Raw genomic sequence first — 60948 nt, forward strand, 5'->3', positions numbered from 1 at the left:
AACAGTGGTCCACTTTATGCATTGAATATAACCCTTGCTGCTCTGCCACTGCAACTAATTTTTTAAATGAACATGTTTCTCTCTCTTCCTCTCTCCCTGTTCCTTCCTAATCTCTCCCCCTCCCTAATCTCAGAGAAAACGAGATTACCTTACTTCCCCATCCTAGACAGAGTTATCTGTCCTTGAGTATATACCCACCATAAGAAGGAAGCAATCCACACTTTGGGGATGGTACCAGAAGATCTCAGATATGACTATCTCCCAAATTAACAAGAGAATTACAACTCCAAGAGAGAATACATGGAATGTAACTTTTGAATCACCTCTGTAAAAGCCCCCTGTTCCTGCTGATGGGCAGAATCACAGCCTTTGGGACAGAAATCCCATTTCTCCTTTGCTAGCAAAGCAATAGGCCTCTTTTTTCCTTTTCTTAAAACTGTGTCCTCATTATTGGATTGACATCGGGGACAAGGACCGAGCTTTCTACAACAAATACGGTGACCCAGATGGGACCCAAAATCAGCCCCCCACTCCAGCTTTCTTGGGCAGGCCTGGCTCTCCAAGGAACACCACTTCCGTTGTGAGGATGCAAGGTGCCTGGCAAATTTGTAGAGAGCCAACTGCTGGAGTTAGGAGACTGGTGGTTTGCCTTGGGTCGAACCAGAGGAGCTATACCTGTGAGTAAAGGGACTGAGGGACCATCCCAGCAGCTGCCAAAGCTCCCTTGCTTCCAGGAACTTCCTCCTTCTCTCCCTGAAACAGTATTGGTTGTTCTATCATAGTCCCCTTTGAGAAAAAGGAAGCTGAACTCAGGAAAGTCGTGACACCCTTGGCCACTTGGTAAGTCCCCCAGGGGGCAGGCCAAGACCCTTGATTCCACACATCTGGTTCCTCTTTGTGGGAACATCTGATCCCTATTTCTGGGGACATCTATGGCACCACTGGTGTAGGAGTCACAGTTATGTGAGACCAGAGAACTTAGGGATATGTTCTCCCTTCCAGTCTGTTCTAGGTTCTCATCTGTTTGTTAGCCTTGGGCTTGGGAATTCCCTCTGGTTGTCTGTTTTGTTTGTATCTACTACTGCCCCTTTTAAGACGTGGCCAGTACTGCATTGATTCTATAGGTATCTCTTGGGAAAGAACTTGGCTGGTCGATTTAAAGGTTCCCATTTGTTGGCCATGGTTTTGGGGTTCCTCTTTGATTGTCTCTCTCTGCATTTCTTTTTTGTACAATCTTGCAATTGGAGTTGGTGTGTCAGAGGCAAAGTGGGTTGAAAAATGGTCCACCTATAAGTCTAAGATAATGTTTTATTGTAATGATCTGGCTTTTAAATAATTTCCTAGATTATTGTACAATCTTGCAGTTGATGTTGGTCTGTCAAAGGTTAAGTAAGTGGAAGAAATTTCTACATGCAAGTCTTTGTGTTTTAAAGACTTTCTGTCAGCCCTGGTTTCAGTGATCCACTCTCTTCTGTCTTTTCTTGTATCTGTTTCTGGCCCTTTAAGACCTGAGCCATGCTGCATTGATCTTACCAGTAGTCTGTTGAGCAGAGAGATCTTGGCCAAATGGGCCACCTATAAGTCAGTCTAAGAGAAAAAGAGAATTTCTAAGAGAAAGATGGTTTACTGTAACACAATCTGCTCTTTGAATGGTTTTTCTGGATTATTATACAAATTTAATGCTGAAGTTGGTCTGTCAGGGATAAAATATATGAAAGAGACTCTGTATGTACAGGCATTCATACAGGTGGATGGACCATCAGGAACTAAGTTGAAGGTGCCAAAAGGCACTGCCTCTGGTATGCAAGAATAGCAAGACATCAGAAGAAAGGGTTTAAAAAGATTTCAATCTTTTGAACCCAATCCCAGGCAACCACAGATCAACTCACTGTGAATCAAGGACTAGCCCTAAATTGGGAGGGGGGAGTGACCCAGAAAAGCTGCCTGGGACCAAAGAGAACCTGGCCCCTGCCCTACCTTTCAGCCTCTTCTGCCCCTGGGGGTGGGGTGGAGGCTACTGGCCACAAAGAATGTGGCAATAGGTTCTAGCACTGTCAGTTAATGACTTAGGGGACAGGAATAGGCTCCCCTTTTAGGACCCAATGAAACACCCACTTGATCAGGGGATATTCATCACTGGGTCAAAGCAATTCTTGCTATAATAACTATCCTATCAAACTCAATGCCTGGAGAGACTGGCAGAATAAAAGGACCCAGAAAAGAAAGACAGAAACTGAGGCCAACCTGTGTTTTGTAGGCAGTCTCTGCAAAGGGATCTTCAAGGAAGCCTAAAGAAAAGGATGAAAGGTCCTCCTCTATTGCATATCAATATGTCTAGTTTAAGAAAAAGGACCAAAAAGATCCTCTGGATTCAACTGACAGTAGGAAACTCACTTAAAGTTGATGGCATTGTGATACTGATAATGGATATAGGTCAGGCTCAAAAACATCCTGTGCTCCAACCCCTTGAATGCAACCTGGGAGAAAAAAGATTAAGACACCGTTTTTGTATATGCTGGATTGTCCAACCCTTCCCTAGGATAATATTAGTTGTGTGAATTAAACACACAGATAACATTCATAAGAACTGTTTCAGAATATGAATTTAAGAAAAGTTCGAAAGAGCAAAAGAGATGTTTCTGGATGAGAAAGTATCTTGTCTGGTAAAGCAATAGTCTTGGGCTAAAGTCCAAGATAAAAGAGGAAAAAACTAAGGATATAAAGTTGTGAATGTCTAAGTAAGGCACAGAAGGTTTGCAGAAGGTAAATCTCAAAAAGTTTGTGTTTGTGATTAAACTGGCTATAATTAGCATAGTTCATCAAAATTATTTGCACTTTAATGTACTGATAGGAAACAAAGTTGAATTGTCCTGTATTTGTTAGGTTTTATTTCTTGGGGAAACTAAGTCTTAAAGGAATTAGAGTTTGTATCTGTTTTAAAGTCATGAATGATTGCTTTGTAACTGATTAAACAAACCACTGTTACTTAGTTTATAATAATATAGTTTACACCCTTAATATATGCAACTTGGTGTACATGTCTCTGTCTAAGCCTTGCCTAAGTTTTATGTAAAAGTTTATAAAATGATAAAATATTTATCACTGTCAAAAAAAGTTAAGGAAAAATATAAATAAATAAAAGTATTTTTTTAAGTTTATAAAATAAAAGTTTATGTAAGTTTACTGGCAAATAACCAATAAGTGCTCTCTTCTATACATTGCATCTGACATAGAAGGGCCACACTGTCATTTGAAGACCTGCCTTATATCTGTTTGCTTCGACTAAGTCAGTTTCTGATCATAACACTATTTTCTACATGTTTAAGAGATTTAAGGATATCCTTTGATTTTTGTAATCTATATAGAAGACCTTTAATTATTGTTACCATATACTCTGGATTCTAAATTGTACTTTAAATACAATTACTTAATTGAATGTAAAGCTTAGAGTAGAGCACTTTGCCAAGTTGCTATTATCCAAACTAAAATTATTTGTAGAAAAAGTCTCGGATTTGTATAGAAATAACAAATTTGGTTGGTTTATTCATGTCCCTTGATGGTTCATTGCTGGAGAAAGTAACCTGTTGTCAATAAGTTGTATATACAATTTTATGTTAGTCCTTACACTTGAATTGGAATTTAAATGCAGTTTTGGAAGATAATGAGATCCTGATTTTTTTAAAGGTGACATTGCAAAACATGTAAGCATTCTGCCTTTCCACAAAAAGCAAGTTAAAAGCTCTCCTAGTCTTTCTTTGATTCTTGTTTCAGATGTAATGTTGTATTGGATTATTTGTGGAGAGCTCAACCTTACCTGAGATGAGGCTCTGCCTCCCTTCCACTCAATGTTAAAATGACTCCAAAATAAGATGGGCAAGGTGTCACATACCTGTAATCCCAGTTGTTCATGAGACTGAGACAGGAGGATCATGAGTTCAAAGCCAGACTCAGCAAAAGTGAGGCACTAAGCAACTCAGTGAGACCCTATCTCTAAATAAAATACAAAATAGGGCTGGGGATGTGGCTCAGTGGTCAAGTGCCCCTGAGTTCAATCCCTGGTATCCAAGGAAAAAAAATGGCTCCCAAATAGGCTGAACTTCAACTCATTTTTTTAAAAACATTTTATTTGTTCTAATTAGTTATACATGACAGAAGAATGCATTTTGATTCATTGTACATGAATGGAACACTACTATTCATTTCTCTGGTTGTACAAGATGTACAGTCCATATCATTCATGCAATCATACAAGTACTTAGGTTAATGATGTCAATCTCATTCCACCATCTTTTCCAAGCCCCTGACCCTTGCCTCCCCTCACTCCCCTCTGCCCAAAGTTTCTCCATTCATCAACTATGCCCCCATTATGGATCAGCATCCAAATATCAGAGAAATCATTTGGCCTTTGGTTTTTGGGGATTGGCTTATTTTGCTTACCATGCATCCATTCATTTACCTGCAAAGTCATAATTTTATTCTTCTTTCAGGTTCAGTGATATTCCATTGTGCGTATATGCCACAGTTTCTTGATCCATTGTTCTATTGAAGGGCATCTAGTTTGGTTCCATAGTTTAGCTATTGTGAGTTGAGTTGCTGTAAACACTGATATGGCTGCATCAGTGTAGTATGCAGATTTCAAGTCTGAGGAGTGGGATAGCTGGGTCAAATGGTGGTTTCATTCAAAGTTTTCTAAGGAATCTCCATACTGCTTTCCAGAGTGGTTGTACTAATTTGCAGTCCCAACAGTAATGTATGAGTGTAGCTTTTTTCCCACATCCTTGCCAACACTTATTTTTGCTTGTATTCTTGATCATTACCATTCTGACTGGGGTGAGATAATATTTTAGAGTAGTTTTTATTTGCATCTCTGTAATTACTAGAGATGTTGAACATTTTTTCCGATATTTGTTGATCATTGTGTATCTTCTTCTGTGCTCAGTTCCTTAGCCCATCTAGTGACTAGGCTATTTGGTTTTTTGGTGTTAAGATTTTTTAGTTTATATCTTGGAGATTAGTGCTCTATCTGAGGTGCATGTGGTAAAAGATTTTCTCCCGCTCTGTAGGCTTTCTCTTAATGTTATTGAGTGTTTCCTTTGCTGAGAAGAAACTTTATAGTTTTAATCCATCCCATTTGTTGATTCTTGATTTTATTCCTGGCACTTTAGGAGTCTTGTTGAGGAAATCAGGTCCTAAGGTGACATGATGAAGATTTGGACCTGCTTTTTCTTCTATTAGGTGCAGAGTCTCTGGTCTAATTCATAGGTCCTTGACCCACTTTGAGTTGTGTTTTGTGCAGGTTGAGAGATAGGGATTTAATTTTATTTTGCTGCATATGGATTTCCAGTTTTTCCAACACTATTTGTTGAATAGGCTATCTTTTCTCCAATGTATGTTTTGGGCACCTTTGTCTAGTATGAGATAACTATATTTATGTGGGTTTTTCTCTGTGTCCTCTATTCTGTACATTGGTCCACATGTCTATTTTGGTGCCCATACCATGCCATTTTTGTTACTATTGCTCTGTAATATAGTATAAGGTCTGGTATAGTGATGTCTCCTGCTTCCCTCTTCTTGCTAAGGATTGCTTTGGCTATTCTGGGTCTCTTATTTCTCCAAATGAATTTTGTTATTGCTTTCTTTATTTGCATGAGGAAAGATGTTGTGATTGGAATTGGAATTGCATTGAATCTGTATAACACTTTTGATAGTATGGTCATTTTGACAATATTAAATCTGCCTATCCAAGAGCATGGGAGATCTTCCCATTTTCTAAGGTCTTCTTTAATTTCTTTCTTTTAGTGCTCTGTATTTTTCATTGTAGAGGTCTTTTACCTCTTTCATTAGATTGATTTCCAAGTATTTTTTTAGACTATTGTGAATGGGGTAGTTTTCCTAATTTCTCTTTCAGAGAATTCATCCCTAATATATAGAGATGCATTAGATTTATGGGTGTTGGTTTTATAGTCTTCTACTTTGCTGAATTCATTTATTAGTTTTAGAAGTTTTCTGGTGGAATTTTTTGGATCCTCTAAATATTGAAATATGTCATTGGCAAATAGTGATAATTTGAGTTCTTTCCCTATTCATATTGCTTTAATTTCTTTGATCTGTCTAGTTGCTCTGACTAGAGTTTCAAGAACTGTGTTGAACAGAAGAGGTGAAAGAGGGCATCCCTGTCTTGCTCCAATTTTTATAGGGAATGCTTTCAATTTTTATCTATTTAGAATGATGTTGGCCTTGGGTTTAGCATATATAGTGTTTACAATGTTGAGGTATCTTCCTCTTATTCCCAGTTTTTCTAGTATTTTGAACATGAAGGGGCACAGTGTTTTGTTGAATGCCTTTTCTGAATCTATTGAGATGATCATATGATTCTTATATTTAAGTCTATTGATGTAATGTATTATGTTTATTGATTTCTGTTTGTTGAATTAACTTTGCATTCCTGGGATGAACCCCACTTGATCATGGTGCACTATCTTTTTAGTATGTTTTTGTATGTAATTTACCAGAATTGTATTAAGAATTTTTGCATCAATGTTCACCAGGGATATTGGTCTGAAGTTTTTCCTTGATGTGTCTTTTCCTGGTTTTGGTATCAGGGATGATACTAGCTTCATAGAACGAGTTTGAAAGGGTTCCTTCCTTTTCTATTTCATGGAATACTTTGAGGAGTATTGTTATTAGTTCTTTTTTGAAGGTCTTGTAGAATTCAGCTGAGAATCTGTCTGGTCCTGGGCTTCTCTTTGTTGGTAGGTTTTTGATGGCATCTTCTATTTCATTGCTTGATATTGACCCGTTTAAATTTTGTATGTCTTCCTGATTCAGTTTGGGTAGTTCATAAGTCTTGAGCAATTTGTCAATGTCTTTGAGATTTTCTTTTTCTTGAGTACAAATTTTCAAAATAGTTTCTAATTATCTTCTGTATTTCAATAGTATCTGTTGTGATATTTCCTTTTTCATCATGAATTTTAGTAATTTGAGTTTTCTCTGTCCTTCTCTTCGTTAGTGTGACTAGGGGGGTTATCAATTTTGTTTATTTTTTCAAAGAACCGAGTTTTTGTTTTGTCAATTTTTTCAATTGTTTCTTTCCCTTCAATTGCATTAATTTCAGCTCTGATTTTAATTATTTCCTGTCTTCTACTACTTTGGGTGTTCATTTGTTCTTCTTTTTCTAAGGCTTTTAGATGTAATGTTAGGTCATTTATTTGTTGACTTTTCATTCTTTTAATGAATGAATTCAAGGCAATGAACTTTCTTCTTAGCACTGCCTTCATAGTGTCCCAGAGATTTTTATATGTTGTATCATTATTCTCATTTACCTCTAATAACTTCTTTTTCACCTCCCGGATGTCTTCTGTTATCCACACATCATTCAATAGCATATTATTTAGTCTCCAGTTGTTGGAGTAGCTTCTGTTTTGTATTTTATCATTGACTTCTAGTTTTATTCCATTGTGATCTGATAGAATGCAGGGTAGTATCTCTATTTTTTTGTATTTGCTGAGAGTTGCTTTGTGACATAACATATGGTCTATTTTAGAAAAGGATCCATGTGTTGCTGAGAAAAACATGCATTCACTCATTGATGGATGGAATATTCTATATATGTCTGTTAAGTCTAAGGCATTGATTGTGTTATTGAGTTCTATAGGTTTTTTTTTTTTTGTTTAGTTTTTGTTTGGAAGATCTATCCATTGGTGAAACAGGTGTGTCAAAGTCGCCCAGTATTATTGTGTTGTGGTCTATTTGATTTTGATTCCTGAAATCAAGATGGGTTTGTTTGATGTGCATTGATGCTCCTTGGTTGGGGCATAAATATTTATGATTTTTGTGTCTTGGTTGATGTATGATTCCCTTAAGCGGTATGAAATGTCCTTTTTTATCTCTTCTAACTTTGGTTTGAAGTTCACTTTATCTGATATGAGGATGTAAGCACTTTTTTTTTTACAAAGATCATGAGAATGATATGTTTTTCCCATCCTTTCACTTTCAGTGTGTAGATGTCTTTTCCTATGAGATGGGTCTCTTGAAGGCAGCATATTGTTGAGTCTTGTTTTAAAATCCAATCTTCCAGTCTATGTCTTTTGATTAATGAGTTTAGACTGTTAACATTCAGAGATATTATTGTTATATCATTTATAGTCCCAGTCATTTTGGTTTATTTTTGTTTTTTAACTTGACTTGGTTTCTCCTTTGATTGGCTTCTCCTTTAGTGATGTTCCTCCTTTTGCTGTCTTTCATTACTGTCTTTTATTTCCTCCTCATGGAATTTTTTTTGAGAATGTTCTGTGGTGCAGGCTTTCTAGTTGTAAATTCTTTTAATTTTTGTTTATCATGGAAGGTTTATCTCATCAAATCTGAAGCTTAATTTTGCTGGATATAAGATTCTTGGTTGGCATCCATTATCTTTCAGAGCTTGATATATGTTGTTCCAGGACCTCCTAACTTTGAGGGCCTGGACTGAGAAATCTGCTGAGATTCACATTGGTTTCCCTCTATATGTAATCTGATACTTTTCTCTTTCAGCCTTTAAGAGTCTATCTTTATTTTTGTATGCTAGGCATTTTCATTATAATGTGCCTTGGTGTGGGTATGTTGTAATTTTGTACATTTGGTTTCCTGCAAGTCTCTTGTATTTGATTTTCCATTTCATTCTTCAGGTTTGAGAAATTTTCTGATATTATTTCATTGAAAAGATTGTGCATTCCTTTGGTTTGTGTTTCTGAGCCTTCCTCTCTTCCAATAATTCTTAAATTTGGTCTTTTCATGTTATTCCATATTTCTTGGAGGTTCTGTTCATGGTTCTCTACCATCTTCTCTATGTGGTCAACTTTATTTTCTAGATTATGTATTTTCGTCTTCATTGTCTGAAGTTCTGTCTTCTAAGTTGTCTAATCTGTTGGTGATGTTTCTACTGAGTTTTTAATTTGGTTTATTGTACCTTTATTTCAAAGATTTGATTTTTTTTAAATTTCAGAATCTCTATCTCTTTATTGAAGTAATCTTCTGCTTCCTACATTTGCTCTCATAGTTCTTTATTGAAGTGATCTTTTGCTGCCTGCATTTGCTCTCTTATATCATACTTTACAGATCATTTTAATTATGTACATTCTGAATTCTCTGACATTTTTCCTACTGTGCTGTCAATGAATTCTTTTATTGTGGCATCTTGATTTGTTTGGGGCACTTTCTTCCCTTGTTTTTTCATGTTATTTGTTTTTCTTCCCCTCAAGCAGTGTGGATCTGAGGTATTAAGTCTTCTACCCTATAGATTTATAATGTTCCTGTAGGTTTCAAATACCTCTCATTTAAGGGAGAGAGCAATATTAACAGCACCCAATGCAAACAATACTCAGGTTTAAATTGGTTAACCCCTATTAAGATGTTTACAGTTTTGCCACAATAAACAGAATTGATGTGTTTAATTATTCTCTACAGTATAAACAGTAGGTTTGCAATATTGTCTATACTTTCTAATGATGGACAAAAAAGTGGGGGTATAGTGTGTGAGTGTTTATGGGGTAGGAGGTGAGAATATAGAGGTATTAAATCATAGGAAGAGTGAAAAGAGGAATCAGTAGAAGTTGACTGTTAGCAGGAGAGAAGAGAGAAAAGTAATCTCCAGTGTAATCAAGTCTGTAGGGACTTTGGAAGTGGTCTTCTAGGTCCTGGCTATTGTCCCTAGATGGAAGCAGCCACATAGCTGATGGTGGTGGTGGCAGCTAACCTGTAAGTATCTTGATATTGGACTTCTAGTCTCCAGTCAGTGTCCCACAATAGAAGCTGCCCCAACTGAAGATGGTGGTGGCAGCAGCAGAGATAACCCAAGATGACCATGAAAGTGACTTAAGATGGAGTCACCCACTTTCAGAGATGTGGCTGCAAGGATGGATCGAGTTGGCCTATTCAGGTATGCAATACTGTGCTGTGCTTTGTTGCAGTGGGTTGTTGCCTCCGGGTCCTGTCTGTTGTCCTAGGGAGCCATGGGGACCACAGCACAGGGGCTCTCCTCTTCTCCTCTGGGTGGGTGGCCAGTCAGGGGGCAGGTGCTTTCTTCTCCTCCTGGCAGCCAGCTGGGGATGGCGCTCTCTTCTCCTCCTTGCTAGGTAGATGGTCGCCCAGATGGCAGGCACTCTCCTCTCCCACTTCAGCTCATTTAAAGTTATGTTCAAAAGATTGATTTTTGTTGTAAAGTTTACTGTGATATCAAACAGGGAATATAATATTTAACTAAGTAAAGGTTCAAGATTATGTCACTTTTCTTAGTTCATAGCTATTACACAAACTGAATCTGTTTTGCTCTGTTAACTTTATTTTGTATTTTTCTTGTAAACTTTGTAACTGTTACTCATTAGTGGTTTGCAGAGGTAATTCTGGGGGAAAAAAAACCCAACTTGTGTTAATTTGAGGTAATAAGCCATCACCTACAGGAAAGGTAGTATATAATGCTGACTTCCAGTACTAATACTGATCCCAACTAAATAAAAGGGGTATCTGTAAAATTGTAGATATTGAAGTTATAACCTGTTACTCCCTCTTTAAGACTAGTGAAACTGACTTGTTGAGTATTTAAAACCCAAAACTTAGAGATCAAAGTCAAGAAAGTAAAAGGATCAAGGAAAAAGCTGCCAACATTTTGGCCCTTGCCCTCTATGGTCAGCCAGGACCCAGGGAATGGTGGGACCTCTCTCTGGGCCCTACAACCCTGGTGAGTTACCCAAACTGCTGATCTGGGAGATCGAGAGGACCCTAGAGAATGAAACCCAAGCAGTGCACATTCTGCAAAGAGGAGGATCATTGGAGATGGAAATGTCCCTGATGCTTCCAAGAGAAGCCACATATGGTCAGTCAGACCCCAACCCACCCTGGCCAGTGGCACCACTGCTAAAGGAAAGCTAAAGGAGCCAGGAGGCTTCACACAGATCCCCAAGAGTGATCTCTGAGGAATCTCAGCTGACTCTTAAGAATAGATAGGAACAATGTCAGTTTTGACCAACTTGATCTTAAACACCTTGCAGGAGTATAACCTGAGCACAGTCCTACATGGACATTTAAAGGGAAAAACAATGTTTTTTTCCTAACATAACTTAAGATGTACACTTGTGTCAGTCCTACCAAAAGTAAGTAAATCTGTAGGGTATAAAGTGAGTGTTCTTGTATGGGAATGCCTAATAATGATGATCACGAAGGACTCTGAGTTGCAAGTTTGTCCTGAGTCATTTTGAGCCTGATCTCATAGACCTATAAATTTCCTAACCTCCTATATTGATAAACTCAATCTTTTTTTTTTACTGATGTGATTATGAGTTACTGTCTTCATGGTTTTCAGAGAATGGCTTACATACTAATTGCTCTTGTGCTAATTGTTTAAGAAAAAATAATACTTTGCTCTCTTGTTTATTGTTATTTTAGCATGATCCCTGCCCTATATATGCCTTGTCCAGTCACCTGCCATCAGGCCACTGTGGAACTCTGAACTGCTCTGATGCCAAATACCCTAACTGTCCACACACCACCTGATGGAAAAAAAGGAATCTGGATTACTTCCCCCAAGAACTTTGGGTTACTTCTCCCAATTTCACCCCATTTCATCGGGAAGAAGGTAGGACATGTTGTCATCCATTTTTCCATAGAAATGGAATATAGAAATTGATAGTGGGGAAATGTAACAGTGGTCCACTTTATGCTTTGAATGTAGCTCTTGCTGCTCTGCCACTTATTTTTTAAATGAACATGTTTCTCTCTCTCTCTCTCTCTTTCTCTGTTCCTTTAATCTCTCCCCTCCCTAATCTCAAGGGAAACAGGATAACCCTTCTTCCCCATCCTAGACAGAGGTTTCTGTCCTTAAGCACTCACCCACTGTAGGAATGGAGTAATCCAGACATTGGGGATGGGACAAGAAGACCTCAGAAATTACTAACTCCCAAATTATCAAATAAATTACAACTCCAACAGATAACACATGAAATGTAGCCTTTGAGTCACCTCTTTAAAAGCCCCCTATTCTGGTATCGCAATACCAGATCTTCAACTCTACTACAAAGCAATAGTAACAAAAACAGCATGGTATTGATACCAAAATAGAAAGGTGGATCAATGGTACAGAATAGAGGACACGGACACAAACCCAACTAAATACAATTTTCTCATACTAGACAAAGGGGCCAAAAATATGCAATGGAGAAAAGATAGCCTCGTCAACAAATGGTGCTGGGAGAATTGGAAATCCATATGCAACAGAATGAAACTAAACCCATATCTCTCACCATGCATGAAACTAAACTCAAAATGGATTAAGGACCTTGGAATCAGACCAGAGACCTTGCATCTTATAGAAGAAAAAGTAGGTCCAGAGCTTCAACATGTCGGCTTAGGACCAGACTTCCTCAACAGGACTCCCATAGCACAAGAAATAAAAGCAAGAATCAATAACTGGGATAGATTCAAACTTAAAAGCTTTCTCTCAGCAAAGGAAACTATCAACAGGGTGAAGAGAGAACCTACAGAGTGGGAGAAAATCTTTGCCAATCACACTTCAGATAGAGCACTAATCTCCAGAATCTATAAAGAACTCAAAAAACTCTACACCAAGAATGCAAATAATCCAATCAACAAATGGGCTAAGGAAATGAATAGACACTTCACAGAAGAAGATCTACAAGCAATCAACAAACATATGGAAAAATGTTCAACATCTCTAGTAATAAGAGAAATGCAAATCAAAACCACCCTAAGATTCCATCTCACCCCAATTAGAATGGCGATTATCAAGAATACAAGCAACAACAGGTGTTGGCGAGGATGTGGGGAGAAAGGTACACTCATACATTGCTGGTGGGGCTGCAAATTAGTGCAGCCACTCTGGAAGGCAGTGTGGAGACTCCTTAGAAAACTTGGAATGGAACCACCATTTGACCCAGCTATCCCACTCCTTGGCCTATACCCAAAGGACTTAAAATCAGCATATTACAGAAATACAGCCACATCAATGTTCATAGCTGCTCAGTTCACAATAGCCAGATTGTGGAACCAACCTAGATGTCCTTCAATTGATGAATGGATAAAGAAACTGTGGTATATATATACAATGGAATATTACTCAGCCATAAAGAATGATAAGATTATGGCATTTGCAGGCAAATGGATGAGATTGGAGAATATCATGCTAAGTGAGATAAGCCAATCTCAAAAAACCAAAGGACGAATGATCTCGCTGATAAGTGGATGATGACACATAATGGGGGGTGGGAGGGGTTAGTGTTAGGGTTAGAGTTAGGGTTAGGGAGGGGGGTAAGAATGGAGGAAGGAAGGACTGTATAGAGGGAAAAGAGGGGTGGGAGGGGTGGGGGGAAGGGAAAAAATAACAGAATGAATATAACAACATTACCCTATGTAAATTTATGATTACACAAGTGGTATGCCTTTACTCCATGTACAAACAGAGAAACAACATGTATCCCATTTGTTTACAATAAAAAAAAAAGAGGGCAGTGGTCAGTGCCACCACAAATGCTGACCATCTGCTGAATTTTCAAGTTGAAATATGAGCAGCTTGGCTTGGAATCTGGGCACATTTTTGTGTGCTCTGAGTAGACCTCAGGCTGGACTTTGGCCACCTCAGAAACCTGTGCTGTACCATAAATCAGGGAGGCAGGTGCTGGGCTACCCCAACACGCACAGCCCTGTAGAAGCTTCAAAACAAGACAGAAATGTCAGCATAATTCCAAGTGCCACAAGACTCTGAGGGTGACAACAATCATGAACACCATTCCCTGCAGGTCTGTGGCCAAGTCATAATGACTGCAGATGTCCAGTCCAGCAAAGCTATAAAGAGCCACCAAAATGTTACCCGCTTTGTTACAGAAATATATCCTTTCTGATAGCCTGGGGCCTTCACTCCCTCAGACCCAAGTCAGACAGGGGCTCACCTCTTGGCCTCCCTTGGCCTAGAACGGACTCACTTTTCCATTCTCATTAAGTTTTCAGCCTTACAGCCTGGTGGTTCTAAAAGGTTCATTAAGCAAACAGAAGCCCATCTCCAAGAGGATTTAAACCTCCCTTCCCTGACCACGGGGCCCAAGCCACAGATTTTTTTGGATAAGGAAAATTCATGCTACTTCGATTGATGGGCAGCAGGTGGAGGAGGGAGGGGAGTGAGCAGGGATTATCATGGACTGGAGCAAAGTATGAGACTGGTAGAGATGGGGGAAGAAAGCAGTAGCCCTACCTGGGTTGTCCCACAAGGATCTAGGTAGGTGGTGGGACCACTTTGGGGATCTCTGCACAGTTAAGATTTGGCACATTCAAGGAGCAAAACACCCCCAAGCACCCATTTTGGACATGATACAATACCAAGTTTTATTACCAAGTAACCTCAGAAGCAGAGACCTCCTGACATTCTAGTGCAGAGCTTCTGGCCTCTGCCTCTGGGAAGTCACCTGGGACTACTTGAAGTAGTCACCCTGAATGTGGTCCATGTTTGAGAAGCACTGCCAGGGCATGCCCTCTGTGCTGGTGGAAATATATATCTGAGAGTAAGTGGGAGGGGAAGCATGTGGACTGGTACTGGGGGGATGGGGAGAAAACGGGGGATAGGGGTAGAGAATGAGTTTAAGAAGGATGCATCAGCAACAGCCTAAGATCCCAAGCAGTTTCCCCCTCTGCTGAGGACCAAGTAAATTCTTATCACACCAACCTTCCCATAGATAGCAGGTATAAACTCTGGACAAAATCAAAATCAATCACCTGCAGGCACAAGGAAGACCTCCAGGGTAGGGAAATGCAGTGGGGTCCTGATGCTTTTGAGGAAGGGAGGCCCATGGGGATTTTTGGTGCCCAGAATTCTACCTGCAGACGACTCCAGCCAACCTAAGAACAACTGAAATTCCAAAGCGAATGCACAGAACAGCAGAAAGCAACATTGGGCTTCCACAGCCCAGGATAGTGAGATGCTGGTCTGGAAAAGGAGGAGCCAAATACTATCCTTTCAACCCCACCCATTGAACCAGAATCCCTTAGGACCCACCCCTGAGCCCCAGGGAGCAGCATGACTTGCAGCTGAATAGACATGCAGACTCTCAGTGCCTGAGACCCACTGGATCAGAACCTTAGGTTGGGGCCCACACTCTGACTTTGGTTTGATTTGGTTTGTACTGGGGATTTAACTCAGAGGCAATTTACTACAGAGCTATATCCCCAGTTATTTTTATTTCTATTTTTTTTTTTTGAGAGTCTCAATAAGTTGCTGAGGCTGGCCTTGAACTTAAAATCCTCCTGTCTCAGCTTCCTGAGTCCCTGTGATTACAGGTGTGCACCACCACACCCAGCAGGACTCCATTTTAACAGAATGTATACCTAATCCACATGCACACTAAAGTTTGAGACTCGCAGTCAAAGTACTGTCTGATTCTGAAATAGGTTTGGGATTCTTAGTCTTTGAGGCTCTTTACTGCTCCTGGACTCCCATTCTTATAACCAGCTGTAGAAGTGTGAGACCGTAAGACCAGCAACGAGGACCATGGAGTAGAATGAGACCCAAGGGTCCCCTGAACCCAACTCTCAGAACTCAGTTGCCCTGTCATTCTATCCCTTGGAAAGCAGGATGAAGACTCATAGATGCACCAAGGGTGAAGCAAATCAGTACACCAGAAACGCTTGCTATAGTAGGTACTCCATAACTACCAACTCTGGTCATGGCAGTGAAAGCTGAAGTATCCTCATGTCTACAGAAGGAAGGACAGGGAATTGTCACACTCTTCTCAGAGCCACAAGAATCCCAAGGATACAGAAGATTTTGGAAGGTTTCTCTGAGTTCAGGGTCTACCAGATGTTCCCGCTCAAGAAGCACCTGTGATGGGAGGTGCCATATAAGTGGTTTCCGCTTGAGTGAAGCACACCACAGAGCACAGAAACTCAGCCCACCCTTGGTTCCTTACAAAACACAGGGTCCAGTTGGGCTCAGCTATGCCATGCTCAGCTCCTGCCCTCTGCCCTCTGCCCAAATCCCCCTGGGTGCTGGAGCTGCTTCAGAGAAGGGACAGTTGGCAAAGAGCACTGACACCACAAATGTGACCAGAAAGAGACAGTGAGCCAACCAAGCCCAGGGTTAAAGATGAAGAGAACAGTATGCACAGCACAGGCTCTGGATTCAGACTCTGCTCCACCCATGCCTCGTTGCTGACCACAGTTACATGCCCATTTTATGCTGTTATTACAACCAGGCTCATTTTGTCCACCACCTAGGGGGGCGATCCCTAAATCAACAAGTTTTCCAAAAGAGAGTTTCATTCATTGAGGTGGCCAAACTTGAGAAGGTAGCTCCAGGCTCAAATCCACCACCCTAGAGGATAGGGGTTAGGGGAATCTATGAGATAAAGAAGCAGGACAGTTTGAGGCCTGGGGAAATTGCATTTGTAGGTATGGAAAAGTAAAGTAGTTGGTGGTCTGTGCATGCATGATCAAACTTCGTGGTTGTGTGTTCAGAAAATGGTGGCATTAGTGTGATCTGAGAGTGAAGTTTTGGGCCTCTTGACATCAAAATATCACCTGTTGAATGACTGGAGCAGGCCCATGTGAAGGTTCAGGGATTTTGATAGGTCTGGGATAAGATAGACAAAAGCAGCCTCCAAGTTCCTGAAAAACTACTTAAACAATTGTTGCCGTAATGTCCTACATCAGGGGTGTGAGCAATAGCAAAGTCAATGGGAGCACGGTGCTTAGCTACATAATCTCTAAAAGTGGTGATAAAAGCAAGGAACTAAAACTAAGTCAAAGCCAGGCACGGTGGCACACACCTTCAATCCCAGCAACTGGGGAGGCTGAGGCAGGACAGTCATAAGGACGAGGCCAGCCTGAGCAACTTAGTGAGACCCTGTCTCAAACTAAAAATAAACAAAAAGGACTGTGGAGGTAGTTCAGTGGTACAGCACTCCTGAGTTCAATCCCCAATACTACAAAAATTAAAAAATTAATTGAAAAAAAAAAGACTCACCCCATTAAAACCAATCAAAGTGAGAGGGTTTATTTAAGGTTTTCCTTGGGTTTCTCCATATGTGTTAGCTGTAAAATCAATTCAAATACCTGCCTCATAAAGTGGAAATGTTATGAGGATAGGTATGAGTTTAAGGACATAGAAGGGGGACTGTACACAGTAGGTACTTAATATGTGGTGTTTGTCATGCCCCATTCATGATCTACAGAAATTTAAAATGCAAGCTGGTTTCTTGGCCAAAGGGGCTTTGAGAAGTTGACTTGGAATCATTACTCCTCGCTGGAAGGACACAGATACCTCAGAAAGCCCTGGAGACTCATCACAATGCTTTGTCTGTCCCTCCTTCTGTGTCACCAGAAAGAGAGACTGCAAGGCAGAGTCTATGAGTTTGGGGCCCTAGGATTGCTACTCCTGAGGGGTCTCATCACTGTTAGAGAAGTCATCCCTGGGTAAGAGGGACCCTGGCCAACTGACCAGGAAAATAACTCTGAAGCCAGAATGAGCATAGAGCAATTGAATTTGTTTACAGTTCTATGAAAGGAGGATCTTCCAACCAAGAAAGGCTCTCACATCCAAAGACCACAACTCAAACACTGGAAATATCATGACAAATAATTGGGCCATCGTTTTGGAATGCCCACAGATGTGAAAATACTTGGATTAGTTACAAAGTCCATGATTCAAGTGGTCATGTTATGCTTCCCATTGGAAGGTGACATAGGTCTGAGATTTGCTTCAAAATACTCCAACAAGAGAAAATGATTAGTTTGTATGTTCATGACTGGAGGCAGAGATAAAAGGAAACTAGCAAGATTGTTGGAGCCGAGAAAGCAGATCTTCCTACTTCTGCATAAGTGGGAAGGTTTCAATAATAAAAAGTTGAGATACATCATTCCATCCCTGTTTTCCATGCTACTAACTGCTTTTCAACAATCTCTAGCCAGCAGTGACTGGAACCTCTTGGCTCTAGAGAGTGGATGGCACACAGCCCTCTTGACTCTTTATCTGGGACCTTACAATGAAGCTAGAAATTGATGCCTCAAAGGCAGCACACCCGCTCCTGTATCCCCTCTAAATAGCCAGTAGCTAATTGTTGACTGTTTCCCAGAAGAAACCTTAGAACTCCTTCTCTGATTGACTAGAGTATCTTCAAAAGCATGGATCTGATCCTGTCCTCCAACTGTCATAGGGTCAGCATTGGAGACACCCTGCCACATCTTCCCAACTGTCATCCAGATGTGTGCTCTGTATACCCTCTGGGATTTCCAGTTCTAAGCATCTCTCCCATACCAGCCCTCACCTGGAGAGCCTGCTCCACCTCTGGAGATCCATACATCCCACCTGCAGACCTAGTCTGCAGAGCTGTCCCTCATACCCACTGCTAGACATCATCTCTCTTGTTTGCTCCAGTGACATCTGCCTCCAAGTTCCCCTAACACATTACCTGTTCATTCAAGGAGGCACTGGTTTCTACCAGTGTTGCAGTCATATAGTTACCTCTCCTGTCTCCTGACTGCCCTACTGGAGACATTCCCTGCCTTCCCTTTATGTGACATGAGCACATGCCCATACCCCTCCGCTCTGACCAAGTGACTCCATATAATACCTACCCCAGTCACAGATGAGTGGTCTATGGGCAACTGACCTATTTGAGGTCACTGATGATATGTGTAGGATAAAAACAAAGAGACGAAGTTTCGTCTCTATAGACAAAGTGGGAAAACTTGAGGAACTCAGAGTGTTCAGCAGTATGTCTCCTGATTTTGGAGGGAACCAGTGAGAGTTTCACCAATATTCAGAAAGAGAACTTCCAGGAGAATCCACGTGGCTCTCAGTATTCTCCTGGCCCTCAGGACCCCACTTCATCATGGAGGGAGGGATCCAACCTTTCAAGAAGTTCCTCTTTGCTGAGTTATTTAATGTTGTATTCTCTCAAGTGTCCTTAGGAAATGCTGAGACTCTTGAAAGGACAAGTCCCCTCTCAAGTATCTTCATTATACCTTGGAGTTGGAGCAGAGTCCTGCAATTATGGAGCCAGTAAGTATGGCCTGCATGTCTATCATTGTCCTGTAAAGAACCAGCATTTGTGGTATACTGAGTCAGGCTTGGAAGAAGGGACCTGATCTTTGCAAGAACCTGAGGAGATAGGTGTGTTGCACCATTACAAAGCCAGGTATGTAGGGTCCACAGAGGGTAAGTGATGGTTTCTGGCTATAGCTTTGATGTCCCCTGTGGAGTGCCTGTGGAGAAATCCCTTGATTGACTTATGTGACTTCAGCCTGGTCTCCTGTCTCTATGTCCTATTCATGCCTTGAGCTTCAAAATCTGCTAAATAAACAAATCACATGACCAGGCATGGTGGTGCACATTTGCAATCCCAGCAGCTTGGGAAGCTGAGACAGGAGGATCACAAGTTCAAAGCCAACCTCATCAACTTGGCAAGGCCTTAAGCAACTTAGCAAGACCCTGTCTCAAAGTAAAAAATAAAAAGGGCTGCAGATGTGGTTCAGGGATTAAGAGCCCCTGAGTTCAATCCCCAATACCAAAAAATAAAATAAAATACTAAAAAAGAATAGGAACCACATATACATAAAGTGCACTCTTTCCTCAACTAGAGGAGCCTTTGCCAATCTGTCATCTACAGACACTAATGGAATGAGACAGCCTGGCAGGAATCCAGATAATCTTCCTAACCTCTTCCCTCATGCTTCATTTTGTATGACTCATACCCGCTGTCCCACTGCCAGGGTCTGCAGTGGGGGGCAAAGATGTGTGAATCTTACCTGCAGAAAGCACAAGTGAGAACAAGCACCCACAGGTTTCATGGGTCACCTCCAGGCTGGGGCTTCACTCCTGATTTAAATTCTGCCCAAGGACTTTCAAAACTGACAACTAGGAGATCAATACAACATCCAAACAACTAAATGACAGCTGCAACCAGTTGTCATAGCCTGCACATGCCTGGGGCGACTGGTTTTGGTTACTGCAGTGATTTCAACTTGGCAGCATGTCAACCAGGAGTACCTGAACTCTGGGGGAAATGGACCAACTTTAAATTCCTCTGAAGACCTGAGAATATCCCTACAAAAAGAAAGAGGAGAGACAGGTAGGCCGTGTCCCAATGTCACAGAGGGGATAAGAGCAACAGCCTCCACCTGGGAGGGCCACAGGGAGCTCTGTGAGAACAAAACTCAAGAGTCCATAGGACAGTTTACACACATGGGACCCTAACTCCAGCCTCCAGCTTCCAGGTATGCTGTGAGTGGAGACAGAAGCACAGAAAGTAGAAACACACAATGGACCTGATCTATTTGCCCTCTGACCATGTGTGTCTCCTGGGTGTAGGTCAGTGACCAGGGCAAAGCCAGCAACAGGAGGAGCTGGGAGTCCACTGGGAGTTCAGTTAAGAAGGTGGAGTGAACAGGGGCGGACTGAGCCCACTGACCATGGAGTAACCCTTAGCAATATCCTTGTCCCTGGGCAGTTTCCCCAAGAAACAGAAACTTCCAGTAACTTCCAGCACAGGCCCTGACACCTGCTGAGAGTGCTAAGCTCCTCTTGTCTCCAGTCCATCATCTTTGTTTGCATCTAGATGACAACCTTGTGCTCACAATCACACACACACACACACACACACACACACACACTCCCCAAGTCCCTTTCCCCACTAAAGAAACAGAATTTACATTTCAAGATAAGATAATTTCATATTTCATGTCAGACTTCCCATTCATAAAGTGCCTGGATGCCTCATCCAACTCCATTTCCTGCCTCATCCTCTCTCTCAGTCCCTCTTAGAGTCATGGCTGTCCCATATACAGTGTGCTCTATCATCTATTTTCTCTTTCCTGTCCACAGCTTTCACTTCCACTTCAAAGTACTGACCATACTTTCTCCCTCTGCAGAACATCTGTGGAGTCAGCTTGTAAAATGGTTCCCCACTCTTCTTCAGATGCATCCAGCCAAGTCCAGTCCAAGACAGGTATTGGCTAAAGAGGTAGGTGTCCTCTGATGGAGACCAGGAATGTCAAGCAGATGTCAACAGAGATCAGGGAAACATTCAGTACCAGAAAGCACAGGACTTCATGCATGGTACAAGGGGAAATGTTGAAAGAAAATTCACTCAGACACTCCTATGTGAGAGTGAGGGCTTTTTTCTGAAAATGTCATGGTTTCCTTGCAAGTTCCCAATTATTAAATGGATCTAGAGATTCTCTGAAGGTTTTTTAGGAGAAAGTGCACCCAGAACCCAGTGTACCATGCTGTGCTGGCTCTAAACAGGCTGTCCCTTCTGTCACCTGGCAGGCTTGGTGACTGCCTGGCAGAAACAATGCTATTGCTACCACTGTGTGACCTATGAGTCAGTTTGGGAAAGGCCAGGCACCTCTAATGACCTCTCTCAGGACATCCTGAAACCTCATGATAGAGACACCACATAGAGAGATCCCACAGAGAGACTGAGACCACAGAGGCATAGGAAGTAGATGCAGACCATCCTCATCTGGCAGCAATGAAAGAGAGGCCAGGAAGGGCCTAGAGCCAGACCTGTGCCCTGAGCCCTGTGGACTCCAGGATTGGAAGAGGGAGGAAAAATCAGTGATGGGCCCTGTCTCAGGTTACTGAGTTAGGGGTGGTCAGTTACAGGGCAATAGGTCTTCAGAATACCAGATTTTATTTCTTAATGCAAATCTCTGTTTTCAGGTCTCCATGACCCCTGCACTGAGAGAAGATGGTTTCTTTGAGTAAAGGAGAAGGAGGGCCAGAAGAAGAGAGGGATGAAAGCAGGCAGGCAGAAAGACAAAGAGACTAGAACAAACCACTGAACTGAAGAATTCCACCAACCCTTTGAATCAGCAGAATGTATGTGGGAAAACTTTGTCTGAGGCAGTACCCAAAGGTATAACCAGGAACCCCTTCCTCCTCACTGAGCTCCACTGCCCTAATAGAAGCAAGATTCAGCCTGAGATCAAGTCCCTGCTCAAGTCCCCACCACCCAGCACCTCAGCTACTCCATGTACTAAGCTCAGAGGGGGTTGATGTTATGGTCCCCCTTAACAACTCAGGCAGGGACATCACTGCCCAAATAAGGACAAAGGACTTCTGCTGCCTGAGATAACAAGTCACAACTCCACACTGAGAATCACTATGGTTGTCTCTTTATCTTTGCATCCCCTTCACAACAGTGACATCAATCAAATCTTATAAAACTGGTGTGTGAATGTGGTTTATTGTGTAAAGGTCTTAGATCCCAGTTCTCCAACTTGAAAGCACAGTGGTACCTGTTCTTTTACATCATGCATGTCTGATTAAAAATCAGCCACCCAAGATGCACACAGAAAATTGTGCACCAGGATGTTTATCACAGACATTTATCATTACAAAAATTATACATGAGCTAAACAAATAAGTTTCATACCATAGATTACTTTATAAAATTATTTTTAAATAAATATTATTGTGTATATTTAAGGTTGTAGTGGTGCCAGGCTAGCCCAGGCACAGATAAGAGCCATGGAGTCAAGACCCCCAGACTCTGGGAGCTGGGTGGAAGCAGGTTTGTGTCGAGCAGCCTGCAAACTCGTTTATTGCAGGAACAGGTATACATTTTGTAAATTTCTTGCCCAATCACAATGTGCCACGGGGGATCAGACCACCAGGCTTCTATACAGGTTCCCTTGGTATCACTAGGTCAATTTGGGGCAGTTGTTTACATTCCTAGGTGGCCAGAGGGGAAAGCTCCTCTCTGCAAGTTTATACACTTGGGACATTAACTGCTTCAAGCCAAGAACTAGGATTTCTCCCAACATAAGGTACAGACCATGATGCTTTAAGATACATATATGGGTAAAATTATTAGAACAGTGAAACAAATGAACATATTTATCATCTCACATAGTTATCTATTATATATGAGGTGTCCCACAAAAGCTTATATGTAAGACAATGCAAGAAAGTTTGGAGGTGAAATGATAGGGTCATGAGAGCTTTAACTTAATAAGAGCATTAATCCACTGATGTTAACTGGGTAGTAACTGTAGGCAGATAGGGAGTGGCTGGAGGAGGTGGGTCACTGGGGGTGTACCTTTGGGTTTATATGTTGTCCCTGGTAATCGGAGTGCTCTCTGCTTCCTGATTGTCATGTCCTAAGCTGCTTTCCTTTGTCATGCCCTTGTGCCATGGATGTCCTGCCTCACCTCAGGCCCAGAGCTATGGAATCAGTCATATATGACCTGAGACATCCAAAACCTTGAACTCCAAATAAATTATCCTCTTCTACATTGGATACAGATTCAATTGGACCTCTTATACAGGTCTTTTGGACACAGCTGACTAAAACAGAAATTGGTATTGTGAAGTAGAATTGTTGCTATAACTAACCTGACCATGTGATTCAGAAGTTTGGAGAGATATTTTTGGAATTTGGTAGAAGAATTTTGAAAAGTTTGGAGATGCAAGCTGGAAAAATTTTAGAACGTTTTAAGTGGAGCTTAGTGGGCAATTCTGGTTGGAACTCAGAAGACCAGAATAAGGATAAGACTGTGGATGGTAAAGACTAGGCTTATAAGGTTTTAGAGGAGAGTCTATCAGAAATCTAACTAGAGGCCATTCATGCTATGTTCTGGCAAAGAAGTTCACATTTTGCCCATGTCCTGAGACTTGTGAGGCCAAATTTAAAAGTGTTAGACTCATTAATCTGGTAGAGGAAATTTCAAGTGCAGTATTCATGTGGAAGCATGCATATTTCTGGCAAATTTACTGTAATAATCAAGAACAGAGAAGAAAGATTTGAAAAGCTGATAGTTTGGCCAGAAAAATTCTAGTGAACTGGAATTTTGGAAGTTGTGGTTGTTAAAGATATTGCAGCCACTAAAGGAAATGCTAAGTACTTTGCACAGAGATAATAAGAAAGGTGGTTTGAGGGATCTCAGGAATTGGCAAGAAGCAGACCCATCTCAAGATGATGGGTGTAAAAGTAAAAATTCCTTTGAGAAGAAACCATGGTGTCACCCTGCTTGCATGGGTTGGGGAGTACCTAGGAAGTTTTTTCACCAGGCTTGGCCACCCATGCACTCAGAGGCTGCTGTAGTCATGGTCCCAAGAGACTTGGCTACTGCTTAAGATGATGGAAAACCTTGGCATCAACTATGTCGTGCTGGTGCTGTAGGAATGCAGGATGCTAGAGTTAGGGAGTCATGGATATTTCCACCAAGATTTCAAAGGAAGGCCTGGGAGGACAGGCAAAGTGTAGGTGGGTCAGAATACCTGCAAATAGCCCCTGAGAGAGCAACACAGGAAGAAGGAAGCCAAAGCTGCAGTGGAGACCCCCAAGATTAAGAGATGCCAGTAGCATGGGACGTCTGCCAAAGAGAGTAGCAGAAATTAAATTGAGCACGAACAGGGATGTCATGTGGGTTGGCAACCAGCAAGGCTATAAAGACAGAGTTACATAAGACCTTTAGAGAAAACATTACAATGCCTTTTGCCCCAGCTGGATATCAGTCTTGCTTTGGTTCCATCCCTTCTGTCTATTTCTCCCTTGTGGAATGGAAATATTTATTCTTTGCCATTATATACTGGATGTATGTAACTTTCTTCTGATTTTTATGGGGCTCACACTGACAGTTTGTGTTGAGTCTCAGAGGAGACTTTGTACTTGAACCTTTGGGTAATACTATAACTCTTAAGACTATGGGGACTCTTGAAAATGGACTAAATGTATTTTGCATTGTAAGTTGGACATGGGCATGAGTTTTTCGGAGCCAGAGGTACAACATTATGGTTTAGATATGAGGTATCCCCATAAAACTCATGTGAAAGACAATGCAAGAAAGTTTAGTGGTGAAATGATTGGGTTATGAGAGCTCTAACCTAATCAGGGTATTAATCCACTGTTGTGGATTAACTGGGCAATATCTGTAGGCAGATGGGAGTGACTGGAGAAGGTGGGCCATTGGGGCATACCTTTGGGGTCTATATTCTGTTCCCAAAGAGTAGCACTCTCTCTCTCTCTGCTTCCTGATTGCCATGTCCTGGGCTGCTTTCCTCTACCATGCTCTTCTGCCATGATGTCCTGCCTCATCTCAGGCTTAGAGGTATGGGCTTGACTGACCATGGACTGAGACCTTTGAAACTATAAGTCTCAAATAAAATTTTTCTCCTCTATGTTGTTCTTTTCAGGTCTTTTGGTCACAATAACAAAAAAAAAAAAAAAAAAAAAAACTAAAACATTCCCCATTTTCCCAAGTGTAGCAATAGCAACTATAATCTATTCAGTTAGCAAAAATTCTGAATATAATACACTATGTTAACTATAGTCCTCATGTCGTAATTAGATTTTTGACTCACTCACACTATATATTTGGTACTTTGTATCCACTGCCCTTCATCTCCCTACCCTGTTTTATATGTTTCACTTTTTTTAAGGTTCCACATTTTCAATATATATCTTTTGTGTGTGGTTTATTCCACCTAGCATAAAGTCCTTCAGGTCCACTCATTTTGTGGCAAATGGCATTATCTCATCCTTTTTTAAGGACAAATAGTGTCCCATTGTGTGATTGTGTGTGTGTGTGTGTATACATACTATATTTTCTTTATCCATTCGTTCACTGGTAGACACGTAGGTTGTTTCAATATCTTAACTATTGTGAATGACGTGGCAGTGAACATGAGACAGCAAATATCTTTAGGAGGTAGTGATTTTGTGTATGCACTTATGGTGTGTGCATTCTTGTGTGTATGTTAAACTTCAAATATCTTTGTATTTAATTAAAAAGATAAAGTAAGTTAACTTCCTGACCATGTAATTATGTACAAAATGTTTAATTTATTTTGATCTCTTTAGAAGTATAAAAGAGAAAAACATTCAAGAATATTAGAGTCTTGAAATGTTTGCTAATATAAAAAAAGTAAGTTCATACCAAATCTACATTTTTAAAGAAAACATAGTGACATGAGCAAATGCTAACAATATGATGTTAAATTAAAGAGAACTGCATGTACAACATGAGTCAAATTCTTAAAATAGACATAGAAAAATAAATGTGTACATACGTTAGTAAAAGAAACCTATGAAAATATTAAGAAAGATTATCTATGGGTAGTGAGATTATGTGTGCTTTCTTTTTGTTTGTTGGATGGGTGGATGGATGGATGGACAGACCAAGTCAGATAGATGAATAGAGATAGATAGAAATCCACTGCAGCCTGTCTTGTGTCTGGTATTCACTGTCTGCCCAGTGCTAGACTGGGACTCACATCTGAGGAAGAAGCCCCAGTTAAAGTATGATTGGGAAGTGTTAATAGTTTGGATCTGGAATGTCCCCCAAAAGTCCCATGGAACCTTTAAGATATGGGGTTTACTTGGAGGAAGTTGAATCCTTAGGGATAGTTGAATCCTTAGGGAGGAAGTTGAATCCTGATGGGAAGATCAAACCCGGTCCCTTTGTCCTTCTCCTCTCCCCTCCCCTCCCCCCTCCCCTCCTCTACTCCTCTTCTCTTCTCTTTTGTACTCTTCTTTCTCTCTCTGTTCTCTCCCTCTCATTCCTGGTCACCATGAGGTAAACAGACCTCCTCTGCCACAAACTCCCACCATGATGCCCAAAACAACAGAGCCAAATGACCATGGACTGAAACCTCTGTGAGCCAAAATACACCTTTCCTTCTAATAAGTTAACTTACCTCAGATGTTTGTTACATCAACAGGAAGCTCACTAGACAGAAAGCCTCAATCTGTCCCCATTTCTACATGAAGCTCTTGCTTTTCCTCATTGCTATCAAGTGCACTCTGCTGGGAGCCCTCTCTCCCACTGGGAGCAGAGTCACTGGATGGGATGGCTAACATTTCCTGTTCTTCCTATGTCCTTGTTAAAACTCAGATCTACTCATTTAAAAATATCTATCTTTTTTAAAATTTTTTATTTGTTCTAATTAGTTGTACATGACAGTAGAATGCATTTATACATTTTGATAGATCATATATAAATGGACATCTTTTTTTATTTACAGGTCTCCTCCTTCCCTGATGGGGTTAGACCTAAGGAAACTGGGGAAGGTCAGTTCTGCTTCTTTTCCTTTACTACTGGGAGTCTCCAATGGATGTCCTGACTGCTGGGCTGGTCATACATTGTGGATCACGTCTGGGTCATCCACAAGCAGTTCCAGGCAGACACCACCTCTTTGTGTGAGATTTTCTTGGGAGAGGCTCTCCCCTCTGAAGGGCAAAGAGAAATTGGCCTTTTTCCCCAGAGGACCCCAACACCTCCCCAGGAACCCATCAGCCATGTGTCCCCACACAGATCACACAAGACTCAGAGGAGCTAGGAGGCTGGAGGCCAAAGGAATCACTCCTCCAGGGCTCAGGGCAGGGACAGGAGAGAAGGACACAAGCACAAGCCAGGGAACTGAGGAGAAATGCTGCTGAGACACACGAACTTCCCCTCAGTTTCTTTGTGTTGACGCCTACAGGCCTGGCCATGATAAAGGGCCCAAACCCTTTTTATGCAGGCTTCTACTCTTCTGGGGGTAGGGGGTTTACTGGGAATCGAACCCAGGGGATATGATTCACATCCTCAGTCCTTTTTATTTTCCATTTTGAGATAGGGTCTCACTAAGTTGCCCAGACTAGCCTTGAACTTGCAAACCTCCTGAGTATTTGAGATTACAGGTATGTGCCACTGTGCCCAAGAGATTTCCACTCCGTAAAAAGCATTTGTATGGCTTGATTCTCCCTGTAGTTTTCCAACTTTGGTCTCTTCAGAAAGCTCATCACAGTTGATGACTCCAGAAAGGTGCTTAGAAGACCTGGACTTCTGTCCCAAACCATAATCTGCAGTTCAGCTCACACTCTTGTTTGTTTCTCTTCCTCTAGACAAGCAGGCATGGACCCCACCATGAATATCCTGCTTAGGAGCATTCAAGGGGACAGCACTTCCTTCATGGGGCAAGGGCAATCTCTACTGTTAATGGACAAGATATAATGATGCTGAGGTGAGAGGACAGGAACACTGACTTCCCTGCCAACCCACCAATGAGAAGACACACTCCAAAATCAGCTCACCTAATTTCCTTCAGATGTATATGTAGTAGTGGAATAACGGGGTCATATGGAAGTTCTATTTTTCATTTCTTTAAGGAATCTCCATTCATTTTTTTAAACCTATTCATCAGTTGATGGACACTTAGACTTTTTCCTTTTCTTGGCTACTGTGGATTATGCTGCAGTAAACATGGGCAAGTAGATGTCTCTTTAATATACTAATTTCCTTTGCTTAATGTTCAAGTTATATCTTTGAGAAAGCTATTCTAATTTCTAGGTCTGGAGTTTCTATATTTCTTAGGGGCAGTGAGTGAAAGGACAGGTAACTCAGCTTAGGACACCTTCCTTCCCCTGCAATTAGGGAGGGGACCAGGGAGGGGGAGAATGCATTTTAATAAGTCACCAGTGGTTAAGCAGCAAGTTTTATATTTAAAACGTGAAGTGAACTCCTGTTACATCTCCACAAAGAAATAAGAAAAGTTTGACTCAACTATCACCCTATATTCCATAAATGTAGACAACTATCATGCATCAAACAAAAGTAAAATAAAACATTTTAAAAAGAAGAAAAGGAAACCAGCTAGAATCATTGCAGAGGGAGGTTCAGGTTCAGGATGCACTTGATCCCAGCTGGGCTCATGTTTTATTCAGCTTTGCAACCAAAATACCTGACAAGACAACTTAGAGGAGGGAAAGTTAATTTAGAGTTCATAGGTTCAGAGTCTCAGTCCAAAGATGGCTGACTGCATTGCTCTGGACCCAAAGTAAGGCAGAACATTATGGGGAAAGGGTGTGGCAGAGAGAAGCTTCTCCCCTTGTGGCATCCAGAAAGCTAAGAGAGCTAAAGAAGAAGGGGCCATGAGGAAAATGAAGCTTCCAAGGCACAGTGACCCACCTCCTCCAGCCATACCCCACTCACATACTTACCACCCAGTCAGTCCATTCAAACTGGGATGGACTAATTAAGTTACAGCTTACACCATCCAATCATTTCAGCAGCAAGCATTAACACTTTGGAACTTTGGGGGGACACCTCATATCCAAAACATAACAGCTCTGTTCTATAAAAATAAACTGTGTTCAGAACACTGGACACAGCTGCAAAATGAAAAGATTCCCATACAACAAGCTGTGGTGGAAATCTTGTCTACAAATCCACCTGATGCTCTGACTTCCCAGGGAATTTGCAAACATAGCTTATAACACCTCCAAACAGGGCCTGAAGATGTGAGGAAAACACATGTGGAAAGTCAGAATCCACTTAAAATATTAAAAAAAAAAAAAAATGGGAACCCAGGATCTCCCAGGAAATTGCTTGACAAATGCTTGAAACACGTCATTTAAGAAATGACCAGGTGAAGAGGAAGAAAGAATTCCGTGATGAATAAAGCCAGGCTGGGTTTTATTGAAGGAAAAGAATATTTCCAGGAAGAAAAAAAAATCACGTAGATAATTTTACAAATTTGTTTTTAAGATGAGTTAACAGGAAAAGATACTTAAGACTTTTATCACCATCAGGCTGAAAAATAAGCTAAGGAAGGACAGACACCAAGACCAGTAAATACACGACGCAGATGCTTTCAGCAATCTGTGGTGGACTGGAACCATGAATTCCTTGGGGCAAGAAATCTCAAGAGCCATTGAGTTTCAAAATGTGCACACTGACCCATTCACACTGGGAATTTATCCCACAGGGAATCAAGTTACAAAATTTAAAGATCTGTGGGTATGGCTCACAGAGAGGCTAGCTTTCAGCATTGCTTGAAGCAGGAAGAAACTGGGAAGAACCTGAATACCCAGCAAAATAAATAAGGATAAATCTTTTAAAAAAGAGAAATGGTTAAGTAAATTATGCTACTGTCATTCCGTAGACTATTTTGTAGCAATACAAAAGAAGGAATTAGGTTGGGCAGAGGTGAGCAAAAAGAAACCAAAAAAAAAAAAAAAAAAGAAAGAAAGAAAGAAAGAAAGAAAGAAAGAAAAAAGAAAAAAGAAGAAGGAATTAGAGCTCTATCCTTGACCTTAATGAATGAACCAATATACTCCTGGAATCTTTTACTTCACAGCGTAGATTTCACTGTATCTAAATTTTATCTCACTGGAAACAAGCTAGCCTCAAAAGCCACATTTGGATTCATTTGGATGCAAAGCCGAAGGGAAGCCAGGGTGAGATGAAGTGCACACTGGACCCTTCAGCCTCCTGGAGCCTCCATTCCATTCCTCTGTGCAGTGACTACCTGTGAGGTGCTTCCTGGCCCCAGGGTGCTAGAATTGTGACCTGGATTTTGAGTACTGTGTGTGCAAGTTTGGATTTAATGAATTTCTCTTTCTCATTTTTTCCAGAGTCTTAGGTTCCTCCATGTCTTACCCCTATTCCACCCCAAACCTTTGCCTTTCTTTGTCCCCAAAGCAGATGAGGGGAAAGGTCTTTGGAGGAGAGATGACTGTTGGGCCACTGACTCCATTCAGAGGGAGGCTCTGATACCATGGAGGGTAGCCCTCGGAGGATCCTGCAGAAGGAAGGGGGGTGTTTACCTACCAGCCCCTGAGCCGCCCTGTTTGAAGCTGATGGCTTCTGTCATCCAATGGAGAGAGAATCGGTGACTTGTGGGAGGGTTACTGGGTGACAGTGTTCACTCCCTGTGATGGTTGGAGGTGTACTAGAAAAACTCTTTTCTTGTTCCAAACCCATGAGTTCAGGCAGTCACATACCCTGGCCCACCAATGGGAGTCAGCAGCCCATGAATTTGCCCTGGCCTCCCTCTCTGGGAGACTATCTCTGCTCAGTCCCCACAGCTTCCAAGCAGTGATCTGGGGTCTGCAGACCCCATGTCTGTGCCCTCGAAGCCATAGCCAATGTCATATCTCCAAGTTCAGTCCCTTCATTTCTGATGCAAGTTCTGATGGAAACTTTGGGGTTCTCCCCCTGGAAAAGCAGCCCACATCTCTTCTGATGGAGAGGATTTGCCTTCAACCAGAGTCCATAAAGCAACCACACCTACCTGACGCAGCACACAGTGCCAGCCTTCTTTTGACAGCCTGGAAACATCCAAGTAAATTGGTCACCAGGGGAAGTCTGCAGGCTGTGGAAAATAACAAAACAAATTGACACTGGCAAGAGTTAATTAAAGCTTTTACAAGAGTTCATTGGAGAAAGACCACTGAGTTCAAACCAAACCCCAAAGCACAGAGAAATTAATGAAATTCACACTTGCCCCCAGCCTAGACAACTAGTTAGGTACTAACAAGCCACCCACAACTAATAGAGGTTTACTCTTTCTATAATGACTTAATTTGTAAAAAGTAGAGTGTGAAATTCAGTGTTCCTCCAACTGCAAAAAAAGGCAAGAATGTTCACTCATTTTTTTTACAAAACATTTTAGCTTTGGGCAGGGGCAAGGATGAAATAAATTGGACAGAGAAAGGTTACTAGATGCAACCGTACAACCAATTCTAATGATAATGCTTCTCTCTGGGGACTTGGCCAGAATCCCATCTCTTGATGACCAGAAGGTAAAAGGGAAAGTCACAGAGTGGCTGAGTGACCCGAGTCAGACTCCAAGGAGATGCCACCTGAGAGGGAAATATACAGGGCACAAATAAGATTTATGTTTTCTTTTCTATCAAAGTTAACCCTATTGTGCAACACAGGCAGGTTTACTGTAACTTAAATTTCACATGTATAATGGAATCATCTTAAGTTAGAAAACCATGTGGTCAGAGTGGAGTCATTTTTAAATTCCCTAATGGGTATCTAATCGCAACTATAAATAGCCCTTTCCTGTGCCCTTCCCAATTTTAAACTCGCTAACTGCATAGATTTGCACCCCAAAACTCTTCCTATTAGGAGCAAGGACATTGCTTTGTTAGGGACAAAAACTGGCAGATTACCCGCCCAGGTGTGCTTGCTCACTGGATTCCCTTCGGGGGTACAACTTTCTGCAGAATTTTGCCTTGCCAACCTACTTCCAAGCACATGTTGGATTTCTTGTAGCACCTCAGTATTTCTAAAAACAGGCAATTACCCCCTTCAAAGTGTCTGCCCAGAGGACAGCAACCAGGCACCAGAGGCCACCTGAAGAGTTGCTGGCATGGCCTCCCTCATAGGTAAACACCATGGTCGGGAGCATGTATCCAGACTTTTTCCAAAGAGACCCAAGACTCTGGCTACCACTTGAAGTCTTCCAGTTATTTTAAGGATAATTGCACCCCCAAGAAACTGTAAGCTTAGAAACAGTGATTCTCAAAGTGGGGTCCTAGATAGGCAACTTTGCAAGTCAGAAAGGTATCTTCTCAGATGCCTGCCAGATGTGAGGCCCTGCCATTGGGCAGTAACAAGCCCTCCAGAAGGTTCTGATGCACAATAGGAACAAGAGTCTCACTTCCTTTTGAAATCACAACTTGGAGAAAAGCCCCTCATTGGACCCCCAGCACAGAGTAGCCCAGAAACAACCAGAGCAGGTAGAATGGGAAGCTGGAGCAGGTAGTGAGTTCCCCATCTCTAAAGGAGTTTGAACAGAAGTCAAGCAGTTGTTGGGGAGAGTCATGGATCAATAAAACAGATTCATGGATGGATATGTGCTCAAGCAAATGTAGAAGTTAATTGTAGGATCTAGCAGAGTAGGCATGTGTTTACTGAACAATTTTCCAACTTTTCTGAAAAAGCTTGAAAATGTTTATAATAAAACATTATGGGAGGAAATCAAATGAAGAACTAAGTCAGATGAGAATTCCTTCAAATCCTGGACTGGGGGTACTCAGATAGATATCAGACCATCATGGATACTCCACCGACCCGAGCCAGCCCTGAGGCTGGATGAATACCCAGAGCAAATCACCTCAAAACTACAGAAGATTGATCATGATGAGACAAAAGGAAGAAGGAAATTCATCCTAAATTCATCTATGCAGAGAGGGAATTTGCTCAACAAAGACCAACCGTGCCCCTAAAATTGCAATCTGGAAATTTCATTCAAAAGCTACAGAAGCGAACAACATAAAGAAAAGCAGTAAAATATATTTATCCACAGTTCCATGTCAGCATCAAGCCAAGTAAATGACAACTGAGAGTTACAGCCGCCTGTGGGAAGACACACCTGGGCACATAATTAACATGGTGATAATAAGTGGCTGGTAATAAATGAGCAGAAGGGGGATTGAGGCAGAAATGCCATCTTCATAAATTTAAATCAGCAATCATTCTATGAAAAACAAAGAGGAGACCGTGGAGGGAAGGCAGATAAGAGGCACAAGACAGATGTGTCACATGGCAGTGCATACACGGTTAGCCAGTCCCCTGGAAAGATTTTCAAATGCTCATTTCCAGGCTCCACACTCAGACCCTCATGGGAGGGTCATGAAGGAACTAAGAATCTGCATTTTTGCCAAATTTGCCCCACTATCCTGATGCACAACTACTATGAGAACCAAGAATCTCCATTAGGAAAGATGTCCATGCCCTGAGGCAGGTGTTCTTTGGCCCCTACCCACATCCCTGCCTCATCACTGGGTTGTAGGAGGGGCCTCTGTAAGTGCTGTCTCTTGCCTGAAGGTGGGTCAGAGCTGCCGCCCTCCATCCTTGGTCCAGTTCCTTCCTCATCCCAGTGGGCCAGCTCCGAGGTTTTGCGTTGACTGAACCCCAGCAGCCTACAGCCATAACCTGCTCATAGTCTGCCTCGCTCAGACTGCCAGTCCTGCTTCATCTCACTTCCCCATTTCTTTCCAGTATGGAAATAAGCAAAAAATACCTAAATGAGAACAGATCAATTCTGAGTGCTCTGTGGCCAGAGTCAGCCACCATCAAGGGCTTTTGGCAGAAATGCACAATGCCAAGTTTTCAGGAAAACTTCAGGCTGGGAAGGAGGGCTCCAGGAGTGCCCTGATTAGAGGTGTCTGACCTGGGAAAACTGACAGGGACTACCACAGTGGGCATCCTATAAGAATGGTCACAGGCAAGATGACTTTCTCTTCTGGTTAATTTTAAATTGAACAAAAGTAAAGGAAAGCGGTGGCGATCTACCAAGCCTGACCATTGAACTGGTGGCTGCAGCCATAGTATCTGGCCTCTAGGCTGGTGGCTGCAGGCTGTGGGTCAGAGTTCATTGTCATGCACAGTCCTTTGGTGTATTACTTCTCTCACTAGAATCCCCGCACCCCGATATGCCACATGCACTCAGATATGCATCTCTGGGTCTGTTCTGGAGACTTGGTGCTAGCTCCTTCTGGAGAATGAAGATGAGGTTAAGTGGCCTGGAAATGTTGCTGAGAGACCTCAGCAGTCGTCCGTCAAGGGCAGAGACAGGCTCAGAAACAGGTGGGGCAGGCCCAGTGGCCCACAGAGATGTCCTTGTCCTAAACCTGAAGCCTGTGAAAATGTCAACTCATAGGGCAAAATAGACTTTGTGGATGCAATTAAGCACCATGAGATGCGTAGGTTAACCTGGATTGTCCTGAGGGCCTTAACTGTAACAACCTGCATCCTTAAAAGTAGAAAAAGTTCAGAAAGATGTGAAGAGGAAGAAGAGTATGAAATTTCTCTCTTGGCACCTATCAGTCCCTGAATCCCCATTCTGAGGTGGCACCAGACTCTAGCATGCAGAGCTCTCTGCCCTGCACCTTCTCCTCCTTGTCTTCTAGGATCAGTTTCTTCCAGCAACTTCCCAGAGTTCCAATTCCAAATCCCTGGAGGAGATATTACCTCCCATGTCCCTGGATAGGAAATCCCAATCCAAGGGCTGAGGCTCATGTGGGATCTCTGCAGGGAAGGTGGTACACACTCTCTAATCTACCCTCAGTCCTAGGTTCTCCATGCCAGGTCATAGGTCAAGTGAACTCATCTTTAGGATGAGGCCTGAGTAACCACTGAACATGTCGCCCTGCTGATGACTGCAGAACTGTTTCCTCCCAAAACTATCATTTGTTCCACCCTCAAGTGAACCTTTTTATAGTCAAGCAGTTCCACAATTAATTCAAAGATCCAGAATTACATGATGGGTCCTGACAGGCCAGTTCCAGCTTCAGCCACCTGGAGTACCACAGTTCCCCTTAGAAGGAGCACCATGACACATGCATGCCACACCCTTGCTCACATTGTTGCCTCTACCTTCACCTGTCTCTTTTTTTCAAAAAATAAAAACTCCTACCTAATCATCAAAAGCCCATTTAAGGGCTGGGGATATAGCTCAGTTGGTAGAGTGCTTGCCTCACATGCACAAGGCCCTGGGTTTAATCCCCAGCACCACAAGGAAAACAAAACAAAACAAAACAAAAAATACCTAAATATACCTTTGTGGTGACCATGCATCTCACTAATTGCAGATAAGTTCCTGGGGATCAAGCATGATAATGTTCTGCAAGCAGGACCCTAGGAGAGGAGGGAGATACCGGAATTCAGGCTGTAATGAGCCAGAGATGCCCTGTCATGAACCAGGGGGGCTCAGACAGTCCCCAGCAAGGGCATGACCTTAAGATAGATCATTTCAGCCGAGGGAAACTCCAAGAGGCACTGAGCTTCTAGCACCTTAGAGGAACACAGTGACACTATGCTGGGAGCAGGTAAAGCAGGTTTCTTCCAGCCTCCAAGAACCAACCCCACTGCAGTCCTCTGAAAACAGACCATGCCTGCCTGGGTACCTTTCATCAGACTCAATCTGGCATCCAGGCTTCTGCCACCCTCAAAAGCATCTCCATTCTCCTGGTACAAACCATTTCTAACTTCTACACCCTTCCTCAAAACTCATATACCTGAGACTGACCTCTGTGTCTGTTGGGCTCCTTCACGCTGAAAGTAAAACAAAACTGGAAAACTTGACTCTAAGCTGGGTCTGAAACAGCAAGGCAAATGAAACAATAAATAAATAGAAAAAAGACCAGCAGGGGTGAGGAAGGGGAACAGGGGAGGGAGGAAGAAAGGGAAAAGGAAGCAATGAGAACTATAATGGAACAATTTCTATTCCGTGCATGCATGATTATGTCAAAATGAGCCCCTTTATTCTGTATAACTAAAATGCACTAATAAAAATATTTTTTACATACAGTAAGAAAATTTGGGGGGACTCACACCTGGAAAATTTAACAGAAAGTGAGCCTCAGAGTGAGTTATGATCCAGGAGTTTGTCATGGCTAAGTCTCTATAATTCTTTTCCCTTGAAGTTTTTTCCTGGGCTGGACTGCCCTCTGGTATCAAGAAGGCTACAAACATTTTGGGGACTCAACTTCATTCATATTCAAGGGAGAAGGAGGGAAGGGAAGGAGGGGAGCAGGAGAGAGAAAGTTATAGAGCCTAAGTTCCTCACTCTCCTCTGAGTTACCTTCTGTCGTTTGCCCGCTCCTGAAGCAGACTCACTCCATGAGTGGGCCTGAGCGAGCCCCCAACCTGAGGATACAGGACCTGTGCCCCACTGCCTGCCCTGGCCCTATCAGCCTCATGGGAAACAGGTGGCAGCTGTACTGGATGCGTAAAGTCAGGGATGCAGGAGACTTTCAAGGGAGGTCTAGACCTCAACTCTTTCTGAACCCACTTAAGGTGGATTACTTCCCAAAATGCCATAACAATATGTCTCAACCTACCTGCTTTGTTTATGATGTGACAGTGACACTGTCCCATTGCAAAATAGATTCTGCTTCATTTCTCCATCTCTTGAATCTGGGTGGGTCTGTGATTATGACAGAAATGACACTATATGACTTTCATGACTAAGTTATAAAAGATGATGGGCTTCTACTTGCTGCTTCCTGGGACACTTGTTCTGAGGACCCAGCCACCATGGTGTGAGAATGCCCAAGGGGTTTCAAGGACAGGAAATGTGGAGGCACCACACAGAACAAGCCTCTGTGATTCCAGGCCCATGCTCAAATCTTTCCAACTGACATGCCAAACTGCATGGGGTCAGACATCCCCACAGGTGCACACTGTGTCCCTGGCCTAAAGGATGTGCAGTGATAACAAAATGCAAAACAGCTGCTGGTTCACAACTCTGAGCACTGCAGGGCAGCTAAGTGGGTGTCCCACAATATCCCAAATAGCAAAGATGCTCCACAACAGAGCCCCAGTTGGGGTGAGCATGAAGGACCGGCCAGCCCTGATGATTTCCCTGCAGGCTGAAGATTGAATTGCTAGAGTTCTGGATTTAACAACATTTTCATGCACAGAATTGCGTTTGGCCCAGAGAGGGCCAACATTGCTGAAGAGAACCCAGAGAAGGCCTGGGGACTGGAGCAGTCCAGGTGCAGAGGAAAGGAGTAGTACACACAGCCCCTAGCAGAGGAGACAAGCCCAGGGTCCCTGGGCAGAAAATTAGGAAATGCAGGCAGGCCTGGTAGCTGTCATCTCTATCCCAACTATTTGGGAGACTGAGGCAGGAAGATCGCCTGAGTCCAGAAATTTAAGACCAGCTTGGGCAATACAATGAGACACCTCAAAATAACACAAGTTGTGAAATTCAAATACCCAAGCAAAACTGCTCATTTCTTAGATCACAGTGCCCCCTTGTGGACACAGTTGTTCTTATATGCCCAATTGCTCTGGGAAAAAAGTATTCCTCACATAGAAATACCAAGAGAAAAAAAGAAAGAAATACCAAAAAAGATAGCCCTGGCCACCCCTACGGGCCTTACCCCACACAAAAAAAAAAAAAAAAAAAAAAAAAAAAAAAAAAAAAAAAAAAGTCTCATGGCTCTACTAGTCAGATAACCATAACCACTGTTTACTTTTAAAAGTAAAGCATAAACAGAACAGAAAGGAAGTGGAAGCCACTCTGCCACACCTCCAAGGCCCCACCGGGTGACCCTCTCTTGGGGTTTCACATTTCTTTCATACATTGTTTGCACATAGAAAAAGATATTTCTTTCTCATGCACCCATTGAGATTCCTTCAAGGCTACTTCACTCTGCACAGCCTCAGGGACAGTCCTAGGTCAGTGCTGCCCCTCGGCATTTGTCCCAGCACACTTGAGACATCAGCAGAAACCCAGCTTTACAAGTTGCAGCTGCAAGTTGAGCACTCATGGTGGCTCTCACACTGTCCCCAGGGTCCAGGGCCCAACAGAGGGTCCAAGTGGTCAGTACCAGATCCTGGAGGTGAATGGAGGCCACACTGCCTGGGCCTGAACCCTGCTCAGGCCACTTCTCACTTCTGTGTGCCTCAGTTTTCTGTCTGTAAGATGATATTTTGGAGATTAAATGAAGCAATAGCCAGTTCCAGAGATCTAGGTAACACATAATGTGTTAATTGCATACCTGAAATTTGCTGAGAGTACATGAAAATAGAAAGGAAACCAGCAGAGTGGAAAAAGAGGATTTTAGGGGAAGGAGAAGGAGAGATAAAGAGGAGGTACTGGGGAATTAAAATGACCAATTTATATGGAGATACTGTATGTATGAACAAATATTTAGCAATGAGTCCCACTCATTGTGTATAATTATAATGCACCAGAAAAAAAGAACTTTAATTCGTTGAGATAGATTTGTTTTGTTTTGAGATACTAGAGGTTAAACCCAGGGAGACTCTACCACTGAGTTACATCCCCAATCCCCTTTTATTTTGATATGGAGACAGAGTCTCACTAGGATGCCCAGACTTGCCTCAAACATGCGATCTTCCTGTCTCATCCTCCCAAGTCACTGGGATAATATGCCATCACTCCCCCACTGTTTATATTTAATGAAGCCACATTCACCTGCCATGACCTGGGTACTAGGGTGGCAGCTACGGCAGTGGAAGCTCAGTTATGGAAGAGACAGGTCTGCCCAAGGATCTGTATACTTCTCCCTGTGTAGCTGGGCCATTGGGAACAGAAATCAGCGAACCATCATGAGCACTAGATGATTCTAGTCAAGCCAAGGCCCATGTGGTACAAATGCAGGCTGGGTACCAGGACAGGACTGTCCCCTGAACTCACTGGTGTCAGGGTTCTCCAGAAGTGTCCTGTGCACCCTCACTCAGCCCACAGAGCAGTTTCAATAGGACCTGTCCTCTCCCTTCTGACTAGAGCCCATAACCTGGGGGAGAACAAAGATCACCCCTCAGTGGACTTCACCCTCCCTCCCAGAAGGATCCCCAGCAGCTGCATTGAGACTTCCTGAGCTTCACTGTCCCCACCCATAGTCCTCTGCCAGGCATGGTGAGAGCCATGTGCTAACAAGACTCACAGGGTGCTAGGACAGAAGATTGCCTCTGGTAAAGATCCAAGCTCGAAACCTGCCCAACCTGGTCTTCTGATCCTGCACCCATCCCTGCCTATGTGGTAATAACAGAGGCTTGGAGAGAAGTCACATGCCAGACCACAGATCCTGGGAGGGATTCACCAGATCTTCCCTCAGGACACTCTGTCCCCTCAGATGGAGAAGGGCCAGGATGTTTCCCATCTTGCTGGGCAGATGTATTTGCAAGCAGTCCCCTCTGCTGGGGATGGCAGGCTGGATGGCCCAGTCCTCCTGTGGAAATAAATGAGAACCACCTCCTGAATCCAAGTTTTCTTGTGATGGGCTGACAGATCTGACTCCATGAGAATGTTTTAGGCCAGAATCTAAGGGAAATAACTAAACAGACTCCATTTTGCTCTGAGACTCCATGTTATGTAGGAAATAAGCTTCTCCCATGGGAACACCCCGTCTCTGTGCCCATCATCAGTTACTTGGTGTGACATGTTTAACAATACAGAATGATAATTCCTATGTAAAGAAAAATTGCTCTCTTTTGATTCCTATTGCTCCTAAACAAAAGTACCATGTGAACAGTGATTGTGTAAATGTTAGTGACCATTCTTTAGTTTGTACCCAGGTAAGGGTCATTTTGACCCACTTCCCCCTCTGTTGATGATCTCATGATGTTAATGTGTAATTTTGAATCATAGCAACAAACACTTATGATTAATGTATAAGAACACCTATGACCCTATGGTCAGGGCTGTTCTCCCAATAACCATTTTTTGGGGCATTGTGTGAGACAGTCAGCCAGCTGGCTTAATAAAGACTCTCAAATTTGGACTTCTCAGTGATCGGTCTGTTCTTAAGTTGCACCCCATAACATTCTTATCAGTAAAACGATGCTTAAACCCACCTTAAAGTTTGATGATGAGAATTGATTGAATCCATTTGCTAGGGTGCCAATAGGAGGCAGTCAATTGTTCTGATGATCACCTGCCCAGCCTCACCAGCCCCAGGCCACCAGGAACTTTTCAGCCTCCACAGACAGCACCAGGGGCTGTGCAGGGTTGACTGATGTCCTAGAACATAGACTCAGGTCCTGCCCCCAGCCCACGCCCATCCCCGCTGTTGGTCTCACTGCTACAGGCAAACCATGGTCATGTCTTTCAGGAACTGTGGTTTTTCATCAAAAATTATGAACCAAAATTAATAGTAGCTACTGTTTTTTTAACTTAATCTGTGGGGGAGAGTTCTAAGCTCCCAGCAGACCTTCACGAGGACTCCATGAGATGGTGTTTCATCCCCATTTGTCCTCACATGGGACAACAGGCCCAGTTCCAATACATGCCGTCATTATGCCCACAAACCACAAAGAGCTGTTCTTCAGAAGTCACTGAAACAGCTGAACTGGGGCTCAAACTGACGTTGCTGACAACCAAGCCCCTGCTCATCCCACCAGACCAGGCTTCCTCAGCCTCCTCAGCCTCCACCACCCTCAATCAGGGTTCAACATGGAGCCCAACATGGCACGAGTTCTCTGGCACCCCAGTCCAGGGGCACCTCATCAGATCAAGCTGTCTCCTCACTACTTCTCAAAACCCCAGATCAGGAGGAACATATTCAAGGTCAGCCTCAGCACCTTAGCAAGACTCTGCTCAAAATAAAAAGGTCTAGGGATGTAGCTCAGGGGTAAAGTGCCCCTGGGTTCAATTCCCAGTTAAAGAAAAAAAGCAGAGCAGGAGCTTCAGGGAATATCTATAGCCCCCCACAGGGTTCTCAGCCTCTCAGCCTTCCTTCCTCCCCTATGTCTGTGGTTCCCCACCTGACCCACATAAAGCTCCAGTTATGGTTTAGATATATGGTGTCTCTCAAAAGGTCATGTGTAAGGGCTGGGGTTGTGGCTCAGTGGAAGAGTGCTCGCCTAGCATGTGTGAGGCACTAGGTTTGATCCTCAGTACCACATATAAATAAATAAAATAAAGGTATTGTGTCCATCTACAACTAAAAATATATATATGTATGTACGCATGTAAAAAAAAAGTTCATGTGTGAGACAATGCAAGGCTCAGAGGTGAAATGATTAGATTGTGAGAACTTTAACATAATCAATCGGTTAATCTACTGATGTTGATTAACTGGGTGGTAGCTATAGGCAGGTGTGCTGTGGCTGGAGAAGGTGGGTCACTGAGGGTGTGCCATTGGTGCTCATATTTTGTCCCTGGTGAGCACAGGTCTCTCTACTTCCTGGCTGTCATGTCCTGAGCAGCTTTCCTCTGCCATGCCCTTCCGCCATGATATTCAGCCTCATCTCAGGCCCAGAACTATGGAGTCGGCTGACCATTGACTGAACCTCTGAAACTGTGAGCCAAAATAAACTTTCTCTTTTACATTGCTCTTGGTCCATCTTTTGGTCACAGCAACCAAAATGCTGACTAAACAGGCCTTCATACCCGAACTGCAACCCGCAGTCAGAGATGCTCTGAGCAGAGGTGACTGCATTTTGTCATTGTAAATAAACATGGACATCTGCACACTATACCTGCCGTCTAAAGGCTCTGAGAAGTCCCACACCAAAAAAAATTGCTTGGTTCTCTTTGCCTCCACAGTCCTCATACATATGTGTACAAGGTAGCATTTAGTTGCACACACCTGATATCCAATAGTTTGGGACACAACTCCAATTTACAAGGATGACAACAAAATCACTCACCGTCATTGAACACCCTATGAGCTCTTTCCCCCATCACCTGTTCAAGCCTAACAGAAGCCTAAGAAGTGAACAGTCATTCATTGCTCCCTTCCACCTTCCTTCCCTCCCTTCCTTCTCTCTTTCTTTCTTTTCCTTTCTTTTGTAAAAGACAAGAAAACTGGAGTTTGGAGAATTCAAAGGACCCAACTGCACTCCACAACTAATACCAGGAAACCCCATTCTTTGCAGAGTGAGAGGGTGAGTAGGTGCTGCAGGGAAGGATCTGAACTGACTCCTCCTTTCTGGTGTTTTCTGGAGCTGAGAAGGACACTGACTGCAGCTGGACTTTTGGAGAGGGACCAGTGTCTGGGAGGAAGGGTCCCTGCCCACAGCCCTGAAAGGATGCAGGAATTCAAAATGATCATCATTATAATCATTGTTACTAGCATTTATAAACTCACTCATGTTGTTATTTTCACTGATGCTAAATTATCCCCTCAGGCAGTGGGAGCCTCTTCTGCTTGGCCCTCAAGCTCTTCCACAGGGAACCCTTGGCCTGATGTTCTTGCCTGGCTCTCAGGGAAAAGGCGAGATCCCTAGATGATGTTTTGTTTGTTTGTTTGTTTTGTTTTGTTTTGTTTTTGTTTTAATTTTTGATGGACCTTTATTTTATTTTATGTGGTGCTGAGAATCGAACCCAGGGCCTCACACATGCCAAGCAAACACTACCACTGAGCCACAACCCCAGTTGATCAACCTCTAACTAATTTTGTACATCTCCTGTCCTGATCCAGAATCAACCATGTCTCTAAGTAGCCTCATCTCCTTACTGAGAAATTGCATTTAGGGATGCTTGTTGCCACCCAGTTGGCCATTTTGAGTGGCCTCTTCAGTGGGGTTCAGTGTTTGTACTGAACTTTGGGAAGGTTGGCAACAAACTCTCCTAGGCCTCCACCACCCTGCCCAGGCCACTCCCTCCTCTGGAGACAGGGTGTGACCTGGTGCAGATAATGGGAGGTCAATTCTACAATAACAATCCATAAGATGTAACCCGTTTTTCTAGAACTCTCTCATGCTGGCTTTAAGGAAGCAAGTGTGAACATTGGAAAGTCCCACAAGGCTAGGATATGAAAAGTGGCCTGCACCCAGCAGCCAGAAAGGAACTGAGACCCTCAGTTCTACTACCTTACCTTCAAGGAACTAACAGCCACCAACTGGCACTTAAGTTTGGAAATGGGTCCTTCTTCCTTCACAGGAGGGTCTGCAGACCTGGCCAGGACTAGCATTTCAACCTGGTGAATCCTGAGCAGAGGATTCAGCTAAGCCAGGCCCAGATGCCTGGCCCCAGAAACTAGGAGATGAAGATATGCATTGTTTAATCTCATATGTGGTTCTTTGTTACATAGTCGTGGATAATAATATAATAACTGGGCACACTTCATTGAAATTTCTTTATAGTCCTCTCCAAATCCATGAGGAATATGTTTCAAAACTCCCTCCCCAGTGGATGTGTGACAGAGGATAGTTCTGAAGTCAATATGTACTGTTTTTCCTATGCTTTCATATCTCTGATAAAACTTAATTTATAAGTCAGGCATAATAAGTGGTTAACAGCAATAACTAATAATAAAACAATTATAACAATGTGTCTTCTTTCTCTCTCCCTCCTCTCCCCCAAATTTTATTGTATCATACTCCCTTGCCCCTTGTTTAATGATGTGAGCTGATATAATGCCTACGTGATGAGCTGAAGTGAGGTGGATGACTAGGCACTTATCACACCTGTGACCATAACTTTTGCAGTTATATATTTTTATAACATCAAAACTAAAACTAGCAAAAATTTCTTTTTCTATCTTCACAGTATCACAGACCATTCATTCTTCCCATAGATCTTAGCGACCTCAAAATACAATTTTTTTCTTTCCTTATTAAGTCAAGCACTTTCATTTTTTTTTTAACTTAAAGGAAGCACTTTATGGCTTCTCTTTAGAAGACCCAAATTTCTAACATTACTGCTTTGGCATTTAGGCACCTAAGTAAAATAATTGTTACTTGAAAATAAGCACTGTGCTTTTATGACAGTCAGTCTGATAACTCAAACAACAAAGTAACAAACAGGTGAGTAGTAAATATAGCTTAGATACACAGGACCAAGATAGGGACAGTATGAGATTTCATCACACTACTCAGAACAACACATAATTGAGAACTTTATGAATTGTTCATTTTCAGACCATAGCTGACTACGAATAACTGAAACTGCAGAAAACAAAACCATAGACAAGGAAGGACTAACATAGAGAAATTAGTAGTCATTAAATTTAATCATATTAGAAAGTCAATTCCAGAAATCCCAGAATGAATTCAGAAATTTAATCCTTAAAATTCTGTTTCTCTAGAACCCCACTCCAGTACCAAAATATGTATTATTCAGGTTTTTCCAGAGAGACAGAACTAAAAAGAGATAGATATACATATATAAGATACATACGCACATGTATTATAAGAAATTGGTTCACAGAATTATGGAAGCTCAGAAGCTCAAGATAGCCAATAGTATAAATCCAGACCAATGTCACCACTCAAAAACAGAGAGAGAATTCTTTCTTACTCAGGTTCTGATTCTATTCAGGCCTTCAGTAGATTGGATGAGGCCCACCCACAGTGGGAAAGGCCATCTGTTTCAATCAGTCCACTGATTCAAATGTTGATCTCATGCAGAAACACCCTCACAGACACACCCAAAAATAATGTTTAATCAAATAAGTGGGCACCCTGTGGCCCAGTCAAGTATAAAATTTACCATCACAACAGAAACACAGATTTATACACACACATATAAACACATACACACTTCCCTTTTATACACATTTAGAAAATATACACATTCACCCTCAAAGACAAACTCCTGGAAATACATGCATATACAGAGAGACAGTTACATTTACATTTACATGCCTCTACACGTATAACAGCTTATATAGAGTGCTCCCTGTAACAGCATTGTAGCAACAGTCCCTTCCTGCTATGGTACTTTGTGACTTAGTGAGAGCCTCCCTGTGCCTTTGCTCAACCAGCAGGCCTGAGAATGATGAGGCCACATGTGAGTGACAGTCACCACAATCACACTCTAGGCATGGTGCTAAATACTTTTATTGTAACATTCCTCACAACAAATCTCAGAGCAACCAGGAACCTGAGAGGCCCTGAGAGATTACATGGTTTGTCCACAAACCCAGATCTCCCTGCCTGAAATCTAGTATAACCCAGCAAGGCCCCCAGTGGGATAGAGCTCCCGCTGGATAGGCTCTGATTCAGAGTCTGCATGTCCCACCAGCCTGGGTGCCATTGCCTAAGCACATGTCTCACAGTAAGTTCAAGATCCAGGCATGTCATTCCTACCAGCACACTTCAGTTCTCAGGGCACAGGGATCTCCCTGAACCTAAGGCCCTAAAAGCCTGCTGTAGTACAAGCTCCATTTACATAGAGAATGTAGTGTATCTATTTAATCTCCAATTAATGGAGAAAGTCCATTTATATGGACAAAGTCCATTTACATGGAGAAATTTCCCAAATCCTCACCACAATCTGGGGGAGGAGGGGCACTGAGGCACAGAGTCTCTAAGGTCAACAGGTGTTAAGAAGCAGCACCATTTCAAATTTAGAATTAGTTTATAATCTCTGGGCTGGCATGTAAATGGAAGCATTACCAGGGTTCAGAACCAGTGGGACACATCCTGTTTCTTCCCCTCCTTTGCTGACTTTGAGCCTAAGATGGGAAGTGATTAAATAGTCAATCACAAAACCCAGCTCAGCTCCTGGTTTCCTAGGTACAGAGATGCCTAAAGGAGACATATGTGCTTGAGGATGAACCTCCGCTAAAGGGGCAGTCTGGATCCTGTTTTCCTGCCCAAGTCCTCAGGGGTAGATTCCACTCACACCAGCCCCCAAGAGACTCTCCTGCCAAGGGTCTGTTGAGAACGTGGCTCCTTCCTTCGAGAGAACAAAGTCAAGTGATTCTGCTTCTGAAAATCCCCTCTTTTTTTTTTTTTTAAAGCCAGCCTCCCTCCCTCCCGTATGTGTTTCTGGGGTAGAAAATAGCACCACACTTTGTTGGCAGGTCTCACTTCTCTTCCTCCTCCCCAAGTAAATGATAGCCGCTTGGAAACTTATAAAGGAAGTGGTTGCCTTTGTGGCCAATAGATCTGGAGATGAGCTTCTGGTTAAAATGATTCAGCAAGAAATCACCCCCCTACCCAGTCCCAAACTAGGCAGCCCCGACCCCTCCCCAGTCCAGGGGGCGGTGTGCAGAGCAGACTCCACCCCAGGCCGGCAACTCACCACCGACCAGAGAGCGCAGCCCACTGCTCCGCACTGCCCTCAGCCCTACAGTCATGCGGTCGATCGCGGCGTTGCTTGCCTTCTGCTGCTTGGTCTCGAGCACCAGAGGCGGCCCCTCCCCAGGTAAGAGGAGGGTCTCCTGGTCGCTCCTTGGGGTACCAGCCCTGTGATTGCTCCAGGGTCCCTGAGCTTTCTCCCGGCCTCCGATCTTCCCCGAGGTACTATCTTGGCTAGGAGCCACCAGAGGATAGCACAGCGGCGAGAAGCACAGGGCTCTGGGTCCTGGCAGCAGCTGCCTCTGGGGTAGCAGGGACTTTCCCTGTTGAGAACAGTGGAAGCGTCTTCGGGTACTTGCTGCTACGCTGTTCCTGAGACGGGTCGCAAAGGGTCCGGGACCCAGAGGAAGGGTGAGTGGCGGTTAGGCGGCAGCTTTTATCTGACTGTCCCTATTTCCTGCCTGCCTGCGGGCTGCTCTCCTGTGAGTTGGTCTCAGGGACCCTAAGAATCAGACAGTGACCCTTCTTGCAGTCTGCACCCTAATGGCCCATGCAGGGGAGGCTGGGGAGGAGGAAGAGGGGAACACTCTCTGTGTGCTGGGAAACTGAGGCAGAGTCAGGTTGGATCACTTGCCCAAGTCACACAGGCTTGAGCACCTGCTCCCCGGGAAAGAGTTGGGCGATGCCCTCCCCAGCCTGCAGAATCAGACCTTAGAGGAAGAGTGAGAGGGCCCCTGCCTTGTTTAACGAAGGAACCCTGTCACCAAGCCCACCTCTCTGCTGGCAGGGACAGCACTTAGAATGCAGCTGGTTTCTGCCGCTGTCCCTCTTTGAAGGGGGCTTAAGTTTGGCCAAAGGTAACCAGGCAGAGGGTTCAGGCAGGACCCATGGCAAGGGGCTGGTCCACAGCCTCCCAGGACCATGGAAGGGTCACAGTCAGGAACACTGGGAGACACAGCTTGGAGGCAACAGAAACAGGACAGGAGGGGCGGTGGGTGGATCTTCTGCTCTCAGAGAAGGGGACAAGCCACAGCAGCCTCAGGTGGGTGCTCAGAAATGGGGTGGTTAACACATTGCTAAGTGGGAGGCCCAGACCTAGCAATGAGCTGGGAACAGGGTGCCAGCCCTGCATCCTCACCTGCTGCTTGCCTTCTTAGCTCACACCATAAGACCCTTGACCCCAGCTTCTCAGTGTCTCCTCCTGTCTCTGTCCTTATCCACATTGCCTTCCTGTTCCCTTCCCCCTTGCTGCCAACGAGGGAAGTCAGGGGCAGAAGATGAACTTTGACACCAGAGAAGCAAGCCCCTTTTCAACGCCTTGGTGAAAGGTGTCCTGGAGGGGATATGGAGCCTGTGGTGTCACCTTATCCTAGAATTTAATTATTCATACTTACTGTTTTTGATTTGCATAAGTTCTGATTTGCCTTGTGTCCTCATCTGACACAGTAGAGACATAGTAGTCTCTACTGTAGTAGACTAGGGAATTCTTAAGACCACACACACTGGATGACTGTTATGGCATCTTTCTGGCCTTATTGCCTTCACTTTTGCTGGTGAGGGATGTTGGACAAAGCCCTCCTCTATCCACACCATATTTGAGCCATACAGTGTTACATCCGGGCTGCATTGGGGCCACCTTCCCAAGATTTGTTCTCTGCCACTGAACCCAGATGGGTGCCCGGAGTCCACCCTCACTTTTGGGGGCCCTTAGGACATTACAGACCCACTACCCACTAGCCATGGATCCTGGGACTTCCCTAAGCCTCAGTCCCAGCATCCATGAAATGGGAAATAACTACATCCCCACTCCACCCTGGGTAGCCTTACTTGAGGTGGGTCAGGGAAGGCACTACAGAGGTACACCGTGGGCCTGGAGTCTCTGCGGCCACCTTGCCCCTTGCTCATGAGTCTGTCTGGTGCAGCCCTTTTTTCTGCCGTGATGGTGACAGCAATTGCTCCTGGTCCTTCCATCAAGGGCCTTGTCTGTAGAGTGAGAGTGCCTGGAGGTTGAACAGGGCCAGGAGCCCCAGACTGGAATCTACTCTCACCTCCCACCCATGACCTCTATAGCTTCTACCTTACTTCTCTGAGAACAGATCTCAGAGCCTTTTTGAGAGGGAGAGAGCTGGCAGAAGGGACTCCAGGTGGCACCCTCTGGGCATCTGGCTTCTCTCCAAGCCCACTAACTAAACTGTATAGACCTGAGACTGTCTCCTCCCTGAGCCCTTCAGAATTTAGGAAATTGGCTAGGGAAATCCCAGAAGCTTAGGAAGCCAAGGCAGGAGGATCTTAAGTTCAAAATCGGCCTCAGCAACAGCAAGGCACTAAGCAACTCAGTGAGATCCTTTCTCTAAATAAAATACCAAATAGGACTGGGGATGTGGCTCAGTGGTTGAGTGCCCCTGAGTTCAATCCCCGGTACCAAAAAAAAAAAAAAAAGAAAAAGAAAAAGAACTTAGGAAATTGCCACATTGCCTCTGCCCTTTCACCGTTGGTTGAAAATGAAAAGCCCTTCTTTCTCAATCTCTCATCAATTCCAGGAAGCTCCACTGGCTGCCATGTGTCACACTCTGTCCCCATCCCACCCCCTCCTCAGTTAAGGTTGCAGTAACCCCTCTGACCCTGGGGCAGGGATCTGTGGTCAAGTAGCTACCTGCTAGGAGCACTGCATTACACCCAGAGAGACCCTCTGAAGCGGGGGATAGGGGCACCCACACCCTGGCCTCCTGCAGGAACCCCTGGGAACTACTGCAGGCTATACCTGGAGGTGACCACTCACTCACCTTCTATGTGTTGAGATTCTGTGTGCTGGACATCAGTTTGCCCTCAGAGACCTCCCTCCTTCACTGTGGCCCTATTGCTTGTTGATATATTGGATGATAACTACACTGTTGATTCATGTGTGTTACTTCATGTATTCTCACCACTGTTCTGGAAGGTTCCTGCCATCATCATCTCCACATTATAGATGGAAACACAGAGTTTCAGAGAGGTTGCGCAGCTTGTCCAAAGTTTCATAGCCAGTGAGATGCAGAGCTGGGATTCCAACACGGGGAGTGGGAATAGATATCTGGACTAATCCTGGGAGAGACCAGCATCCTGAGTATGCCAAGGGGACATGTGTGCCCTCAAAAGGATGGGTTTACTCATTTCCCCATCACTCGGGTACCCTGGAGCACAAGTAAGTGGGTATGGCCCATGGATTTCATGATAGGGATCCAGACTCTTGGAATTTTGATAGTATCAGGTAAGAGGAACACAGGGGTGCAGGATTCAGATGTCTCATCTCCAAGTGGGCAGAAAATGGACACCAGCAGCCCTGAGCAGGACACTTACCTCCCACCACTTCAGTCCTTGGCACAAACTTCAAACTCCTCAAAGATCTCAGCACCCAGCTGGGCACCAGCCCATGACAAGGGCAATCCCCAACCCCCCCAGGAATGTTTGGCTTTCAGGTACTTGGGTTTCCTCCTGGGAGATGGTTTCACACACTGGAGTTCCCCCATCTCCCAAGCCCACCTAGATCATTCCTGACAAAGGATGATGGTGGGCAAGACCAGCTTCCCTACACTCCCTGAACACTTCCCCTTTCTACTAAAGGTGGGAGCTCTTCCACAAAACTCCCCTCCCTGACTTCAGGGTGGGGACCAACAGGAAGGAGGGGCACTAGCCAAAGGCCAAGGTCTTCTACTCAGCTTTAATACTTTGAAATGTGGCCAGTGTCCAAAATTCTATTGTCTTCCTATGGGGACATGTGACCAATGTTTCTCAGTTTTTAAGAAGGTGGACATGGCGGTACAGGCCTATAATCCCAGCTACTCGGAAGGCAAGGCAAGAGGATTGCAAGTTTAAGTCCAGACTCAGCAATTTAGCAAGGACCATGTCTCAAAATAAAATAAAAAGGGCTGAGGATGGCTCAGTGGTAGAACACCCCAGAAGCTATTTGTGGAGTCCTTTAGGAGACATTGGCATGTATGTTAGTGGTAATTCCAGGGCAGATTCTAGTCTCTTCAATCTGCCTGAAAACAGTGAGCAATTGCTGCAACTAATAATACAGTGTCCCCCAAACTTTGGTGTCACCTTTTTGCTTTCAGTCTCATTTAAATTCTTAAGATATTTACATGAAGCATGTCCAGGAATCCAAACATCAATGTTAGGATTATAAAGAAGGGAGTGCAGAGGTACATTAGGAATAGAAACAGGGACAGGAATGTTGGAGTAAAAGTCATTTGTGATTTATATGGGGGGGAAATGTGTTTTTAAGCAAGGGATATTAAAGTATATCCTCCAAGTTTTCCCTTCCACTCTCATCCTCACCATCCAGGAGAGGAGGGACATTCAGGTTTCTATAAATCATGGACTGTTAGTGCTACAGAAGGCTAAGGGGTGACTTACAGGAGCATAAACCCAGTACCCAGAGTCTAGAACAGCTGAGGAGCCTTACAGGGATCCCCAGTCCATCTTAGTACCCTGGAGGGTCCAGAGCTGCTGTAGGGTAGAAAGGGGAAGTTGCTGCCCACCTAGGCACTTCTGGAGTGGGTCCTATTTAATTTCCTCTCTTCCTAAAAAGCCCAACTTCTGAGGACACTAATGTGCACTGACTAGCATCCTAACCCATAAGGGCAGAAGCTAAGCTTTCCTCTCTCCAAGCCCTTCAGCATTTTACTTCTGCACACTGAGTGTCCCTGGCCCCCCACAGTGCTGTGACTGTACTGGGGCAGGGCCTCCTGGGAAGAACAGCGCACTTGGATCAGTACCTGCACAGTGCTGTGCATCACCTAGCTCCAATCTCCCCTCCAAGTCCCCTACCCCTCAAAGAGTCACCGAGTTGCTAGCCAGGCACTGCTCCTCCCTCACCTACCCCAGCCCCCAAAGCCCCACCTGCATCTCAGTGTTCTGGAAGCTTCCTACCTTATATTACAGGATACTATTGCCACCCAGGGAAGAGGCTACAAAATACTCAGAGTCAAAATGGTAGAAAAATGGATTTTATTCAAAGCCAGCTTTGAAAGAAGGTAGGAGAAACTATTGTTTCAAAATTTTCTTCTTTAGAGGCTCTGAGGAGGAAGGCTTTTAAAAGAGAAGAGGTGGCAAAATGGGACAAAAGGCAGTAAATAAACATGACAATTTAGTTAGCCTGTGCTGGACAGACTGGGAAGAGGGTGATCTCAGCTCTCAGGTTCCTTGGGACCCCCTAGTCAGGGCGAGCAGTCCCTCAGTCTTATCTAAGGAAGTTGCTCTCAATTTTTTAGGGGCCCCCAGTTTCAGTCTGCTCCACTTTCTGGGGACACAGCCCATACTTCCTACCTCATACATATTATTTGAAAAAAGAGTTCACAGTAGTTACCTTTGAAATTCTAAGAACGATTGTTACTTTGTCGTTGTTGTTGTGGTTGTTGTTACACTCTTCTTGAACTTTCCACCCAAAATAGGGAAGTCAGTATTAAAAAAAAAAAAGAAAAATACATGTTTCTTTACAAAGAAAATATGGGCAATTAAATTAATCCACCTTGAGATTAAAAAAAAACTATTCTCTGAGGGCATAGATACATTGAAACCGCTGTCCCTTTCACAAGTGTGTCTTCTCTGCTGTCTAGTCTAAAACCCACACTCCACTTCCTGTGGTAAGTAGGTAGTTGGTGCTCAGGGAGCAGCCTCTCACACTGGGCTCCTTCCCATACTGACCTGACTTCTGCAGGGCCCAGGAGACCCCCACTGCCACCACCTGTGCCCCACCTGGGCCAGAAGCACCCAGGGAAGGCAGGTTCCAGGGTCTCACCCAGACCCACCAACCCCAGCTCTGGTGCTCAAGGAACAGAAGCAGATTTTGTTATTTTAATTTTGGGAGACCTTTTGCAAAGGCTTTCAAGGCTACTAGGGAATGTCATACTGGAGGGCATTCTGTTAAGGACAGCCCCAGAGGACACTTGTGCAGGACACAGCTGTGGAGAACACACAGACCATGTGGCCACAAAGTTCTATGAAGAGGGGACACTAGCAATATACTACTTTCTTGAGAACAAAAGGTCAAGTTATTTGGGTGCCAAAGTCTAGAGAGGCCTGCAAAGTAATTGCAGCTTAGTCTTACCCTGGACCTCTGGCCTGAGAGCCAGTGGGGGACCTATTTGCCAGATGGCACCCCACTTGGTCATACAGTGCTGGCCTCTCTTCACAAAGGAAGCTAAGCCCCAGAGCCACTGAGATTACCCTCAAAGTTACAGAACTCCCCCAGACTCATGTCTCCTTTACTGCACCACCCACCCCTTGGGCTGCCACAAGGAGAGAAGACTCCACCCCACAAGCAGGCTACAGGTGGCCGATAGCCTGTAGCTATCCACTAAGTATCCTGGCATACTTAGTGGAGTCAAACGTCTGGGTTCCAGGGAGGGACTCTACAGATCCCACAATGGGGAATGGCACTTATGCATCTCTCACTAGTAGCTTATTGATAAGAGCACTGATCTGAGCTCCAATCACCCCTCCTCACTTCTGGTGTGCTATCCATCACCTGGTTAGAACATCACCAGGTAGATGTTATAACCCACCTGACTGATCCCGCCCTCCCACATGGCCAGTCTGTTTCAGAGACTGGGTTACTTGGGATAAAGCCTGCCCCTCCCCCTGGGGGCTCTCCCAGAAGCCATCCTGCAGGGCTCAGATCCTTCTGCCTTGTGAAATTTTCACCCTTCTTTCCTGTTCTGGGCCTTACTCAGACCCTGGCCTATCTAATTCCCAACTCCCAGAGTGATATTCAGCTTTTCATTGCTATCATCGAAATACCTGATGAGCAATTTAGAGGAGGAAAAGCTTATTTGGGGCTCACAGTTTAAGAGGTTCAGTCCATGGCAAGCCAATTTTATCACTGTGGGCCTGAGGTGAGGCAGAACATCATGGCAGAAAGATGTGATGGATTCAAACTACTCCATTCATGGTGGCCAGGAAGCAGAGAGAGCAAAGGAAGGGGCCACAGGGAAGACAAACCCTCTCAGGACATGGCCCCAATAGCCTACCTCTTCCAGCCACCTGCCTACAGTTACCACCTAATTACTTCATTCAAACTTGGATGAACCAATTAAGTTACAGCTCTTCACAATTAATCATCTCACCCCCAAACACTTCTGCATTAACACAGGAACTGTAAGGGGACATCTCCTATCCAAACCATAGCACCCAATTCAAGGTAAAAGTTATTTCTCCTGTCCCCTTCCATTAGGCCTTATGTTCATCTACTTTGTCCCCAAGAGGGAGATACTTTTCCTCCAGAGGGACACTCAGATCTGCTCCCCACAATAAAACTGTTAAGGCTCCATTGCATTTACCTTGGTGTTTTTCTCCCAAATGTTTCAATCTCTTCATAATCCCAAGAACCTAGTGGTACTTCAACTCCTCAGGAAGCCTGTATCCCTTGTCACCATTACTTCCTCAAATAGCAGCATATCTAAAACCCAGACACACAGGGGGCTCTGCAGGCCCAATGAGGAGGGGGAGGGGTGACTACGGGTCATCACCCACCTCTTCACTTTCCACAGTAGAAACCAAAGCCCCAAAGCTTATCTGGTAAGCACTGCTGACACCCTCAGACAGCCAGGTCTCCCCTGAAGGAACAGACACTCAGGGTTGTCCCTACCTTTACCTGAGAGGCTCCTCCTAAAAGTATAAGCCAAGGGAAGAAGCACCCAATATCCCAAAAGGGCCCTCTGCTGGGAGGGACACTGTCACCTGCAGCAGGCAATGAGACTATAGCCACCTGCAGCTCCTGTGTACTTGAAAGTTGGTTCCTGCTGCCTGCCACAGAGCTAAATTTCCTATTTAATTAATTAAATGTAATTAATTTAATAAACAGCCACACTGGTCAGCACCAGCCTTGTGGCATGCTAATATTTCAAGAAATTCTTTTTCCTTTCTTTCTTTTGTGTGTGTGTGAGGGGGAAGAGGTACTGGGGACTGAACCTAGGGGCACTTTACCACTGGGCTAAATCCCAGTCCCTTTAATTTTTTTTTATTTTGAGACAGGGTCTTGCTAAATTTAGCAATTGCTTAGGACCTCACTAAGTTACTGAGACTGGCCTCAAACTTGCAATCCTCCTGCCTCAGCTTTCCAAGTCACTAGGATTACAGTGTGCACCACTGTGCCCAGCTCAGAGAATTCTTTAAAAGAGAGGCAGTTTACCAATCTAAGACCCTCTATCCCATTCTCCCTCCCCTGCTAGTTTACTTAGAATTTCCCCCTAAAACTTTGAACTTTTTATTATTTTAATATAAATCCCTGACCTTCCTGTACCAGGAAGGCCCATATTTGGCTGAAAGATAGGAAAAGTAACATGAGGGGCTTCTATCACAAGCAAAGGGAAGAAAAAGTAAAAAAATAGAGAATCCTAAATTCAAGACACTCATTAACCACCAACCAGAAAAGGTCCTTATTCACTTTTTGTAGTATAGAGCCTCTGTGGCTTATTTATATTCAGACTTTCTTTACAATAAAAATCAGACACCTGTGTCTGGCCCTGCCTCACCCCAACCCTCCCCTCAGTCCAGCACCCCTAATGTCCTGGGTCTTGGCCTACCAGTGCCCCTTGCCTATCATGGATCCCTGATCTCTGTGCGTGGATGTGACCCACTGACCCAGCATCCTCACAGACAGGCCCCTGTCCTCCTCACTCTCCTGCCTTAAATGTCTTACTACTCTGTTGTTGATCTTGTTTATTTGTAGAGCATTAAATGGCTGCATCCCTAGTGCCCAGAGCTGGCAGGAGGAGGAAGACTCAGGAAGAGGCTCAGTAGGTGCTACAAGTACCTGTGAATGAGCTGAACAAAGAAATGAATGGCAAGCTGGACTTGAGCAGGGTCATCAGGGATCCTCTGTGTCTGTCAGCTCTGTTTCTCTGGAAACTGGGAGCAGAAGGGTTTGGGGAGTCAAGGATTAATGTTGGGATCCTGTGTTCTGCCTAGCTCTGGCATAGATGCTAGTGACAGAAGCCCCTCATGTTGCTTTCCCCATCTTTCAACCAAATATGGGCCTTCATGGTATAGGAAGAGCAAGAGAAAATGGAAACAATCCAGCCCACCTACCATCCTTCACCCACTACATGCCAGGCTCTACTGGAGCCCTACGGAATGGCATTCATTCATAGGAAAGTGAAGACTTGTACCCAGAGAACCTCAGGGGGCAGTCTAGGAGAGGCACCAGTGCTGGGGTTCAGGAAGTAGGAGCACTAGGGTGGGCTCCAGCCACAGCCTGAGATTAGATGTTTTGCCAAGAGTGCAAGAGGAGGGTGGCTGAAGCCAGGGCAACCAGCCTCTTTACCAGTGGGGAGGCACAACTGGGTTGAATACTACCACGTGATCCACTTAGCTGGGACAAGGTGGGATAAAGGGCAGGCTGGGTCAACTTCTCCTAACACCTTAAGACCAGATCCTGACCAGACACCTCACCACTAGTGGGGCATGTTCACTATTCCTTTAACACATGTTGGAAATTCCCCTGGGTCCTGAAAATGTTCTGTATGGTGGGGGACTTATAGACAGTGTTTTAGTCAGCAACATAAAAGCTGACTAAACCAACAAGAGCAACTTAGAGGAGGAGAGGTTTATTTGGGACTCACAATTTTAGAAATTTCAGTCCACAGATGGTTGACTCCATTGCTCTAGGACCAACGTGAGACAGCACACATGGTGGAAGTGGGTAGTGGAGGAGAAACTCTCAGCTCATGACAGGGCAGGAAGCAAAAAGAATAAGGGGAAGCAGCAGCAGGGATGATGAACCCTCCCAGGGCATGCCCCCAGGAATCCAACTCCTCCAGTCACACCCCACCTAACTGTAGTCACCATCCAGTTCATTCAAACTAGGATGGATTGATGAGGTTACAGCTCTCACAATCCAATCATTTCACCTCTGAACATTTTTGTATTAATACAGAAACTCTGGGGGAACACCACAGATCCAAACCATAACAGATAGGGACTACATCACACCTTCAGCACCATCCTCAGCTTTGAATACACAGCAGCCATGGGGATACACAAGTGCATTGTGGGGTGAGGGTGGGTAGATGGGTCAGGGGTAGTCAAGGCTGAGGGCTACAGGGCAGAGAGAATAACTGAGTGACCTAAGGCATAAAGAATCCCCCCTGGATCATGTGCCCTGCTACCATCAATGTTCCCATCTGGTACTTGTTTCTCTCCTTCAGACTTCTGTTCCCAGGACTGTAACTCAGGTGTGAAGCCAGGATTTCCCAAACGAATAAAGACTGATGACCCAGGAGTCCTCAAAGCTGCCAGACACAGTGTGGAAAAGTTCAACAACTGCACAAATGACATCTTCTTATTCAAGGAGTCCTACATTAGCCGAGCCCTGGTGCAGGTGAGGGTCTAGGTTCTGGTGACCATATATCAGACACACTCCTGGGAAGCAAAGAGGCAGCAACCCACCACCTGGAACATACACAAGGACAGGAAGCTGATGGCAGCAACCAAAACCAGTGTGACTCACAGCCAAGTACAAAAACGCAGGGCACTTTCTTTGCTCAAACCAAATTTCCCTTGGGTGGTCACCAGGCCTCTGGCTCAGAGTCCGTTAGTGGGAGTAAGGAGCACAGGGCCAGTAACACCACTCCTAGAGTGCAATGCTGAGCCCGACAGTCCTGCAGAGCAGACCACTGCTATACCTGTTGGAGTTGCCCCCACCAGGGTCCCAGGACCCCTGTCCTACCTTTACCCTCTCCTGTAGCTTCTCACCATTCACCTGATATATACATTCCCACAGCTGTGCCCAAGCCACTCCCTTTCTGACTCACAAACTTGGTATGCCACCAGCCTGCTCAGTGTCACATCCTGCAAGGCCATCACTCTTCTTAGTAACCTACTGTGTCTGCCCAGTGCTCTTCCTCCTTCCTCAGGAGCCCAGGGGGCACAGTCAACCTTTATCTCTGGTCCTAAGAATGCAGGATCAGCATGGACATCGGGAAACAGAACAGTGAGGGGACACCTTCAGGAGGTGGCTGCCTGGTGGTTTCCTATTTGCTAAACCCAGGGACACCCATACAGTCATCTGCTGATGTGGGAAGTTGGTTTAGGATGACATCCACACACCCAGCTTGCCCTGGTGCTGGAGGGAGAGAAAGGATGTGGGAGTGGCCTTACCCTAAAGAGATGGTCTTCACTTCATTTGTGGTTACCCTGAGTCACAGGGTTAGTGGTGACTTTTATAATCTTATGCTTTCAGGCAACTACAAAGTTTTTAAAATTTTTTTTTTTTAGTTGTTGAGGACCTTTATTTTTTTTTTTATTTATATACAGTGCTGAGAATCAAACCGAGTGCCTCACACATGCTAGGCAAATGCTCTACCACTGAGCCACAACCCCAGCCCCAAACTGCAGTTGTGCTCTGATATTAGGAAACATACTATAGAAGACAGTTTGGTGTGTGCCACTGTCCTCAGGGACCACAGGTCTTGCCTTCCCCAGGAAGGTCAGTGCAATGCTCTAGACTTGAGTCCCCAAAGTCTTCCATGACAGGGTCAGGACATTGTCCCTCTGTACATTGGTAATGCTGGAGATTTTATTTCACTTGGTATTTGGAGGGCCAGAGATTGAAACTTGAGGAACTTTTCTCCAAATGCTCTGAGAATATAAATGAAGAAAATGAAGAAAATGAACTAGGTCATGGCCATGTCCAAATGGAGAAGGGTTATTTTGAAACCTAAAATAAAACAAAACACACTGTTCCCAGGAATACAGAAGGATGCTAGCAGATGTCCCGAACTCAGGCGGTGTGTCCTCCATTCAAACATGTTGGGTTCATGGAGGCTGTGGGATGGGGCAACCCCAGCCTGAAATCCCTCCTGAATGCAGAATTCTTGGCAGAAATGAGCCATCCTAAAATGGGACACAACATCCTCAAGCCCTAGTCAGAGTCAGCCCTGTGAGTAGGCAGGGGAAAGGGAGTTGGGGGGAGTCCAGGCACCGGCTTTCTCTCCATCAGTTCTTCTGGCAAGTACCTGGGTTTTCCTTAACCCAGAGGTGTCTCTGGGGAGCCACCCTCACTCCCCAGAGACCTCCTCACCTGTCTTAACATACCTCTTGCTAGCAGGGGAGCTGCCATCCTAGCCACCCTGTGCCTGATAACCCAGGATCCTATTCCTTTATTCTTTTCAGGTAGTGAAAGGCCTGAAATACATGCTGGAGGTGAAAATCGGCAGAACTACGTGCAGAAAAACCACACACCATCCCCTGGATAATTGTGACTTCCAAACCAACCCTGACTTAAAGCGCGTAAGGCAGAGGGGCCACCCTCTCAGCCCAGCCCTCTCTACTGACCCACTAACTCTTCAAGGCCAGGGCTGCTTCTCTGACCACACACTTCCAAACCTCAGTCCAGAAGAGGTCAGGCACAACATGCAGACACACATGGAGAGTGTGAGACAACAGCATCCTCCCCCTCACCCCCTACACAGCCTGCCCTTCCCTCCCTGAGAGGCACATCTCAGGAGAGAAATGCCTAGAATTGGGACAAGGAGATTAGAGCAAGAAAAACTTCCATATAATTCAGAAAGTATATATACATGTGTATATTCGTGTGTTATATATAGTATGACATATCACATGATCCATATATTATATATGGCTTGATACATGTTATCATAGATATACCATATATGACATGATATGATATAATGATATATGATATAAACCTCTGCAGAAAGAAAGTAAATGTGGCAAAACTTAATAATTCATAAAATAGGTGAAAAGTACATTATTCTTGAATCATTCTTTCAACTTTGTTTGAAAATTTTCCAAATAAAAATAGGGGTGGGGGAGACCTCTTCAGTGAGGAACACACCCACATGTGCACACACACGCACAGTGCCTTAGTGGCCCAAGGCATGCCAGGAAAGTCGTTTGGTGGGGAGGGCCTTCTTGGGCAGTCAGAAGGTCCTTAGGTGGGCCCTTCTTTTTTCAGGTTCTGAGTTGCTATTCTGAAGTCTGGGTCATCCCCTGGCTCCGAAGGTTCGAGGTGCCTGTTATTCGTTGCCACTGAGTTCTGCCTTTTGCCTGATATCTGCCTCTCGCCTGACATCTGCCTCTTCAGCAAAACTTGAGCTGCAAGGACACCACCCATGTGCTCTTTGTTATCTTCAGCCCCAGCCCTATGCCCAGCTGTTACAAACCTTCTAGGATCTTCTCACGTGTGGGCAGATGGAAGTGCTAATGGGTGATTACGGAGTAGCTGGGATGGGAAAACAATAGTACATCATAGCCAGATTAAATATATCACATTTCCTTCTGTAATTAACTTTACTGATGCTATATGTTAGATAGGGGGTCTGAGTATATGGGCCTGAGTCCTCTGATGGGCCTCATTGGGTTTGGGGATAGACAGATGTAGGCTGACCTGAGGGGTAGGGCAGGGTGCACCCTCCCATCCCTCACCCCAAAGACAGTACAGGCATTCATCTGTTGGTCTCAGTTATTAGCATTATAGCACTAAATCTGGGAAAAGTGTGCTACTGATCACTTGACCTCTGTCAATGATTAAAGTTATGAATAAAGGGATGATCATTCCAATGCAATGGCTCTATGTGTCACCTTTTAGTGGGAAAATCAGTGAGGCAAGAAGAGCAGTACCAGGGGTCCTTCTCACTCTCTGGTCTGGCAAGTTTAGGTTGCTTCCATAAAGTCGTCAGAGGCTTGTTCAGCAATTAGCTACTAATAAAAATGTGAAATCTGAGCAGCCAGAAACAGGGAAGCCTGTCAGCACGGTGAACACACAGGGCAGCAGCATCCTATAGAGGTTCAAGGAGCCTGCCCTCCAGCCACATTTCTTCAGGGTCACACCTCCAACCAAGTTCTCTGCTGCCTTTGAGACCCAAGGGTTTGGAACAGCTTAGCACATGCACAGAAGAGCCTGGGCAGGTAGGGTGTGGCAGATATGGAACCATTCCCCTACGAAGACATCCAGGAACAGGCTGTGCAGGGGCACTGAAAAAGGAAGTCAATTGCAGGCTGAAGACCACTAGGTCCTGGGGAAAGATAGATCTTCAGTTTGAGCTAGAAGAAGTAGGGGGCTGGATCACAGAGCCAAAGCCCAGGAGCTCGCTGGTGGCCTAGTTCTCCAAGCCTTCATTCAGAGGTAGTTGACCACAGGTCCCTGCACCACTCACTGTGGGCTTTTTCCTCTCCAAGCTCTCTTTAAAGTGTGACTGTAAAGTAGGGAGCACACAGGTAGCAGAAGGCATGTTGGCACCTTGAAAGAACATGAACTTGATAATTGGTAGGAAAGAAAATATGCATCAAATATGCATGGCAATTTAGCTCTCTATCACAAATGTGATCAATGTAAACACCAAAATAAATCACCCTTTGGTTTTCTTCAGTGATATAAGTAACCATGATTTCAAATTTTCCTTTATTGTTACTGCCTTGACTTACCTCCTGGCCATTTAATTCAGGGATAGTGGTGGCAGCAATGCCATTGGACATTTACTTTATTTGGTGACTCCTAAGGTCCCTGAAGGCAATCTTTCCATAAAGGCCCTGTTGACCCCACGCACAACCAGGCAGGGAGTCACAGATACTAGGAGCAAGAGGGACATCAGGATATAGCTGAGCCAGGCCCTGGGTGACATCTGCAAGTTGAAGAAGCAGATAAAGAGGCTCCATACCTCACTTCCCAGTCCATCTCATTTACATTAAGTACAGGCCAGGGCACATCAAGGTCAGGCTCCCTGGCTTTCCTGTCTCCCA

General features: G+C 44.1%; 1 protein-coding gene across 1 annotated transcript; it reads left to right on the plus strand.

Moving 5' to 3' along the window:
* Positions 1-46076: 46076 nt before the first annotated feature.
* Positions 46077-60552, plus strand: Cst7 (cystatin F). Its single transcript, XM_047539636.1, has 4 exons — positions 46077-46333; positions 56394-56566; positions 58360-58476; positions 59165-60552. Exons 1-4 carry the CDS (start codon positions 46264-46266, stop codon positions 59240-59242), a joined length of 438 nt encoding a protein of 145 aa, XP_047395592.1. The 5' UTR covers positions 46077-46263; the 3' UTR covers positions 59243-60552.
* The last annotated feature ends 396 nt before the right edge of the window (positions 60553-60948 follow it).

The sequence above is a fragment of the Sciurus carolinensis genome, chromosome 2, assembly GCF_902686445.1.
Source record: "Sciurus carolinensis chromosome 2, mSciCar1.2, whole genome shotgun sequence".
NCBI lineage: Eukaryota > Metazoa > Chordata > Mammalia > Rodentia > Sciuridae > Sciurus > Sciurus carolinensis.

Bases quoted from the DNA above. Each gene is read 5' to 3' on its own strand.
- Cst7 (XM_047539636.1), top strand. From the start codon at position 46,264: ATGCGGTCGATCGCGGCGTTGCTTGCCTTCTGCTGCTTGGTCTCGAGC. The intron at 46,334-56,393 runs GTAAGAGGAGGG...TCTCTCCTTCAG, and splicing joins CAGAGGCGGCCCCTCCCCAG to ACTTCTGTTCCCAGGACTGT. The intron at 56,567-58,359 runs GTGAGGGTCTAG...TATTCTTTTCAG, and splicing joins TTAGCCGAGCCCTGGTGCAG to GTAGTGAAAGGCCTGAAATA.